This window comes from Megalops cyprinoides, chromosome 20, assembly GCF_013368585.1.
Source record: "Megalops cyprinoides isolate fMegCyp1 chromosome 20, fMegCyp1.pri, whole genome shotgun sequence".
NCBI classification, from domain to species: domain Eukaryota; kingdom Metazoa; phylum Chordata; class Actinopteri; order Elopiformes; family Megalopidae; genus Megalops; species Megalops cyprinoides.
The window spans coordinates 15043626-15099200 of NC_050602.1; the positions used below are offsets into that span (position 1 = coordinate 15043626).

The 55575-nt window shown below is 42.3% G+C and overlaps 2 protein-coding genes across 4 annotated transcripts; one reads left to right on the top strand and one right to left on the bottom strand.

Moving 5' to 3' along the window:
• Positions 1 to 11728: 11728 nt before the first annotated feature.
• On the top strand, positions 11729 to 38603 carry LOC118795875 (probable phospholipid-transporting ATPase IF). Of its 3 annotated transcripts, none has more exons than XM_036554632.1 (30): positions 11729 to 11883; positions 14854 to 14970; positions 15196 to 15285; positions 16059 to 16139; positions 16697 to 16804; positions 17542 to 17670; positions 18695 to 18798; positions 19118 to 19165; positions 19403 to 19467; positions 19753 to 19834; positions 19935 to 20085; positions 20627 to 20824; positions 20924 to 21082; positions 21293 to 21468; positions 22016 to 22084; positions 22368 to 22441; positions 22529 to 22632; positions 23241 to 23422; positions 24671 to 24874; positions 25408 to 25561; positions 25902 to 26004; positions 26581 to 26726; positions 26855 to 26914; positions 27846 to 27973; positions 28387 to 28525; positions 29150 to 29173; positions 29616 to 29681; positions 30360 to 30463; positions 30812 to 30977; positions 36453 to 38603. In XM_036554632.1, the coding sequence occupies exons 1-30, from the start codon at positions 11857 to 11859 to the stop codon at positions 36633 to 36635; spliced, it is 3441 nt and encodes a 1146-aa protein (XP_036410525.1). In that variant the 5' UTR covers positions 11729 to 11856; the 3' UTR covers positions 36636 to 38603. The 3 variants fall into 3 exon arrangements, with proteins under 3 accessions (XP_036410525.1, XP_036410527.1, XP_036410526.1); XM_036554634.1 differs by lacking the exon at positions 36453 to 38603 and adding an exon at positions 33225 to 33405; XM_036554633.1 differs by lacking the exon at positions 29150 to 29173.
• Positions 38604 to 41801: 3198 nt separating this feature from the next.
• On the bottom strand, positions 41802 to 47434 carry LOC118795573 (DCN1-like protein 1). Its single transcript, XM_036554153.1, has 7 exons — positions 47364 to 47434; positions 45970 to 46183; positions 45251 to 45419; positions 44870 to 45000; positions 44665 to 44747; positions 43929 to 44025; positions 41802 to 43267 (listed from the first exon to the last, which is right to left on the bottom strand). Exons 1-7 carry the CDS (start codon positions 47364 to 47366, stop codon positions 43191 to 43193), a joined length of 774 nt encoding a protein of 257 aa, XP_036410046.1. The 5' UTR covers positions 47367 to 47434; the 3' UTR covers positions 41802 to 43190.
• Between the last annotated feature and the right edge of the window lie 8141 nt (positions 47435 to 55575).

Consider the following 55575-nt stretch of genomic DNA (forward strand, 5'->3'; position numbering starts at 1 on the left):
GTTGTCAGACATGAATAGAGCAATTTCTCCAGGCTAATTTCAGAGTTTTAAGCATGTAAATTTCCTGAATGGGCAATGGGATTGTTGGACAAGCTGCTATTCTGACTTGATATTAGACCAGGCTTTTCACAGTTCAATTAAATGGGGGGCAGAATAAATGAAGGATTTACAAGGATGAGAAAATGTAGTTCTGCCATTTCTGGTCTTTCATGTGTTAGTTAAGACTTTGACAATGATAAGATGTGGTTGGTAATAGAGCTATAAAACCATAAAAAATGTCCTGTCATGTAGGCAAATGAATGGAAAAGCAGACATTACCATACATGTTCTGCCATGTACATCTTCACAAGCAATAATCGATCTTGTTCTTCTTGTTATTCTTGTTGCAAATTCCTGTGTACTGTATATATACTGTACTTTAACTGCACAGTAGAAACTGCAGACTAGTCAGCAACTCACACAAAGCAACAAAAAGACTTCGCTCTGTACAGCAAAACGCTATCATTGGTTAAAATCAGAGTCATGCGGCAGAGTAGTCAGAGAGACTCACTGTAGCCCTCATGAACCATGAATCTCCCACTTATTGCAATCATTATTGCATTTATTTCCATGCAAAAAGAAGACTGACAAACTTTCACACTGGCCCAAGGCAGAATAAAAATAAAGAACCCCATGTCTCTTACTCTGATACTGTGATTTGGTTCACTGAATGACAGAAAGGATGCCATACTCATTTGTAGGTACTATCTGTAATGTTTCACACTATAGATTTTGGTGACATACATGTCAAATATTTAAGACATAAGACTGTAACATGTTACAGTCCTGTGTATACACCATGTATATAGGCATGTATGTCTTCTAATTTTGAAATGACTCACATCATTTCTTAAGAAATACATTCATTTGTTGAGAAATTCATTAGGACATTTTGGAAATATTATTTTACATGTCTGTATTCTCCCTATCTCTCTGCTCCCCTCTCTCAGTCTTGAACACAGATACATAAACATGCACACTTCTCACACACACACACACACACACACACACACACACACACACACACAGAGTTCTAACAAATCTTGTCTGTGACAAATTCTGTTGCTAGGTATTATGCACTGGAAAGTATCCAAGCTTTCTTCAGTCGGGGAGTCCTTTCGAGTCCCATACATGGCTTAACAGTCATATTTACATTGCAAATGGTTATTTTAAAAAAGGGGGGAGACAAACAAACACTCGAGCATAGACCCTCGGAAGAACTTCAGAGGAACAGTCATAGGTCATCTCCCATTGAAAGCCCTAAATCGATTTAACACCCTTAATCTTTCATTGTAATATCTAATTACTCATCCTATTTACATGTCAGGGTGCTAGTGAGTGAACTCTCCATGGGGACAGTAGCCCCTTAGCAACCCCTTGGCCCATAGCTTCTCCATCACAACGAATCCTTCACCTGCCTGGTAGCAAGCCGTCCTAAGAATGTTGTAAGGCTGACCAAGGCCCCCAGACCTAGCAATGATTAATATATGGGCTTTCCAGGGGTTACTGACTATGGGATGGTCCTTAAATATAGACCTAGAAACGTTCTCATTTACTTTCTTGTTTCTGTTTTGCACTGAATGGTTTAAATGCTGTCTGATATTTTTGGGACACTGGAAAGCGCTTTGGAATTGTTCCAACTATGTGCAATAACCAATTTCTAATATTAGCAAACATGTGTTGCAATAATAATATGTTACAACACACATATTTTGATTTACAGAATGACATTACACATACTACACTTCATAATTGTCATTATATGCCACTGCAGAGCATGAATTTGGCCCAATTTTTTTCAAAGAATTCCCCACACGAGCAGATCTTCTCCTGGATTTTAAGGAGCATATCAAGCACACTTAATTTTATAGGCAAGTTCCTTGCAGAAAATTACCCTAATATCATACATGTTTAACGCTACCCAACAGCTCATCTGTTGTACTACATATACATACACACACATACACTGTAGTGAAATGCAGTGTGTCACAGAAATGCATATTTACATCTAAAAGCAATCATTTAGTGCTACTTCAGTTTGTTTTGAAGGCAAAAATACTGGTGAATCTACCAAAACATGGAAGCTGTAAAATATGAAGAGCTGTTTATAAATTATATCTGGTCAAACAAGTTATACGGTCACATATGTAATCTGAAAAAAAATCATTCATGGTCTTGTTTTCTGTATTTTCTCCCTGTTTTCTGTACATTGTGCTCAGCGATGCTAATAAGCAATGCTAATATCTGATGAGCCGTCAATCATTTCAGGTCCTAAAGAAAAAACGATTTTATTCCTGTGACCCTCCGAACTGACCCTGGGAGTAATCTACCTCCGCGAGTGTGGTTGTTTGTGTCCCGTCCATTTCCTGGCATTGCAGATCTCCGCATGCATGGCCTTTGTTTTCGGCCCGGCTCTGTTGTTGTAGTGCGCTCTCCAGCCCAGCTGGGCACCTATTCAGAGTTTGATTCCCTTGAATAGGCCTTCAGCCTTGCACTCAACAGACATGCTAATGCTGGAGAGATGTGCCACATTCACTGCCAGCACGGTGGCTCTTTAAGGGTGAATCTAATATGAGCCACAGAGGAAAAAAACTGTCTGGAAATATCATTGGATTGCGGAGCTGCTCGACCATAAACAAACTGCAAGAAAAAAAAGTTTTACCACCACGCCCATGGTAATGCGAGGGACACCCAGGCACCCTAAGACCCATGTTGACATACTGAATCCCTATTTTCCATGTAAAAGCTTTTGAAACATTACAAACCTATATTTACCTATAAGGGAAGTCACAAGTTCATGTTTTTTTCTTCTTCCTAAGGCCTGCACTACTTAAAAACAAAAGGTGCCCTGGCTTTCTCAGTCAGTCCTGAATTACTGTACGAGAGTAAGACTTAGCCAGAGATTTCAGCGTCCTGTTGGTGCTTTTGGAATTTCCGTTCGCACCCGTGAGGGATTAGCGTCTTTTGGAACATCGGCGTTCGGTCGGCTCTGAGAACGCGACGTAGCACAAAAATTTCCATACGCACAGCTGCTGATCCGCGGACGGCTGGGGTAGTCACGCAGGCGCTTAACCACAACCTGTCTGCCGACCACATCAATCCGCGCTGCCGATTGTTACTGTACACCTGTGTGTAACATCGGATCTTTACCCACCTCCAGCAAACTCCTTTTACACACTTGACTGGAGGCCTAAAGAGGAGGACATGTTCACCTGTGTGTGAGAGACTAAGATTCTATTGTAGCCAAACTCCTCTGCACGCCCAATACAGCATGTAAATCCTTTAAAGCAAAACCCACATATAGCTGTGCTTAAATAATGCCAAGGATTTCCTCAGCATTCATTTAAAAAAAAAACCTGTGTAATGAGGCTCTAGCACAAGGCTGAAAAAGCATGAAGTCTTTACAACACAGTAAACGAACTCATTTGATAATGGCTATCTGTCCATTGATGCCATGCCAGTCTGATACAGCCAGACGAGAATTTTGCAGAATTTTAACACTGAGTTTTTGTTCCAACATTGCTGTTAATTATTTGATTTACTGCCTTTGACCTTAACAGCTACTGCTCTGTGGAATAAAGGCTCAACTGATATATTTTGATGGCCAAATCCGTGCAGGCTGACTGTCACTCTCTTTCCCCTCTCCTCTTTCTCTCCCTCCCACCTCGCTCACCCGCAACATGGAACGAGCTATACTCCCAGCGCATTGTTTACACTGTGGGTTAATGGTGGTACTCCAGCCACATGGTGTGTGTTCATTTCTGTCCCTGTACACAAACACTGAGTCACTGGCCACATATTGGATTCTGACAGCGTATTCAACCCTTTCCAAGACAATCAAAGGATGGAAGTCTGTCCCTCTGTTATATGGTTTGTGTTTTGTTTTGGTTAAGTGTCGGGGTAATACTTCTGCTTTTGACATTGTTCCTATTTATTTATTTATTTAGAAATGTTAATTATTTTCTCCCTTGTATGCTGTTTTTTCCTGTTTTGAAATGGCACTTTAACCTCGTCTCACAAAGACAACGTCTACACTTGTGCAGATGCATTGAAGCAAGATAAATGCAGTCAATCTCATGCAAAATCCTCCAACTGCAGGAAAAAAAAGCAGTGGCTGTTTTGTGCACTACAGTGAAGTGTGCACTGATTACTCCACTGATGTCATCTGAGAAAAACATAAAGGCACCCCATGAATCGCAGAGGGGTGTGACAAGATAGCCCTGGCCAAATTACCCACCCCGATCCCCGGCAAAACTCCTGGTCATTGATGGCAGATGACAGGACTGCATCTAACTCCGGCTGTAGGACTTAGCCAGCGCTTAGAACAAGCAATTTGCCAACTGAGTGACTCAAGAGCTTTATAACTTTACAGAGAACAAGTGTTCCCGAGCATCTTATTTTTGAAGAAACTCAAAATATGGGCCCATGCAAGCACAATTTCTCAGTGTGGCTCTTGAGAGTGATCTTATTGTTTATTATTAAGTTTATTAGGCTCTATGAGTAACTTTGGACAGTTTCTCAGACAAAAAAGGTGTAAAAAAAATTACATTGCTCTGAAATAAGCAGTATTTTTGACTGTGCACACCAACCACATTGCATTCCAAATATGGATACAGGAATTTCAAAGCTTCTCTTAGGCGATGGAGAGCTGTGCTCAGTCTGTTGATATGGCATATTGGGAATGTCCCTATCCATTACATTTCATTTACTATGTTTTGAATGTCTCTACACTATCTAACAATATACAAATAAGTGTGTCACTGTACACACTCACAAACAGGAATACTGTTAATTGTAATCTTGTAAAATAGATTACATTAATACCATACATATTTACTATGTAAAACAAATAATATAAATAATGGTAATTGATCCAAAAACCTGCATTCAGATATCATGTTTGCCAAGTCTTGCAATGTTGTCAGCACTTCTCATTTTGGAATGGCACTATTTCTTTCAACAATTTCCAGTTTTTTTTACCACCATAAAGAAATATGGCGGTAAGAAACTGGAAATTGTTGTGGGTGTGTAAGAACTGCAATAGTAATTCTCTTTAAGATCTCAAAACTTAAACACAGGTTAAAGCACTCTCGACTTTTGCCTTTTTAGGAGCATCTTAGGAACTTCATGGTGTCATAAATTTCTTTCTTTCACTTAGCGAAAATAACATTTTTACCGTTTCCACACTGATATTGTGACAGTTTTAACAGAGCGTTTTTATGATTACCTTGATGGCGTTTTTATGATTACCTATGATGGCCTTGCATACTTTTATCACCAAAGTTGAGAGAACATCTTAACTTAAGATTTTTTTATACATTACTACATTACTTTTAAATGCACAGACAAGCAAATTTCACAAAAAGTTGTCAAATGTAATTTCTCTCATGTCTTCGTCACTCTGCTGGTTATTTCTACTGTGTTTATAGATGAGTGCATGGTGGCCTCTGCTGGTGAGTAGTGGTACTACATGTTGGTTGGCCGGCTTCCTTCACCAACAACCATTCCCCTCATACGCTGACATTTTAAGTTTAAAAGGATGCTGAAAATTACGAGAAGGTCTAGATGAGATAAGATAAACTAAATGTGGGATACAACATTGTAATATAGCACAAGGCTCTGTTAAGGAAAACAGCTTTGAGATCTATGCTGGATGATCCTGTGGTAGAGGCAATACTGTACATCTTGCCTCCAGTTTTTCACCCTAGTCGAGGCTGAGGGAGACTACGGACCTGACAAACCAGTGAATGATGGTGAAAACTTTGTTTTGTGTAACCTTATTACCCTAACCTGGAAATTGCCACTGTCAACTAAATGCCAACACTGAAGAGGTGAGACCCATACATATGGTTTTGATTTGATGCTGATGGCTTCTTTGTTCTTTGGCTGATTTTCATTATATTTTGATGATTGCAGAGAGGAGTTTGGGGGACCTTAAAGCCTAAGAAAAGACAGATTTTTTATTAATGTGAACGATGTTGAATTCATGTTGTGTAAGAATCACAAAAAGTCCTCCTGCACTCCTAACGCCGATAATTTTAATGAGAACAATATTTCCAACACACTGATTGGTTCTGAATAAAAAAATGTTTCTTTTACCCTGGATGTCTACTTGTTTTTGTACCTGAGAGGCTAAATTGAATGGCAATCATATGCATAATAAACACTTTGGGGCTATGCACTCACTGATGGTAAACCCTTTCATTAGGTCACACAAAGAATGACATCACATCTGACAAATGGACAATTCTACATTAGCAGACTAAAGTCAATTCTACATAAAGCAGACTACAACATATTATTTCCCAGATGTTATAAAATCAAAAAGTCTTACTTGGCAGATATTTCAGGATTCAGGCTCTAGCTTGAACTTCACATAGTTGTGTTAGGTGTGTATGCAGGTGATATGTTCATATGAGATACTGAAAAAAGCTGTATGTGAGAGATGATGCAGTTGCTCAATATGAATAGGAATATCACCACTGTGGCCTGTTCCGCCTTGCCTTAGTCTAGAAAGGCACTCCCTCTGTCTAACAGTATGCTATCACAAACAAAGGCATGTTTGTTGAATCTTTCAGGATGGCCAGTTTCTGTCTCCTGTTTCACATGTGGATTGGCGGGGGGGGGGGGGGGGGGGGGCTGGAAGGTCATTAATGTGCAGAGGGGCCCACTAATCAGCAGGTGCGTTCCAATCCTACCATTCTTCTCTGCCACTTAAGCAGAAAGACTACATAAAATGGAGTGGATTAAGACACATGCAGGTGCTCACAAGGCCAAGCCGGCGTTTGACAGGGACACACTCCAATGATCTCTCTGCGGGAACTGTCTGATGATGTCATCGCAGAAGACTATGTTATTGCAAAAAAGGGCATCTCTAGTCTCTTCTAGGTTACAGTCAACATTATGTGAGCATCACACAGACTTAAAAGTTTTCTGAGATTCAGCTCCATAGTTAATATCTCTCAGCTCTGTCAATAGCTATAATTACTCATTTTGATCTTGGAGAGGTTCATCCATGACACAAGAGAGAAAAAAAACACAAAAGTAGTCTTGGCTGGAGTGGTTGTATTGTGAGGCCTTCACATACCATTCAGCAGCACATCTGGTCTCTTCAACAGTCCACTTAAGTAAATTGGGGTTTGTTCTGTGTCAACCGGAAAAGTGGAGTCCTACAAATAGTTTTGCACCTGAATAAAGGGTCGAATATTTCCTCACCACACACTTTCCACACAGACAGGCCTCCTGTTTAAATAAGGTTCCCTGCACTACAACCATAGTTTTGGTAAATAACAAACAAGACAAGGAGCAACCTATAGAAAAACAAATACCCTGCACGCTGTTTAAGGAAAACATTGCAATTCACCAGGCCCTTGTCCTGCATCCTCAAACATGTGGCTTCAGCAGTGATTAAATGGTGTCAGTGATGGAAGACTTTCAACACACAATTTTGCACTCGGAATGCTCCATGAAACAACAGTTTTGATGTTTTTTGCCTTAGTTGTAGCTGCCTCTGGGCAGCAAGCTGGTGTAGAGGTAAGGACTGGTAACCAAAAGGTTGCTGGTTTGATTCCCCGCTGGGGCGCTGCTCTTGTGTCCTGGGGCAAGGTACTTAAACCACAATTGCCTCCATAAATATCCAGCTGTATAAACTGATAAAACTGTAACCTGTGTGAGTTGCTCTGGATGGGAGTGTCTGCTAGATGACAGTAATGTAATGTAATGCCTATAGAAGTGCATGATTTTAAAGTGTGTTCATGTCTTCACATGTATTATCAAGGAACTTCCAGTTGTGAAATTGAAAAGTTAGTGAGGTTAATTTTTTGCACAAATGTCAGTATAATGAACATCACTGGAGATGGAGAGGAGTCCTCACAATAATGCAGTTGCAGCATATTTGAGGAGCAGTTATGTTATCCCCCAGGATAAGAAAACCTCATCTGTGTTCTTTAATGAAATTGCATGCTGGGAAATATGCTCAATTTAAACTGTAAAATGAATGAGTATCAGTCATGTTGGACCTTATATCATTTTGTGACAGGGCAATATTTCATTGGATTTTAAAAACCACCATTGAGATTGAGTCTCTCAATTGATTTTGGAACGTTAAGGTAATTTACGCTCTGGCATGACTTGGGTTGGCCTTCAGAAAACTATCCTAAGACACAAAAAATCAGCGATTATCAATATGGGAAAGATTTTTTTCATGACGTGTTACCCGGCATCCTGACACTTAAACTGGGCAAATTTGGTAATTTATATTAGATATGAGACTCAGTGAATTCAAAATCTGCTTTTCAAACTCTAACGGAATTTATCACTTTTTTATCCTTGCATTTAACTTAGTATAGTATTACATTTTTAACCGAATCCCAAAATGATTCTTACATACAGATTGCTGGATTTTTATGAAGGAATGTTTAACTTTCTTGTCTATTATTACTGAAGCGCACTGGAGTCAACGTAGCCTACTATCGCAAACTCGTACATGTGCTGTATTTTCTCTTGCGTCCACTAGAGGGATGTCATATTCAAACTTTGTGTTTGGTTTCATGGATAACAGCAGAAATGCTACAATTACTACTGTTACTAATAATAGGAATAATTTATTAACCTATAGTGATTATGAACCAACATATCGGAGTACTTTAATACAGCCTAATCCTAACAAGAGAACAGCAGGTGTAATTCGTTTCATTTCAGATGTCAGACAACAGTAGACTAGACTTTGTGAAATTTCACAGTGAGCGTTTGTCTAATGTTTGAAATCCTGCCTTCTACAAATGAAGACTAAACAGGGTTGACAATTCGTGTAATAATTGTGGAAAAAAATATAGACTATCAAGGTTACCACGGCTAGCAAGTATGACACAGTTTTATACAATTTGATGCGTTTTCTTTAAAATAAACAAATTTGTTATTTAAATCTTTAATTTTATGTTTATGGCGGACCAGGACGTTCCAAGTGATGATGGTATCTTACACTTTTTGCTGCTCAAATTTCAATTGGTTAATTGGATGATTCTGTTTGTGAGGCTTCTCCCAATCTAATCCAATGAGATTAATATTTAAATACAACGGGTTTGAAATTGACCTCTGCTTGAGTGATATAATCATTTGCTAACAGGTGTCAAGGATGTGTTTATACAGGCAACATATTCATAATCTCAATTTAGACGATAACGATTTCGCATTTATTCGATTTTTATCGGTTGGCAGTGGCCATCCATTGAAACACTATGTGGTGTTTCATGCGTTTACCTCCATCAGACACCAGCAAAGGAAATGTTGAAAAGAACAATACTAAAACAGTGCTTGCTTCCGTTAGTGGCATAGTCATAGATTTAATCGTCACTGATCGATAACTTCTGTTAAACTTTGGTAGATTCACGTATGGTCACCCTTGCCTACGAATTAAGGCTCAATTCGTCTGAGCTCGTTGCTCTTCCTCTGCGTTGTAATATAAATTGAGTACATACCTCCATGCCATAAACTATCGCAACATACTTTACAAAGGTCTGGTTTTTAAGTCTTCAAACATCCCAGAGGAAAGGTCTCAATTAACATCGCGCTTTGTTTGTGATCTGTGATATATGGGATCAGATACAAAGAAAAACCCTCAACGTATACCTTAAACCCATAAAAATACATATTTCACATGAATGCCCGCTCCAGCCTTTGGACGAATGCTGCTTTATGTTGATCTGTGACTTGGCTGGATTATTGCTGGTGGAGTAATAAACCTGTATTATAACATTCATAGTCATAACGTCATGTTGGTATATGGTTGAACTGTGCAGCCCTGTTCCCCATAATATAATATGGTCACGTGGAGAATACCAGTAGAGTAGTGTAGAGTAGGCTAGTGTTTGTGGTCAGAACGGTTGCTTAACTGCGCGGATCGTTCTTCACTAAATTATTATTTATATATTAGTTCATTTATATATTAGTTCACAACAGCTACCATGCTATTTTGTGCCAATATTACGCATTTACTGGGATTACCGAGAAACACATCTTTGATATTGCTGACACCAGGAACGTATTTTATGCAGCGATTGCAAAACAGCACGGGTTTGTGTGAAAGTTTCATTTTGACTCTGACTTGACACCATTGCGTGTGCGTTAAAAATCAGGATTTCCTAATCACAGGCTCCTGCCTCAGTTTACCAATGCCTGCAATGACCAAGCTAGCATTCCCAGAAGCAATCTATCACTATGCAATGAGATTGCACATACTCAAGGTTTCCAAACAGGTTCTTCTAGAGGCTTGCAACGGAAGTGGTCGAACCTGCACCCTTTAGTTCTAAATAAAAGCTCTCTAAGATCCTGCAGCTAAGAAAAGGTGCCACGTTGATTCAATCAACAAGATTTTTATTAATCCCAAGAATTATGCACATTGATTTCTTTCTCAGTCCCTTAATGCCCCAGTGCTTAAGAAGATGGGAGAGCTATGGTGCCTGGAGAAGTAAGGTTCGCTGTAAATCTGCAGCCTGTACTTCAGATGCAAACAGTGCAGCATATTGATTCGTTTGCTTTCCTCCTCAGCACACGCAATTCTCCAATCCCCTTGAGTTGTTCCTATAAGCATGCATGTGGCAAAGGATTAAATACATTTGTATTGATGGAGACTGAGTAGTTAATTCCCCTGCTCAAACAAAAAAGGTTAGCGAATACATCTTCATACAGGATCAACTGGTACCCGGCATCTTTAAGGTAAAAACTACAATGGCTCAGTGTTTGATCAATATCTATTTACCTGCATTTCATCGGCTCTGTACCTGTACTCTGCACAATGACAATAAAGTTGAATCTAATCTAACCTGTTGCGTCTCCAATTATGAAATGCGTTATGCACGTGTTCCCAATAGTCTTCTAAGATTTTAAGGATTAAAGCATTCAGCTTGTGATGAATAAAATAATAATTCTGCTATGTATTCGAAAAACCTGTCAAACAGCCTGAGCACTCAAACGTTTTGAACCAGAGAACTCCAAGGTGTTCATATCTGGATCTGGATCCAAAAAGGATACAATTGCGCAATTCTCTTCTTTTCATTTCCAATACCGACATGATTTTTTGTACGTCAGTATTGCTTTTTTATTGACAAAGATGGCAAATCATTTTTTATAACAAAGTAACGTAAATTATGGTAATAGTGTGTTATAAAGTTGATCAGTTAGAGTCTCAAAATTCGACATAGGTGAAAACAATTACCCATGGATTAGAAAAGATTTTTCTTTTTTGTTCATTCATGTATTCATTTACAAATCATTAGAGTACTGTAACATTGAAGCTATGCCATGAGTGTATTTACGGTTTCCAAGGTAAGCATTTACCTTGCCATTCCGATGCTTGATTGTTTTAAGCTGTGTCAAACCAGAAATAAAAGGGTGCTCAATGGTGAGTCTGCCATTTATTGCACAGCCGCATAATTATTTAGCATTTTTTTTTAACTTTCATTTACGATAATCCAGCCGGTGACACCCTCCACCAAACTCAGCCGTCAGTTAAGTACAAGACCATGGCGTCATTTCCTGCATGTTGTCAGTGTGCGGTGAGAAACAGCGATGATGAACGGGGCTGTGGAGCAAGCGGAGGTGTAAAGGAGAGCGGTTACAGTGCCGTTTGAGTTAGCTAGCTGCAGCTAAGCGCAACCGCATTGTACAGCAGTTATGAGGAAGGTCATTTAAATAGAGAAAAGCGGTCTGTGGAACGTTCGACGTGGACGAGGACAAAGGCTTACAGGGTAGTTATAGCTAGCTGGGGTGTATGTATTTGGAAAGTTGTATTTTTAGTAGTTTTAGAGAGATTTCACCAGGATGCTACGGTGGATTCGGCAACAGCTGGTAAGTCTCCAATGAATGCCGTTTACCTATATGAGGTATCAAGCCTACTCGAGCGCTCAGACTAACAGCAGAAGGATTTTTTCAAGACGCTAGTTTCGGCTAACAACTTGCTAGCTAGCAGCACCTGCATATCGTTTAACAAATGTATCAGCATAAAATGCGATAGGCCCTTTAGAAGAGCTGGCGCAGTATATCCGCAGCTCAGCGAGAAATTTGTAAAATGGGAAAGTTTTATTGGGAGTGTAATGCTAACTTAGCTTGCGAGTCAGCGAGTTAACGTTAGGTCTGTTATGGCAACTGCCCGCTAGCGTCGGTGAGGTGAGTTAGTGAGGTGGAAAAACCTGAATGGCTTCTTCATATAGCTAGCTGGCTAGCTAATTGGCTAAATCATTGGCTTTACTCATCTCCGAAATCATGTCACAATATTTCATTTCTTTCTTGGCTAGTTATCTTGGGTGGGGGGGTGGGTCGGCGGGAGGTGTGATGTAGCTGGCTGCCTTTAGCTACTTTGCACTTTGGTGAATTTTGCCACATTTTAAGTTACCTAACAGCAGCTAAGTAAGACTTTTAGCCTGTGTGTCTTATACTGTATTTGGACAGCTGACACGCCCAAAAGTCCGTTTCAAGTGGAATAGTTATTTATCTGCCTAACAGTTTACAGCATACGATAACGTAAGCTGCAAACATAGTCGACCTTAGTGATTTCTAGAGAATTTGACAACTGATACATTTCAGTTAACATTACAGTATTTTGAGCCTGTAGCTTAGATAACAGACTTTACAGGTGGATAGCTGACGTTCTCTCATTTTTCACTTCCCAGAGGCCAGTCTGTTTACAACTCACTTAACTAGCCTACTCATAGAAAATGCATCGTGATAACTTGAGAGCCTGTCAGTTACTTTCAAATCTCTGAGCAAAAAGTTTGTCAGCTGTCGTCAGCTAGCTCTGAGTAGTTTGACAAACTGAGCCGTGTGTTACTGAGATTTTAAATATAAAGGAAAACCTGAACCTGATATTTTATGTAAAACTGGGAGTGAGATTTACTTGTACAGTTTAATGTGTTAATTTCCTATAAAACAACAACGACGACAGTAGTCAAGGGAGACATCCAGGACGCGTACGATTCTTGACATGGTGCCTACAAGCTGCACACATGCTTTTCACTAGCTAGCTAAGTATGCGACTGGCTCTACTGGGGAAACGTTAAACTTAAACGGTGGTGTATTAGTGCTGTGTAAAAATAAACGTGTGCTGGAAATATGGTTTTTATAAGAATGCGGTTGCTAGTATTTTAAAATAACTGCAGACTTCGTTGTTTATTAATTTCAATTGTCATTTTAAGTGCACCATGATGTTTATTAAAAACCTCAGCCGTCAGATGCTGCTGTGTAGGTAACTTTATTTGTTGTAAAATATTACCCCGAGTCATGCGCCATAAGAAATGGCAAAGATCAGTGCACAAGCCAATGGTCTCTACAGGAATGAAAGCAGTCTTTTGGATGTGGAGGAGTAAACTTGGAATTTTTACCAGAAAATTAAATAAATGTGCACACGTCACATATAAATACCTAAATAATTAAACGGCGATGTGAATAAATATTTATATAGACTAATTATCCAAAAACGTCGTCATGAAACGAATAGGCTAAATATTGAAATAAGTACAAAAACCAAAAGACTTGGTGGTTAGTGGTGTTATGAAAAGATATTGCAGTTATGTATTGAACCGAGGCAAGAACTTTAAGGTCTCGTGGAAATTTTCAGAGTAGGTTGAACTGCCAAATAAGTAGATCATTTGCAGGTAGCCTACATGTTAATAGGTTATGTTTAACTTTAGTGGTTGACATAGTTTGTATTGAGTGACTTTTTGTTAAAAACAAAAAATAAAAAAAATAAAAAACAGAGCCAGTGTACACTGTAGACTGTGACACTGGAAGACTGGACACTGGACATACCATTTGTGTGCAGTATACACAAATGCCCAGCCTAGAGGCCAGACGGTGCCTGACCATGTCATAGTGGTGACAGGTCTCCCAAACTAATATTTACCTGGAACAATTCATGAAGACTGTGTCAGTCAGTGTGTTTCTGTACTGGAACTGCATGTTGCACACACAGGTTTGGAGTTTGCAGTGTACTCTGTGGGGCCACTGGTGACTTCCTCTCCTGATAGGGTTCCCCCTAAAACACCACACAAAGCTACAGAAATCACACCAAGCTGGGCAGTGTCCCTGATGTGAAGAAGTCATGTGGCAATATCAGGGTTTGTGTAGAAGACACCCTTGACTGCAATGGAATGGGACTCTCTAAATTTGTAAACCCGACAAAAATGGCCCAGAGATGTGGAAAGCATGTCACTGTTATGCTGGCATTACATTCAGTTGAATGTGGCTGGTGAACAGGCAGTTTGTTTGCTGACAGGAGTGAAGCATTCCAAGGTTCCTGTCTAAGGGTTGCTTTTTAATGCTTATCACTTTGGGTTTTTTCCCTCTGGCGTAAAAGCTGCTCTATTTAGATATTTTGTTTAGATCTTGTACAAGTATGCCTATAGGGCCAAGTTATAATTAAGTCAGTTACTCACCTTTTGGTTCAGCAAGCATATTCTGCAGTTAAATTGGTTTTGCTTCATTTTGTAAGACGTAGCTCATGTTGTAGAAATGAATTGGTTTAGACATGAATCAGTCATTCTGAATGCAAGGAGTGCTGTGGGCAAGTGTTTATTGATTAAAGCTGTACCTGCAACACTGATCTTAAACTCTGCGTAGTCAATAATTAATCCCAAATGTCTGTGTGCTTTGATAGCTTTTTACTGAGGAAATGGTCTTTTATGTCACACCTGTAAAGTACTTTTTTTGCGTTATTAAATATTATACAACATACAGTTTTTCAAATATGTTTTTCTTAAAATATTTCTGTGCTCTCATTGGTCCACCCATCTTCCCCCCTCCCCCTCCCTCTCTCCTCTCCAGGGCTTTGACCCACCCCATCAGAGTGACACAAGAACGGTTTATATCGCAAACAGGTTCCCCCAGCATGGTCATTATGTCCCGCAGAGGTTTGCAGACAACAGAATCATATCATCCAAGGTAAAGCCTGCAGGCCACTGTCTCACCCGGGCGTCGGGGCCTCGGCAGTAATTGAGCTCAAATCTATTCAGAGCCCAGAGATTGTGAAATATGCATGAAGGCAATATCTGCTCCACCATCACCGGCCCTGTCCATGAGCTGCTGAAAATGGATTGATCATTACTTTCTAATTTTGAAATCATTCATCTTCTCCCTGTCCCCCCCCAACCCTCTTTCTCCTTGCAGTACACCATCTGGAACTTTGTCCCGAAGAATTTGTTCGAGCAGTTCCGAAGAATAGCTAATTTTTATTTCCTCATCATCTTCCTCGTCCAGGTAAGCGTGCACTGCTGGGAGCTACCCCATGGCTTGCTCTGTTCCTTGACCCACTGCTTTGCTGCTTCAGCGGGCAGAGTTACGCACCCGGGTTGTGTTAGGCAGGGGAACGCCCGGGGGAGCCCGGCAACTCTCCTGCAGCATACGCTAGGCCACACTCCCAGAGAACTGATTTCACTGTCACATGGTCATAAATGCTGCTCTCGCTCGCCTCAGGTCTGCTTCGTCATTGGTTTGATGAAATGCAAAAAAAAAAAATGCTGAAAAGATTTATTGAGGGCTGTTGTTCAATGACGTTTGAAGTTGATTTGAAGAAAAAAACAGTGAAACTGTGTGATAGCAGTGTAGCGTAGTGGTAAGGAACAGGAATCGTAACCGAAAGGGCAGGTCCACAGCAAATACAATCTGACAATCTCAGCCAATTATAGACAAGTGTGCCGTGCCTGTATGCTTCAAGAAAAAAATCCCACTTCTCCTCTTGTTTGCATCACAAGGAAAAACAGAGAAATGGGCGGCAGTGTAGCATAGTGGTAAGGAGCAGGACTTGTAACGAAAGGTTGCTGGTTCGATTCCCTATTGGGGCACTGCCGTTGTGCCCTTGGACAAGGCACTTAACCCAGAATTGCAGTAAATATCCAGATGTAAAAATGGGTAACATGTAAAAACTGTAGCCTATTGAAGTTGCTCTGGATAAGAGCATCTACTAAATGCCAATAATGTGATGTAATGTGTACATATTTGGATGTGTAATGCCGGTGCTTTGTGTTGTTCAGCTAATGATAGACACCCCTACCTCCCCCGTGACCAGCGGACTTCCTTTGTTCTTCGTCATCGCCGTAACAGCCATAAAGCAGGTAAGAGCCCTGAAGGTGTGCTCCTGCTTCTTGGCTCGTCATTACTGATCCAGCCCCAGTGCTCCTGAAGTGACAGCAGTGTCACAGCCTGTGCCTCATGACTGAAAATTTCCCTTCCAAAGTCATTCATCATTTGCTTCAAACAAAGTTTTTTTTTTTTTCATGCCCCCAGAATGTATGAATAAATTGTGAGAACCTTGAGTTTCCTGATCTTAATTTTGAGGGCAGCTAGCAGTGATCTTTACAAGACATCTAAATCACGAGCAACAAGAATTAAAAACCAGGTGAACTAAAAAAGCGCTTCGTATATTAATATAAGCTGTGAGAAATTGTGTTATTCTGCTGAGGACCATAGGATATAGGTCAGGTACTACTAGCTCATTCCACAAAGATCAGCAGAACTGTTTCTTATTCTCAGAAAAGCAGAATCTATCGTGACTGGAAAATCCTTTTCTGAAGCAGATGCCTATTGTGCTGTACTGTAGTGTGCTGTGTTTTGATTAATGTAGAAACGCTGTGTTCCCCATCCCCCTGCATTGTGTCTTTCCCTATGGTAGGGATATGAGGACTGGCTGCGGCACAAAGCGGACAACGAGATGAACGGAGCCCCGGTGCTGGTGGTGCGGAGCGGCAGCCTGGTGCAGACCCGCTCGAAGAACATCCGCGTGAGTGGCGTTTCCACAAGGCTACCAGGCAGGAAGGAGTCCAGAGTCTGAGACCTGTCCGTCTTTCAGAGGCAAATCCAAGTGGCACAGCCAATTCATCTTATTACAGATTGGCGTCTGATCACTCTGCTACCCTGTGAAATATTAAATGACTATGCAGCCATTTCTGTGGAGGTAAAGGCAAATACCTAGCGTCTCAGGCCCCTACGTATGACACATTTTGAGCTCCAGCCTTCCTGACTCTAGGCTAGGCTAATCCAGTTAAGAGACTGTGATTGGCAATACAGAACCAGAAATGTGAGGTGTGTAAAAGGCTTCACTCTCAGAAGGGTTTTTTCCTTCTTTGTTGCTAAAAGGGAATTAGAGTGGTAATGTACACCATAGACCTAAAAGGTTGGTTGAGTTTCCTCTTTCTGATTAAGGGAAGTCATTGAGTTTATGAAAGGAAGCTTGTGTGTAATTATCTGGGAAGTTACTGCAGATGCATCAAATGAATCACAGGCACAAACATATCAATACTGAGATTCAGATAAATGGATGCTCATCAACTGGTCAATTTATTGTACATCACTGCGTAGTTGTACAATCATTCTTCAGTATAAATATATTACCATGATATAGATGGTTATCCACCCTTAGTGTGATTAACAGTAGTTGCAAAGATGTCCTTTCTCACGGTTCATTTGGAAGTGTTGCTTAGGGGCTTCTCCGTGACTCGTGTGCATTTCTTCCGGCAGGTCGGGGACATCGTCAGAGTGGCCAAAGATGAGACGTTCCCTGCAGATTTAGTTCTTTTGTCATCTGACAGAGCGGAGGGGACCTGTCACATAACCACTGCCAGCCTGGATGGAGAGACTAATCTCAAGGTTGGTGCTTAAATCTTCTCAGCCTGCCAAGCTTAAAAAGGATTAGTTTCCATCTTTTGGCAGAGGTATCAGAACCAGCGGGTTGTCGAGAACTTTAAGTGTCTGCCATCATCCTGTTGAACTGTCTTGCATAAGAATGTAGGCCGGGGAATCTCGTTTATAAGACACATTCAGCTGTATGCCTGTAATGACCCATGTATCCTGGGACTTTGGTTATAAATTCCTTAAAATGGGGCTTGTTTTTTTTTTTTTTACTGGTGTCATCGAGGAGCAATAAGAGTCTCTCACCAGCCTAAGTAAGATTAGAAATCATAGGGTGACAGTGTTGCATATTGGTAAGGAGCAGGGCTGGTAACCAAAAAGTTGCTGGTACGATTCTCCTCTGGGACACTGCTGCTGTACCCTTAGGCAAGGTACAACCCACAACTGCCTCAGTAAATATCCAGCCTTATAAATGGATAACATGTAAAAACTGTAACCTATGGAAGTTGCTCTGGATACGAAGATCTGCTGAATATCAATAATGTAATAATGTAATGTAATGAAATATGGAAGTAGCTAAATAGATTTTGTTGTTAGGTGCGGTAGTGTAGCGTAGTGGTAAGGAGCAGGACTCTGCTGTTGTACCCTTGGGAAAGGTACTTAACCCAGAATTGCCTCAGTAAACATCCAGCTGTATAAATAGGTAACATGTAAAAAATTGTAACGTATGCAAGTTGCTCTGGACAAGTGCATCTGCTAAATGCCAATAATGTAATGCGTTAAGTGTTTTCAGTTGCAGTTCAAGAACAGAGGCACTAGTGGGTCTGTAGCTTACTCCTTTTGCCATTGCTTGTGAAAGCGAATCCTTGTTTTGTCACTGGCTGCTGTCATAACTGTAGTAGTGGAATAATACTGCCTTTAATTATGTCCCAGTGCTCCATAGTGGTTGTGATGTAGTGTAGTGTGAAGTCTGTATAATTTCCCACTCTGTGATCTGCCGTCTGTGAAATCAGTGAGTTTTCCCGCCCTCTCGCCCGCACAGACGCACTACTCTGTCCCAGAGACAGCCGTGTGCCAGAGCGTGTCCCAGCTGGAGGCCCTGTGTGCTGTGGTGGAGTGTCAGCAGCCAGATGCTGACCTATACAGGTACCTGCCGCACACACACACACACACACACACACACACACACACACACACACACACACACACACACCACCCAGAGCCAGACTGAATGTGCTCCTCATTTATCACACTGAAGCCTCATCTGAATTCCCCTGTGTGATTAATTATTCACTAATACCCTGTGTTCTGTCACTGCCCTCCCCTGTGTCACCTAGTGTTTCAGTACATGAGAACATGGTATATTTTTAGATTTTTAGATTAGACCACAGACCGGCATGGCAGTCTGTCCCTTCCTGTTCTTCGTAATTGTGAAATTCTGCTCAGAATCTATCTCTCTTTTCAGGTTTGTTGGACGGATAACAGTGACACAGTGCGGGGAAGAGATTGTAAGGTAAGTGATTAAGAATTGTAAAGCTTTCTTAGATTCCTTGTATATTTCACCTGGCAAGTGTGTTTACACAGGAGTTATCTGCATCAGTGCTGGTGATGAACTGGACGTAGCATCAGTTTATGCATGTTAGGGTTTGCTTAGGCAGCTTATGAACCTTTTACTAGTAATTCTGATGTGAGGTGATGGTGGAAGGTGGTTGTAATACAGTAAAATAATCCTCTGTTAATTTCTTGTTAGACCTCTAGGGCCGGAAAACCTACTTCTCCGTGGAGCAAGACTGAAAAACACCAAGGAAATCTATGGTAGGCTTTTGCTCACCTGCTTTGCCTTCTGTTGAGCACTCTTTCAGTGAATATTAATTCGAGGTCATGTGACAGTGTAGGTCTTTATAGGAAACTGCCATGTGAAGTGTAGAAAAATGTTTCTTATTGTGTGGACTTCTGTGTCCATTCAGTGCAAAAAATCTGACAGAAACAGAAAGATTTCCCCTGACTGTTTATGTTGTGTATTTAAAGGCTTGATAGGCATATGAAATTCTCTTCATCTTGATTCTTTGAAGTATGAATGTGACTCTTGGTCTTCTCCAGGTGTGGCAGTCTATACGGGAATGGAGTCCAAGATGGCGCTGAACTATAAGTGCAAGTCTCAGAAGCGCTCTGCAGTTGAGAAGTACGTGGAGCAGCTTGGGTCTCTGAATAGTTATCTTGTGTACTACACAAAGTGTGACTGGAACGTGTTTTGAGAAGAACTTATTCTCACTTTTTTGCAGGTCAATGAACACATTTCTGATCATCTACCTGGGCATTCTGCTGTTGGAGGCTGTCCTCAGCACCATCCTGAAGTACGCTTGGCAGGCGGAGAGCAAGTGGGACGAGCCCTTCTATAACCAGAAAACGGAGCAGGAGAGGAACAGCAGCCAGGTAGAGCACGGGCAGGGCCACCAGACTCGCAATCTGGCAGTTTTCCAGTTCACAGCCTCCAACACTCTCCTCTCTAGGGATGGAAGCTGAGTCAAGACAGTGATGGGTTTTGTCAGGTGTATGTGTGTGTGTTCGTGTTTGTGTGTGTGTCTGTGGCGGGAGTTAAAGGGATGTGGATACTCCAGCCCCTGCAGATCAGAGCCCTGCTCTGAGGAGTGCAAAGAGCTTCCATTCAGTCTGCGAAGTGTTGGCAGGAATTCTGGGACACTGTGTTACTGATGGTTTTTGATTCCGTCAATTTCATGATTGTGATGTTTTGACTTAGCAGAGTCGGGTTGGGGTAGCTGTCATTCAGAAACTGGAAGCTTCTGCAGAAAGCTTTTGGAGTATCACGGGAAACTTGAAACAGAAGATGACTCAAAATATTTTGACAGTGAAGGGGAAGTGTCTGTCAGGCGCTTTCAGCTGCTTTCCAGATTCTCTCTTCATTTTTGAATCCTGTCTTCCAGTTATCTCCACTGTGTTCCCCTTTCTTTTTCAGATACTGAGGTTTATCTCGGATTTCCTGGCTTTCCTAGTCCTGTACAACTTCATCATCCCCATTTCGCTCTACGTAACTGTGGAGATGCAGAAGTTCCTGGGCTCGTTCTTCATTGGCTGGGACTTGGATCTCTACCACGCAGAGAGCGATCAGAAGGCCCAGGTCAACACCTCGGATCTCAACGAGGAGCTTGGGCAGGTGCAGCCTTTATTGTGAAATTACTGTGTCGCTAAGGAGTGCGTGGAGGGAAGATCCCCCCAGGAGCGGTCTTTTTTTCATCCCGAATACGTTTCCCAGGTGGAGTACGTGTTCACCGACAAGACAGGCACTTTGACGGAAAACGAGATGCAGTTCCGTGAATGTTCCATCAACGGCGTCAAGTACCAGGAGATCAACGGCAAGCTGGTCCCGGAAGGAATGGCGGTCGACTCTCCGGACGGGTCTTCACCACTGCTGGTAAGAACCCCCGTCTCTGCACAGCACTGAACTCGGAATAACTTCAAAACAACGTGAACCACAGCAGTGAAGTTGTGTAAAAAAAGAGCCTTGTGCTGCATCAGGTGCCGGGATGTGTTGTGAGACTGCCTTGTGTTTGCCTGAAATGCCGCGAAAGAGATGCTTGTCTTTAATGACTGCCTTTCTTTGTGTTTGCTTTGCACCACACAGAGCAGTGAGGACGAGCTCTTCCTCAAGGCTGTGTCCCTTTGTCACACAGTGCAGATCAGTTATGATCACGTGGATGGCCTGAAGGACGGTTTCCCGCACGCAAACGGTGTCTCACCCAATATGGAGTACTATGCCTCTTCTCCAGATGAGAAAGCCTTAGTGGAAGCTACTAAAAGGTGGGAGGAAGCGTGTTTCTTACGGAACAGATAACTGCCGAAGTAGATCAGCCTGTAGGTCTGTCCTAATTCCTAACTCCCCTGTGAATCAGTAGCAGAGTGTGGATGAAGTGTTTTGGATTAAGGTGTTGTTTCTGGATTAATGTGTGACAAAGTTTAGATTGACTGTGTTTAAGTGTAGTTTTTTGTTGCTAACAGTGACAAACTACCATGGGTGAATCCATTCTTCTCTCGTGAGGGATACCAGGGATGTTTGCTCAATGTGGAATCTGCATTCTCTGAATCTGAGTCACTGTTTAAATTCCATTCTGTCAATGAAACTTTGCCTTCAATGTAAAGAATAGGCTGTCTGACATCTTGGTATCTTTGAGCACATCGCTGACAGCTGGAATATTGCCAGGTGGTGCCAACCATTACAGATTTAGTGCTTGCAAATGTCCTGTGTTGTGTACTATTAATAATGTCATCACTCAGTCAGAAAAAAGTGCTTTGACTGATAAAACCTTTCAATCACAGTGCACATGATGTATGTGCTTTTACATTGTAGATTGGGTGTGACCTTCGCAGGGAGCAATGGCGAAATCATGGAGATCAAGACATTTGGAAGATCAGAGAAGTGAGAGCGTTTCCGGATCTTCTGCATGTTAACATGGCTCAAATATTGTTGGAATACAGTGGCTGCTGTACAACAAGGAAGTTATCAGAGATCTAGCATTTAGTAAAATGATGATTCTTTCATTCTTCCTGTGTATGATGCAGGGAGTATTGGATACTTTTAGATTCCGTTTATTTTAGTGTGAAGTGCATGTCATCAACAGTGTTATTTGAAATGCCATTTTTTGTGCAGTGTGTTCGGAGTTTTGACCTCCGTTAAGCTTAACTCTTTTTTTTCTTGGCAGGTATAAACAACTTCATGTTTTAGAGTTTGACCCAAAGAGAAGAAGAATGAGTGTTATATTACAGACCCCGTCAGGTATGTATGCCATACATTTTATCAAAGAGTCGGCTCTGCAACAGTCACTATGTGACTGTTCATCCTGTGATGTTCCCTTGTTCTTAGGGGAAAAGATGTTGTTCACCAAAGGAGCAGAGTCATCCATTCTTCCTTACACCAAGAGTGGAGAAATCGCTAAAACAAGAGTTCATGTGGATGAGTTTGCACTGGTAAGAAAGATTAACAGCTTTTCCGCCATTCAGCTCTTTGTGTTGTGTTCTTCAGGCTTGTCTTTGTTGATGCACACGTACCTTACCATAAACACATAGCCGTTAATCTATACCATAAATGCATAGCTGTTAATCTGTGTTTGTCTTAGCAAATGCATATCTACCAGGTCCCTAACTCACAATATTGGAAATGATTTTATTGCCACTGTATGACATGAACCTTGCTTTTAAGGCTTCCATTCAGTCTCACTACAAGGTTAGCGCTTTTCACAGACGTAGAACATTGCAGTGTAATTGAATAGAGGCCAAAGTTTGACAAAACTGGTCTATGACAGGGGATTATACACCCTCTGTTTGTGTTTCATATTTCTCTCTCTGTGACCAAGCTGGGAGCCATTCTTTTTGAAATATTATGTAATTGTGCACCTTGACGCCCCAATAATTTTCTGTGAGAGACTGCAGCACAGGGTCTGTGGTAGCTGTAAAACTGGCATCAGAATGTAGATGGCATTGTAGATTGTAAATTATAAATTTTACACTGTGTGCTTGGTCTGTACAAACGTGGATCGGTTCCCTGATGCCTACGCTCGTGTTCCGTCCCCCTGCAGAAAGGTCTCCGCACGCTGGTGGTGGCCTGCCGGCGCTTCAGCCCTCAGGAGTACGAGGACGTGGACAGGAGGCTCCACCAGGCCCGGACAGCCCTGCAGCAGAGAGAGGAGAGGCTGGCCGAGGTCTTCAGCTTCGTCGAGAGGGACCTGGAGCTGCTCGGGGCCACCGGCGTGGAGGACAGGTGTGTGTGCAGTTAGGACGGCAGCTGGGAGCCGTGGCCAGGGAACCTTATAGGACTAACATTATTCTGCTGCTGAACCTTCAGGAAGGGTGCATAACCTGAATCACTTCTGTAAATATACAGCTGTTCAGTATGTCTGAGGTAAGGCAGGGATATTAATTATCACTGCTGACATATTTGCAAAAGCAAGATGGCATCAGTCATGTTTTCAGTGAGGTATGTTTGGTATATTGATCTCAGCTTTTATTGTCCAATGTGACAGTATGTGGTACTTTCAGTATAAGGACAGTATAAGGACGTTCGCTGCAGGAATAAGTAATAACGTTTATCAGATCAGGCAAATGCAATCCTGTCCCGGAGTGCGGTCGCGATGCGCCCTATTTCAGTACGTTTCACTGTGAACACACCCGCCCACCTCGGCAGCAGGGAGTGAGTCATGATGCGGCACCAGCCGCTGGCTCGGGGCTGCTCCGCGTTAATCCAGTTTGCATATTGATGCGACTCGTTATTAGATCAGGGCCGGGCTCCTTTTAGAGACTGATGGGAGCTGACGACCCTGCCTCTGGCAAACGGGCGGTGATCATTAAATTACTGACAAAGAACCCCTCCCGCCAGGGCAACTGTTGCATTTTTCACGTATGTACATATTGTCCCAAGCCTACACTTGACACACCCATTTATATAGCAGGACATTTAGTGAAACAGTGCAGCTCAAGGGGAAAGCAGTGCCCACTAAGGACTCGAACAAAAACAACAATTCAAAACCAGCATATGCCTCTGATACGGTATCAGCCTGTGCTTAATTGACTTCAGCTTGTGGGCAGGTTACGTGGCTCCTCAATGGTCCACCATTCCTGCTAACTGCTTAAAGGAGCCTTTTTAGCAGGAAAAGTGCTCTTATATTACTTTTAATAGGCCTTTTCTTTACAATCTGTCTTTAGACAGCTGCTGGAGGTTTCAGTAACAGCAGGGGTTCTTTTTTGTTATTAGTGAACAGTTATGCTTTGGGCACATTTTGTGGATGATCTCGGCTTGTTACTTGTTATGCAGCACACAAAGCCCCTTCCCTGCAAAAAAACACGGAGTGGCGATCGCATTAGCTGAATGAATGCGCTGTTCAGCCCCTCCGCCCCCGTCTCTTGCTGTCAGTGCTTCTTTACCGGGAACGCTCTCCGGTCTGGAATTGGGGTGTGTGTGTGTGTGTGTGTGTGTGTGTGTGTGTGCACTGAGCCCTCCCACCGTTGTCAGGCTGCAGGAGAAAGTGCAGGAGACCATCGAGGCGCTGCGCCTGGCGGGCATCAAGGTGTGGGTGCTGACCGGGGACAAGCAGGAGACGGCGGTCAGCGTCAGCCTGTCCTGCGGCCACTTCCACCGGACCATGAACATCCTGGAGCTGGTGCAGCAGAAGACGGACAACGAGTGCGCCGAGCAGCTGAGGAAGCTGGCCAGGAGGTAGCCGCTGACCTCCTCCTCCCCTCAGCCCCGCCCTCACCCCTCTTTACCTGCCCCGTCCCCTAGTCTTTTCTCCTGCACACCTGTAAAGCCCTGCAGCACGCTGCCTTGGCAGGTTATTTCAGGTCTGAATTATTCATTAGGAATACAGGGGCTTGAATTAATATACTCCGCAGATCTCTGGAGAGGGTGTAATTAGAGGCGCTTAACCACTGTTGTCATGGTGACTCAGAAAACACACAGTAGCGAGAGCGTGTTGATACAGAGCCGCACTGAGGGGTTTCTGAAGGGAACCGCAAACAACGGGTCTGGAGAAGCTGATCTGCCTTAATCTGTGCACACAAGGATACATGACATCTGTGCTTGACATATTTGCATGTTTATGTGTCAGTATATGCACACCAGACTTCAATATTTTCACACTGTTGATTTCAGACAGGGAGTTGGACAGTCGCTGTGTAAATTATTCGTTTTTGAATTTGACCTGTGTATTGTGTGAAGGTAAATCTCGGTGCCTCTGTCGCCCCCTGCAGGACCCGAGAGGACCACGTGATCCAGCATGGCCTGGTGGTGGATGGGGCCAGCCTGTCTCTAGCCCTCAGACAGCATGAGAAGCTCTTCATGGAGGTGTGCCGGAGCTGCTCAGCCGTGCTGTGCTGCCGCATGGCCCCTCTACAGAAGGCCAAGGTACGGCTAGCCTACAACACAGCCCAACTCCCATCGGGAACAGCTGTCTCTGATTGGTGCAAAGAACTCCAATAGGAAACAGCAGTCTCTGAGTGGTGCAAAGAAAGCCTGTGAAGCTGCACAAGCCGATGACTCTCTGATGACTGATTACTGATCAGATTGTTGTTCCTGATATGAATGGGATTTTGCCAAGGTGAAACGGTGTTGCTGTTCATTGTTGTGATGGTTTCCAGTTAAACCAGTTAATAGTTTTATGCTTTCCTGTTTGGTTTGGATTTCCTGAATGACAGGTTGAGACCTCAGGAATACGTGTGTGTTCATTCTGCTGGTAATTTGGCAGGTGGTGCGACTGATAAAGACATCCCCCGAGAAGCCTATTACGTTAGCAATTGGGGACGGATCCAATGATGTCAGCATGATCCAGGAAGCCAATGTTGGTATAGGTTAGTGTAGTTTTAAGTTAATTTGCATTGGTACTCTTTTTATCATATGTTTTCTGTGTTGTTACGAAGAAAGTCCTTCATATTTTGCTTTTATTATGAGCTGCATGCTAGCATTGTTAATTCTCATTGACTTAGTCTTTTTTCATTTCAGTATGACTTAGATTATGTACGTTACAGTACAGGAATAGCAGGATGAATGCTGAATTAACAGCAGTGCCTTAGCATTCTGTGTATTATGTGGTGTATTTATCCATGGCTGTGGATTCATCTGTGTACCCTTATCAATAAGGATACATGAATGTATTAAATACTTGGAGTGCAAACACTCATGTAAAATTTAGTAAAATTGATGATTATGGTAATGTTTACAAAATATGAATAACTTTGCATATCTAAATTTTGAATGTGGTTATATTAATAATTACAGTGGACATAATTAAACAGTAAGAGTAATTCATTATGGGTCAGTTTAGTATTGATAATTGGAAGGTTTCTTTGTGTACTAAAATACTGGTCTGAGAGGGTTAAAAGATGGTGTAGAATGTTAAATCTTTCATTTGACATAATTCCTTTTAGGCATCATGGGTAAAGAGGGGAGGCAGGCTGTGAGGAACAGTGACTATGCAATCGCAAGGTTTAAATTCCTCACCAGATTACTGCTGGTCCACGGACACTTCTACTACGTCAGAATATCCACGCTCGTGCAGTACTTTTTCTACAAGGTGAGTCATAGGAGCTCTCCTCTGTTTGGAGACAGCACGCAGCAGCAGCAGTTTGAACCGCATCTGAGCGCTGAATCAGACATTCTTGACATTTTGAATGTCTTTATTTGCTTTTGTTTTTCTTCCAGAATGTGTGTTTCATCACTCCCCAGTTTCTGTACCAGTTCTTCTGTCTGTTTTCACAACAAGTAAGTGTGTAAATGTCTCGTCGTTTTCTGTGCGGCCCGGTAACACGGAGGAGTGGTCACTGTGTGTGTGCAGCAAGGGCCGCGTGTGCAGAGAGAAAGCACGATCAGTTGAGCCTATGATTTACTATACCTGTCTGTTTTTACAGGAGCATGAAAATGATCCTGACTGAATTCAAATGATCTTGATGAAGTCACTAAGTACTGAGTAATACATGATTCAATATGTGCCGTAACTAACCACAGGGAAAGTGATAAGGTGAATGAATCAAACACACATCAGTCTTACCTGGCTGGTTTTTAAATGCTCAGTAACTCCAACTGAACACTATCACTAGTATTTATTTGTGTATATAAAATCATAGAGAGGCCTTTTAATGCCTTTCTGTTGTCAGTGATTAATCACTGTAGTGGAGAAATTAAACAAGAAAAACACCACATAGCTCCAGTGTTGGCAGTTCTTTTAATTTGTGATATTATATGTTTGCAACTAAAAATGACTTGTGTTGTCTTTCCCAGAGCCAGAGCTGTCTGTTTATTTAATGTGCTGTGAATGTAAGATATCTTTATGTCAGGTGCAGAATTAATTTCTCTCTGACAGAGTGAGATGGGCTACCTCTGAACAGCCTCATTCACTTAGTCGTGTGTTGGATCTGCCAATACATATGGTGACACCAGTGCTCTGAACTGAGACAACGTATGCACAGAGACTGAACATTGAAGAGCACACACATTCATTTTTTTATTACGTACAAAATGAGTTGGTAATAAGCAAAAGTCCCCTGAACGTACTTATCTCAGTTAAATGCACTGTTTTCACCAGATGTTTGTGTAATGCTGGCTGAGTGAGGTTTGTATGGAGAGGTATGCCCACTGAAGCTGGAGTCTTGCTGGTTTACACTTGGCTTAAAGGCTCTGCACTCTTCCTCCCCAGACGCTGTATGACAGCGTGTATCTGACGCTGTACAATATCTGCTTCACCTCGCTGCCTGTGCTGGTGTACAGCCTGTTTGAGCAGCTGGTTCATCCCCACGTGCTGCAGAGCAAACCCATCCTGTACAGGTAAGCTGGACTCCTCTTTCAGCAGCAGAGAATGCCTGGGGCCTCATTGACATTGCATTACATTACATTATGGACATTTAGCAGACATTCTTATCCAGAGTGTCTTACAGTTTAGTTTTTACATGTTATCCATTTATACAGCTGGATGCTTACTGAGGCAACTCTCAGCGACAGTACCCCAGTAGGGAATTGACCCAGCAACCTTTCGGTTACAAGCCTTGCTCCTTACCGCTGTGCCACGCTGCCACCCATTTCCCTGCATTTCTAATGCAGTGTGATGCACAGGAGAGGAGAAGTGTGCTTTTCTCTTGAAGCACACGGCCCACTTGCCTGTAACTGTCTCAGTTTGTCGCCTTCATTTGCTGTAGATCTGCTCACTCGTTTCTTCTTTATTTCTGACTCAATCCCAACAGAGACATCAGCAAAAACGCATACCTTTCATTCAAAACCTTCCTGTACTGGACTCTGCTGGGGTTCTGCCATGCCTTTGTCTTTTTCTTTGGCCCTTTTATCCTGATGGTTGAAGACTCCTCGATATTGGGCAATGGACAGGTGAGGGGGCAAGGCTGGGGTTGACTGTTCCGTTGTGTGCTGACATCAGATGGTACACAGTTCCCTGGGAGTCTCTGGTAGCCTGTGTAAACAGATATTTAAAAGCCAGTACCAGATCAGTACAGTCTTTTGTGCCAAAGGCTTCCTCATGTGTCAGTAAAATCTGAGTATGATTGATCCTTGCTACAATGACTGGGTCAAAGCTGAGTGAATAATGGAGATGCTCCAGAATGCAGTATTTGCATGTAGGCTCATGCATATACAGTCAAGTAATTTCATAATTGATAACTGTGTGTTCTGTTTTAATGCATTCCGTTGTTAAATTTGCAGTTGTTGCACTATTGTAGTGAAGGGGCAAGCACAGAATATCCGCCATTACTGTTTCAAAGAATGTTGGGAAAAAAATATTTGACAGTAGCATCATGTGTTTAGGTTCTTAACTCATCTAGATGGATGCTCTTCGTGTGCCAGCAGTTCCTTTTTATGTAGGTCTTTGGGGTTCCACGTTGGGGGATCCTGTTAGTTTTGTGCAGCAGTGCTCACAGTTTCCACAGTGTCACCTCTCTCCTCCTCTTCTTCATCCTTCCTTTTCCCTCTCTTTCCTCTCACTGTGCTTGTCGGCAGATTTTGAAAGCTAGCAGACAGCTGGTAAGAGTTGACTGGATTAGATTTGATGCATTCCCTCCAGCGATGATCACCACCTGCTCCTGTCACTTTTTCTGTCCGTTTATTTTTGCTCGGCCCTCTTTTGCCGTGATTTTCCCCATGCAGCACGTTTGGTTCTGTCAGATTTCTGTGACACTAAGCAGCTTCGGCTCATTTTATAGGTTTTTTTTTCTCAGACTTAAACGTCCAGCTACTTCTATGCTGGGTCTAATAATAGACCAGCTGAAAGCCATGAAGCTTTTCTTTCTTGTAGTGTGTGCATGTGTATATATCTGCCCGTATGATTTTTTTTTTTTGTTATTTCTGTTCTCATATGTCACAGCAATCTGTTATTCGTTGATGAACATTACTGCAGTTATGCTGATGAAATTGCTGTCAATTCAGTATATTCTTGTCAGTGAAAGTTGTTTTTATATTGTTGTAGATAATGGGAAACTGGACATTTGGCACTTTGGTTTTCACTATAATGGTCATTACAGTTACCCTAAAGGTAAGTGTGTTTCACATGTATGATGCTGGAATATAGTGTAATGCAGGAAAGGGTTAATCTCATACATATGTGATTGAGGACACATCAAGGCAACTTGAATATCGTGTTCCACCCAGTGATTGTTTTGCCGCGACTGATGTATTCACTGCAGTTTCTTAAAGGCTGCTTGGTCATTTTGCCACAATATAAACAAAGAAATGCCACAAATAGAAATAGTGTTATTAGTAGTACTAGAACTATTTACTCAAATAATCTGGGGGATTATTACATACGCAGAAGGTGCCTGATTGGGAGTTTAGCTAGGCCACTGGTGAAGCCCCTACTCCTTTCGCCATGGACTCTGTAGTTATGTGAGTCAGTGAGTCAGGACCTAAGTGTAAGATCTCATCTGAAAGACAGCGTTTCACACAATGCAGTATCCCTGCCACTGCATAAGAGACAAATATGCTTGTTCAGAGTCAGCGATGTTAGGGAAAGTGGTTGATTTTATGTAATTTTTTTTACCATCATGACATGAAAACAATTTCACACAAAACGGCCAACCAATGACTAATTTGAGTGTTTTCTTTCTTTCAGTCACTTATATTTTATAGTAGCTTTTTATTTTGCCCTGGTATCTGCCATGTGCACTCATCTGTGTATTTGACCGCAAAGTGAACTGCCCCCATCTCCCTACAGCTAGCGCTGGAGACACACTTCTGGACCTGGATGAATCATTTTGTCACGTGGGGCTCCATCGCCTTCTACTTCCTCTTCTCCTTTTTCTATGGAGGAATCATCTGGTGGGTGTCAGATTAGTGCAATATTTTTCACATGTTCTTTGGCCTATCAGAATTGTTGCATGGTCACTCTTGATATTGGCTGAAAATTTGCAGTTAGAAAAATGCCTTGTAGACCCCCCTTTCAGGGACACTGCAGGAAGCCCCAATGACTTTAAGTAGCATGGCTGCCCCCCTTATTCCTGGGCATTGCAAATAATAGGGCTGTTTTCCCTTTTATCAGACAAATTGTATTTATAACATAAGGGCTGTTCCCTCTATCAGGGATATTGGCAACATAATCACAGTGGTTGTCCTTTAATCAGGTGTACAGGGTGTATAATAAAAGTTCACTTCTCCCGTGTCCCCCAGGCCCTTCCTCCACACACAGGACATGTACTTCGTCTTTGTGCAGCTGCTGTCCAGTGGCTCAGCCTGGCTCTCCATCATCGTCATTGTCATCAGCTGCCTCTTCCCTGACATCATCAAGAAGGTCCTTTACAGGCAGCTAAAGCCCACAAACACTCAGAAATGCCAGGTAGTTTCCAACTGCAGATATTGCTATCATGTTCCGTGCTGTTCCATACACAGAACTAAGGCCCAGATTCAACCCAAATACACTTTGTCCTTTGTTTCAGTAAAGATAGTATTATTTATGCATTTACCCAGGGGGACTTGCATAGGTAGGACTGCAAAGTTATATTTTTAAAAAAGGACAAATTCTGTTAAGATAATATGGCCAGTTTTGACTGAAGATTTTTTTCCTTTCTTTATTTTCATGTTGTCCCCCAGTTGTTTCTTATTAAGTTTCCCCTATTCAATAACATTAAATTGAATGCATATGAGATTATGAAAGCCAACAATTTTACGGTACTTCCTCAGAGACATACTTTCAGTAATAACTGCACAATTAAAGTAACTGCAGTTAAATGGTAGTTACTACACTTAACCTTCTCCTGGATGCCAACTTTGCAGTGTTTTTAGTAGGCAGAAGTACCATCTGTTATCATTTCCCTGCCACTTCTTCTTACTGTAGCCAAGCTGTTAGCCATGCGGAAAATGAAACACATTTGAAAATGAAAACGAGACTTGGATACACATTTAAATGAAACAGCTCACCGAAGTTGAACTGTACAAGTTACAGTTAAGTCATACCCTGTATTGTACTGGTTACGAAACTGAACAGTAACCCCTTTTAGTCGTATTATGTTAGTTGCAATAAATTGTTTGATTCCATTTTAAAATGCCCAGTTACTTTTGAAAGTGGAGACTTGGTTTCCAAAGGTCAGTTCTGTAAATGATGCCATAGTTGCTTTACATAGGTTACTCCCAGTCCTTTACATATTATACATAGAGTTCTGAATATTTAGTGAAGCACCTCAAGGATATTACAGCAGTCTTCCTCCCGGAGAACCAAGACGGCAGTGTTTATGTATCCAGTTCCTAACCCGTTACGCCATACCACCACCCTGATTTGTAATTCCTTCCTGTCTTTACAGAAATGGAGGACACAGTTGTAATTTGATTGAATTTGGGCTTAACAGGATACTCAGCAGCGCTTAACCGATTCATAGGTCTGAGACAAACACTATCAGTGGTCACTTCTGACATGGCAATGAAAGTGTTCCAAAGCTGGCCGTTGCGTAATGTCACGTGACCCGTGTTTGCGTGAAGTCCTCTGTGGTTTGGTGCGAGTCCGTGTGTCCTGCGGAGAGCTTTGGTTTGTCCGGCGGCCCTCGCCCCTGTGGCAGATGACGCTAACAGCAGAGGCACGCGCGCGCGGCTACCTCACCGCCGGCTCACCGGCACTCGCACACAGCGACAAAGCGACCAGCTGGCAGATTTCCTCACTTCTTCTTGTTGACGCTTGGATGTGCCATATGCTGAGTCATGGAGCCGTGCCGCCGGGAGAATATGTTGCTTTTGGAGGAATGGCTGCGAGTGCCTAGGCATGGAAGCTGGCCTTTGTTCGCAGGGGCAGCAGTCATGGCTCAGACTGGTATATACGGAAAAGGCAGTTTTGATCTAATTTTTCACAAGTGGATAGACGTCACGCATCATTTTGCTGCGGTTTAATCCAAGCAGAATGCCTACTATGTCAGAAAAATATAATTAGATCACTTCGTAGAGCGCTTTATTCGCTTAAGTTCTTAAACCTAGCCTGTTCATTTTCTGGAAAAACAAGCACTCAGTGTAAATATGGGCCTTATGTCTAATTGAGTGTAAAATACAGCATTGCATAAGATTCAGTCAGATGTTTTAATACAGCTCAATGCTGTTGCAGTTTTTTTTTCCAATGATCAAGCTTTGTAGACAAACCAGGCCCTTATGAGTAGGTAGACAGATGATCCTGGAATATGAGGGTTTTAAACCTGTCACTTTGAAATAGGAAATGCTGTTGCTTTTCCTCTGCAACTCTGAGAAACACTTTCACAACATCCTATTCAGGTTATGAAAGGGTTCCTTCTCCTTGGGTTCTGCTGTTGTACAAATAATGCTGATTTAGTACAGTACAGTGCCACTACTGGCAGAAGGGTAACGTGTAGGTCATTGAAACCCCTTTGTACTTTTCTCTTCTCTACCCTTTGCCTTTAGAAATGGTTCCTGTCTTTATTGGTGCTCTGCTTGGGTCCATGTAATCTGTGTCTCCGTACCTCTGTCTCTGTGTGTTTCTGTGTGCCTATGTGTGTATGTATGTGTATGTGTGTGTACGTGTTTCTAACCTGTGTGATTTCTCTCTCTCTGACTTCCTGCTTGCGCTGCTCCTCTCTCATCTACTCTTCAGATGTATTCCACCACGGTTGCCATAGGCGACGACTTCATTGCCTTACAGCCCTTGTCCAGAGCCAGAACTCAGCTGGGGAAAATTAGGTGGAGTTGAAAGGACTTTCCCTGAGCCTGTCTGACCCGGCATGCAAACGGCAGGCTGCCTAGCGTTGGGATGGGGCGTCAGAAAGAGGCCACAGGGCCGGTGACATGCGCTGTGCATGCCTGAATGGGACACTCCCCTGCATGCTTCTTTAGGTCGGTGCTGAGTTCCTGTGTTGCAGGAAAACCTGCTCCTGCATGCTGCTCAGTGCCATGTAACGTGTGCAGGTCCTGCCAGTCTGCTACTGCAGCATGGTGTGTCCCCAAACGCACATCTGCACTTTTCCTTTGGGTTGCACGGCTTATGCATGCCATGAAACAGGTCAAATCTAATGCAGTTTAAAAAGGTTGCTCCTGTAGTTTGTCCATGTGAAATGTTTAGCTAGTCCCTCCTGTTGGTCATATGCTGGCTTTGCATGTAGTATATTGGATTAGAATGTGGATCACTTTTTTAAATGCATGCATTTGTGAACACCGGCAATGAGTGCTGACCAATGCAAAAAGATGTGTTCAGAAAGCATCCTCACTTTTTGTCAGTGAGCTTATGATTAGTATGAATGGAAGTTTTGAATGTTCAGCACTTGAATTTAGTTTAACTTACCCGTTAGACCAAAATGCGTGTAACTTCTAAAATCCTCATTTCATTTATGGCTTTACCTAATTACAATTTTACTGCATGTGCCAGCTCATTTGTTTCAGTGAATATTAACTGCCCAAGTGCCATGCCTATTATGTAAGTTTTACGAGACCTTGATAGTAGCAACATAGCTGCAAAGACGATGCAGATGCAGAGCGCTGAGATTTTTCTGCATCCTACCTCGAGCAGCAGAGTGTTTCTTCTTTGTTTTTCTGAATTTGTTAAACCCTGGAGGCTTACCAAATTTTTGTTCCTCCAGATGGAAGAGTGAAAGGTTTCAGTCAGCTCAGAACATGACCCTGCTGAAAGCTGGGGGTGAGGGGAGGACAGTCGGTAGCTGTTAGCCGCTTCTCCCTGGCCTGTGGAACCCTTAGGTAGAGCGCTCTCTGTCAGGCTCATGTGCCTGTGTGTGTACCACCCATCCATGTAAAGTCACTCATTTTCTCATTTGTCATCGTTTTATTTAATACAAGTAGTTTTTTTTAGTTTTATGGGCAGTGTCTTTTGGGTTCTGAGTGGCTTAGACGGTAAAGGCACTGATGTAGAGGAGCCCTGCTGCTTGTGACATTGCAGGTTCAAGTCCGGGCTGTGTCACTAGTTGACAGTTGTCTGGGAGTCCTCAGCTGTGGAGCATTGTTGACTCTGTTCCGCTCCTGGGTATGGAGGATTATGTAGGCAGTGGTCTACTGATCACACCTGCTCACCATCACCCTTTAGCTACTCATCAGGTGCCTGAGTATAGATATGTTGTAGTGAGTGGAGCTTAATGCACAGTTGGCCTTTTTTGTGTTGTATAACTACATGGTGTAATCTGAGGTCTTACACATTATCAAGCGGTGTTCCATCATACATCCTATTGCCTTTGTCCCAGTAACCTTGTGCTCACTGGTCAAGAGAAAATCTGATCTCTGGTGTCAAGTTGGGACTCTTGCTTTAGAAAAAGTCTGCCTTTTGAGCCAGCCTTTTTTAGGCTGTACCCTCAGAGCTGTCTGTTCCTGAGCCCATGACCGGTGAAGCGGAAAGTTTCAGTTAGCAAGCAATAGTGAATAGTGGTATTCATTCAGACTTCCGTTGTTTGTGATTTTCTTGTGATCTGCTGCATCGCTTGTATTCATGATTTTTTTTTTCTTTTACCTTTATGCTTTAGCCCACTTCACTTGTTCATCTTACCCAAATTGTGGGGAATTGTGGGTTTTACAGTGACCTTTTGTGTTTTTGGAAGGCACTTGTATATTATTGTTTTCATTGTTGTTGTTATTATGATGACAAAAGGGCCTAAATGCAGAGGATCTCTCCTCTGTTCCGAAACTGAGGCAAACCTCCATTTGGGGGCAGAGCTGGCTGCTGCAGAGGTTATTTCTGGACGAGAGGACTGGAATGACTCCAACGAAATGCCCACTGTCTCCCAGCCAAATGTTTACTCTTGCTTGAAATAAGCAAGACTACTGCTGCGGAATGATAAATGGTTTCATGCGCGCAATAGACTATTCTCACATGGTCCTCCTTTCTCTCTCTCCTCGTATAACTGGGACATGCCATACTTAAGCGGGTTCTCCCCCTGATTCAGAGGACCCAGAATGAATTGAATGTGCTGGAGATATTTTTTTTCTGTAGAGGGTTGTTCTTTCCTCTAATCTGATTATTTTTGTGAGTAACCGGCGCAGCCAGTCAGTGCATCATGAACAAATGCAGCCTCACGTCATCCCTGTTTAAAATCCCATTGTAAAGATGTTTCAAGGACATCCTTTGATGCACCGCGGCCTGCAGCTCCACACAAAATGTAATGGTTATTTAGTGTTTAACTTAAAAGCAGGAAAAACGTATGGCAAAAAATAACGTGGAAAGGGAAAGTAAGATGGCACCGTGATTACTCAGGGAAATGAGAAGGACTGTAAGAGATGAGACCACATTCAGAATAATGTGACGCCTGGGTGATTAGTACAGCCTGCGTGATTAGTCTCTCTATCTGTTTATTGTAGTTTTCACCCCTTTGTGTTGGCCTGTCAGGCCCCTCTCATTACTTCCATAATGATGGCTAAGATGTAGCGTAATGTATATTAGATTTGGACACTGGCTGGAGTGACTTAAGATTTCCAGTATCTTCAGTGCTCCAGGCTCTCTTTGGCTTTAGTGTGTGGTAAAGACACTGCACAGCTCAGTCACACAAAGTCTCTTTGAAATTAGTGACATCATTTCCCACCATTCTGTCTCTCTTCTCACCTTCACTGTGTGTTGGGTGCCTGTGCCAAGCATAATTCCATTGTCATTGTGTGAGTGGGCATGAGTCTAAGATCCAGATTCAATTTGACTATCACCTTAACCTAGGCACATCTTTTTTTTGTTGTTTTCAACGAATCCCTATTGTTACCCATACCATAATGTTACTTATGAGCAAAATTATGGAACTTGCTGAATCAAACTTCAAAGCTGTGGACTTAATGGTCAGATTGAATTCAGCTCTCATTTTTTAAGATTCATTTTCTGATTCTATCCCCCCACTTCCTTCAGCTCACACAGGCCTACCAGGACTCTGACTCCCCCTGCTGCCTCCCAGGGGTGCGGAGCGGGTGCCTGCGGCTGGGCCGGATGGTGGAGCGGGCCGCGGACGTTTACGACCCCGCCTGGGTCGGGGGGTGCGGCTGCCTCTGCTGCCAGCACCCCTCCTACAAGACGGAGACGGACGACCTCTGACGCCGGCCTTCCGGAGGAGGACAGACACAGGCCCCCTCTCGGCACGAGGCACTCTGACGGAAGAGCAGAGGGGCCTTTGCAGACTGCTCTGGAAATCTGTGTTCCGTATATGATGCGTATTGTAAGGTTCCTGACATCCGCGTGGTTCATATTTTAATGGGCCGCGCATACAGGGCATATGTGCAGGCTGATGAACAGGTGATCAGACCACCCGCCAGCTCTCATTAGGACCACATAATTGTCGTGTTTCTTTCTTCACTTCTTTGCATCCCTCAGATGGTTGAGGCTAGTTTCAACGCCTCTGCTTATTGTTGCCAGTTCACTTTGATCTTCTTGCTGTTTTGGGCTTTTTTCATCTCAATTTCTTCAAAAGGCTTCATAACTGTCAAAACTAAAAAGTCATAGCTCTGCACCGCACCATTTCCTTTTAGCGTTATATGGGAGGGAACTACCTTTGTTTTGCCTTGTACCTTTTTCTGCAGATCTGAACCATGTTTTGCACTGTTACAAGGCCCCCAAGGGTTTAGTAGATCGGACCAATCTTTCATAGGCCATTCTTCCAAGGGCCAGTTACTAATTGTGTGCTTGATACATCCATCATAAGGCTGGAGTTCATTTTCAAACAGTTGAATTTTTGTGGAAACCTTGAAAGTAATTTGAGCTCCTATTCAGTGTATGTTAAATGATAGCTGAATACCCCGTTTGCCCTTTAACAGCAGAGTTCTTCTATTTCACAAGTTTAACAAGTCCATTGTTTCAGTGGATACAGGAATAGCACCATGGCTGTGGGATGCTTTCTGAAGCCCCTGTCTTTTACTCTTAGATCTCAAACCAGTGGGTTATCTTGGATGGGATACTCCGGAATTCTGACGATCATCAACTTTCCATGAGACAAGCAGACAAACTTTCTCAGGTCTTAACGCTGAAACACTGCCATTAAATGGGTGAAATCCCATGCAGACTACACTGTAGACTGGAAAAGCTCTGGCTTGTCCCATGAGCATTAGCTGTATTCCTTTAGAGACCACACCAAGGTAACCTAGGAGAAAAAGCTAAACCAAGGAGTGTTGCATCTGCAGATGTTTGTATTTTAAACTTGAAGAATTTTTTAAAAGGAGGGAAAGTTTGCTAATCACATGGCAGGTGCCTTGCTCCTGACCTATTTTTTCAGGTCATTTTATATGGCCAAATAACGTGACAAACTAACAGTTAACCATTTCAACCGTCTGTCTGTGGACATATCAATGCCACTAACTTCTAGTCAGAAAAACGTCTTTTGTGAGATTAATATGAAATACACACTTGAATGTTAAACTGATGGCTATCTGACAGCCTAAAATCCACCATTTTTCCACAAGTTTTTAGTCATTTATCCATTGCAGCAAAAAACATTCACACCACAAACAGATTCAGAATGTAATTGTGTAAATAATAAATGTAATTTGCCAAGGTGAAGTTTTGAAATGTGCATATGCCCCCTGGTGGTCTGAACTGATATTAGATAATTTCCTCAGTGCCTTTCCACACTATTACGTAATTGTGTCTTATTTGTAAGGGATATAGTAGTAGTATTTCAAGCTCTGCATGAAGTACTACAGATTTTTTAACTGTAGATAGATGCTGAGTGTAACAGTGAAATTTATTGAAGCCATATATTTTCTTTTGTATTTTTATATTAGATGTACAGTTTATATTTATTCAACAGCTTGGACCAACTGCATTTAATGCTGATTATATTGAAAAAAGAAAAAAGATGTATGAATATAAACACATATGTAACAGCATGCAAGCTGAAGAGGAACATGTTAGATGCATGTGTTCATATCACATATCAACCATGACTGAATGACTGATAACCATCTAGTACTAACAGAGCAATACATAGCATTCCCTCCTGTGTCTCCTTTGATTTGGCTGTCTGTCTCTGTGTTGGTGGACTCCGCTGCTGTGGGGGCTGTAGTGTCTGCAGACTGGAGTGCAGTGAGCTGGCTGGTGTTTGGCATGCATTGGCGGGCTGAAGCAGGGGGTGAACTGGGAGTGTACCTCTGGCTAGAATTCAAACCCATGATGTGGCAGTTTGTCCTCAGCTTTGAGTACAGAATTTAAACTGGTTGTTTTTGGGAGGTTTTTTTGTGGTGCTCATACATCATGAGCTTGCTGTATATTGGAAATGAAATGATGTTTCGAAGTGAAAAAAGTTATACTCAGTTGACTTTGTTAATGGCAAGGACGAGCTACTTTTGAGTTTGGTTCCATAGCCAGTAATGTCCATTTTCCTCCAGTCCCTCAGAGGTCAGCCCACTTTTCCAGTGATGCATTTCGATCATGGAGCACCTTGTCTCATTCAGTCTGAATGACTGGGGCATAATGGTGCTCTTTCCTATAGTGGTCATTACTGGTTGGTAGGAGGAGAGGGTTGTTAGTAAGCAGGCTGATCTGTCTCCCTCACGGACTGTCTCTGAACTGGTGCCTCTCTGGCTTTAGACCCATTTAGATTCAATTGCTGTGAAGAATGAGTCTCTGCCCCAGCAATTGCCAGAGAACAGTATTGTTCAATTATACGTTACAGTTAAAAGGGATTAAAATGATACCAAAGACAAGAAAGTGAGGTTATGGATTTGTCAGGCTTTTGAAGCACTTTAAGTATGCTGTTATAGGTGCTTGTTTACCTCGTGATTGGTTAGAGCATCCGCCATCTCTCCTGAGGATAGTAGGTGTCCCTAGTAGTCATTTTTGAGTGTACTGAGCTGTAATTTAATCTGTAATGTGCAGCTTCCTTATGAGTGGTTCCCTAAATGCCTTCCTGCACGTTTTACTTCACGTTTACGTTTCACTTTTAAAAGGTTTGACAGACGGACATTGGTCTTGAGAATTGTTTTTTATTGTTATTGGACAGGAGAATACAGTTTGCATGTTTTTGTTTTTGGTTTCAGGTTTCAGTGCTTCATTTTTCATATCTTTCTTCACCATCTCATCAACACTTCATAGTTCTTGTTCTGCTTTTGTTCCCCTACTACCTCTCACTAACCAGTTGCTCACAATGGTGTGTTTTCATCTCAGCTGAGAAGGCAGTGAAATGTTGGTATTGCTTGGTGAGGGTGAGTTAAGCATTGTCTTGTTCTTTGCTCTGGAGGGCTCACGTCACAGTGATGGAATGGCTTGTAATTAATAGCTATGTACTGAGAGGGTCTGAAAAAAACCCTGTTTTAAACTTTAACAGAAGGTCCTATAGATGCGTTATAAAGTTGACTATAATGAAACACAAGAAATATTTTTTCTTTCAACATTGAGACATTTTCAGCCAAACCAGTGTGGTCCAGACTTTGGATTGCACCTTAGTACAGGAGGTCTAGTTGTGGGATATCAGTTGGTAAAATGCTAAATACCTCTAACCTCCAACTGTGGAAGCACTTTAAGATGCTGCTCGATAACATGACTGCAGTCATGTGTTTGTACTTTACCTTCCAAGCTTTTGGTAAAGCCTTCATTTTTTTTAAACAAATGGAAACAGCATGTTACGCATTTACAGTTCGCACATTTTGATCATTTCAAGAAGTTATGTCATAGCAATAGACTATAATCTGTGGTAAAGTTATTAAAACATTCACTGTCTTATGTTTGTTGTCCTTCCAGTTTTTACACCCTTTTCAGAGTTTCTGAGATGTACAGTAGTATGTTGTGTGAATGTACATATCTGTATGATTTGTAAGTCTTTTTCATATGGACTTGATTTCACAGGTTCTTGACCAAATGTCTATATGTTACAGAATGTTAAGATCTTAACTGTTCCTTTTAGTGTCTATTGTTGAACTGTTGGACAATACATTAGCAATAACAAAACCAACCAAGACCTCAATTTCTGGTGTGATATCAAGCATTTTCCTGTTTTGTTTGTTGATCGATTTCAATAAAACTTGCTTGTTAATGGTCTGTAAGGACTGTATTGCCTATGTGAAAAAGAAAAATGTCTTGGTTTACAGAAAATGTAGAACACATGAAAGAATTGAATGTTTACCCTTTATACCCTGTATGTACTTTAAACAAAAGTGACCTACATTTTCTTCAATACAAGGGAATCACTTTCACTTGCTTTCATTGCTTGCATTTCAAGCTTTGGTCTATTTTTGAATTGTAATGAATTAATCTGTTATTTCAGTCGATTAATGATTGCACCTGTGCTACACTCTCTCGTAAGAGTAAGATGAGTGTTGTACAGACTTAATGGCCGCAATGTTAGTAGTTCTATTGTTTGGTTGTAATAGTAATCCTACTTGTAGTTGTTGACCTATACCATATTAGTCATTTAATGGCAATCTCACTTGTTAGCATTAGCTGGTGACACACAAACATGAACATGTTATATTGGCTCCAACAGCATTACATCCTCACAGCTATTTTGTCTGTCCTCTTGAAGTGAAGAAATTAGCTCAAATCAAAGTGTGCCTGTGTCCAGTGAGTACTGTCATACCACCATACTGCAGGTAAAACCTTTACTCTGTCTCTTTGACTTTAAGAGAGCACATATATACGTAACGCCCCACCCGAATTTGTATCAATTTGTACGTGTCTAGTTAAAAAGCCATCATATAAGTCGAGTGCATACAGAAGCTAAATAACAGGGCACTCTATGTATGAGCAGCAAAAATGCCCAGGAGGATATGATTCTTAAAGCAGAATTAAAAATAATGGATACACTTGGAATGATTCCTGAATGATTCCTTCCCAGGGTATTTGATTAGTATGTATAGTTGATTCTGGTGATTCTTACATCTGTAATGGAGTGCAATGTAATTATAATGGTGAAAAATCCAGATTAAGAACTAATAATAAACTTGCCAATTCAGTAAATTCATACACAGAAAAGTTAAATATGCTGAAAAGGTTTGGAAATTCTAAAATTAAGACAAAATGTTTTCCTGAAATGTAAAAGCTGTATGGCAGAAAATGGATCACAATTTATTTCGCCTGCAATAATGAGTAGAAAAACTAAAATCATAGATAATCCAGAATGGTTTGGCATTCCCTTTCAGACCAATACCTTACACAGACTAGAACATACCTCCACCATACTCAGACACAGCACATCAAGTTATTTGACAGTTTTATTCATCCTTCTTAAAACTTGAAAAAACAATTTAAAAAAGATAACTTAAGTGATTTGCTGTCTTGTCATACACAATGGCGTTGGCTTTACCATCTCATTTAAGCAACCAGGCCTTTACACTTCCACTTGGCCAACTCCATTGTACTGAAGAGTGTCCATCGTATCCAAGAGTGATCTTCACAATACTATTTCAATTCAGCAGGTGGCATTTTAATTCACTGTGCAACAAACTGCAATTTAATAGTATTTAGCAGCAGGCGCTGTATCAAAACAGTATTGACCTATTGTTTTCTTTTGCAAAAATGAATATTCTAAAAGGTACAAATTCATAGTTCTCCTCTGTACATATCAAGTAATGTTAAAACACATGATACTAGGTTTAGTTACATAAAGGCTTTGAAAGAAAAATCTTAGGCTTAGATTTAAATCTATCCATAATGCCTCTTGTCCTTAACTTTAAGTAATGAGTTTGAACAAATGTTACGTTTCCCTCAAATACTTATACATCATAGATGTGGTGAACATGGATGTTAGAAAAAAAATGTTGCATAAGAACTGAAAAACATCTGTGACACTAGTTCACTACTTAAAGTTAAGCACTACAGCACTATTACAATGAATCAGGGCCTAAGTGTCACACAAGCACAAAAATAAGTCTACAACAGGGTGACAGATACATTGTGTCATTTTAGATATGCCAAATTAATGTAGTTATTACCTAAACAAAACAAAGGATTTACTCCAATGTTTGTTTAAAACAACTAAGGTACAATCAATGCTTTATATTGGTCTGTCACTTAAATATTTTTTTTTATTTAAACCATGGAAGAAAATCAAATCAAGAATGCACTTACGAGTACTTAAAGGACACTGTCATACATGACATTCTTGAACGGACCTTCGTCTTTGAGAAACACGCAGTTGTGCTTTTGTAAGTCTTGGTCGGGCAACTCCAATCCTGGAGGGAAGGAGTCCTGCAGATTTTAGACTTACCTTTAACCCATGGAATACCAGGTGAGACATGTTCCTATCCAAATGAAGGCTTCAGGTGGCAAGTGGCGCTAAAGAATAACAAAACCTTCAATCCATTGTGGCCCTCAAGGATTGGATTAGCCTGGACCTGGTGTAAATATGGTAGCTTCGGACACTGCCAAACGAATGCCAGAAAAAGAAAAGCAGGGATGGCCCAGAACAGTGACTGTACTCCAGCCAGCCAGATGATTTACAAAGAAGGCCCATTCTAAAGACAGACGCCCAAACCATCATTAGATGACTGCGGAGATATGCCTTTAACAATGTCTTTTTCGTGTAGACACTCCTGGGGGGGCTGAAAAGGCAGGATACATCGCAGCTCAGTCCAGTCCTGTGTTATTCACTGCCATCTCAATCACGTTTTTTTTTTTTTTTGTCTGTACAAAATATGTACATTCTTCCCGCAGGATTTGCCAGCGCTAGACTGTTGTGCTTTTTGTCCCAACCTGAGGCCGCGCAAACTCCACAAAATCGTCAATGAGGACTGGCCACGCCCCTAAGGGTATAAGAGAATTGTGGTTAGACAACAATACAGATGTGTCACTTCGACCACAGTACAGAAGACAGCTGTTTGACATCATCCTTGATGGTCCATTATAAGCTTTAGCAGACATTGCATTGAGATTTGTTTCACTCAAGCAGGATTTTAAAACTTTTCCATGCCATTATTTATATTGCTTAGCAGAAACCCTCTTCCTGAGGTTGACATTTTACACATTATCCAATGGTGCAGCAGGGCACACCTCTAGCCAGACTATACTGTAATATGCATTTTTAGCTTTTTATTGCTTCATGTCCAGTACAAGCTGGAGGATTTCAGGTATGACTAAACCAGCAGATATTGACTGAAACAACCCAAGGCAAGTGCCTTGATGAAGTGTAGAACTCTTCTAATCTGGATATGAACCTACAGCCTTCTGCTTTTAAGTCAATATCCTGTGTGACTCCTTGTGACTGCCGATCAGGCTTCTGAATACTACACCTGAAAAGCCTGTTTTAGCGCAGATTGATGCCCCCAGCTGTTCCAGGGCTTGAGTTGACAAAGCAATGTTGTGAGACACTAGACAGGACACACACAGTTGCTCCACCAAAGAGGAAGAGCAAGTGTTCCTGCACCAACATGCTGGATTAAGGGAAGCGGATGCAACTTTACAAACCTTCCTCATCATAATTGGACATGTCATCCGTTATCATTGTGCTAAAGTCTAACAGGAGGTTCCAAGTGTCTTTTGGTATTGATCTTTTATGATGTTCCTGGGGGAGGGAGAGAAAATACAGCACGTTACATGGCTATTATTGCAGAGGTGTACTTCTTCAACAAACCTTTTTTACGGTTGATGCATTTTAAAGTATTGCCATGTCTATGGTTTACATGTTTGCCTACTCTATCAAGCTATAAGTGACAGTTGATGGGGCATGTCAACGCCCACCTACACTCAGATGCAACCCCAGCATCTGCTTTAAAAAGGTTAAATGTCAACATTTATTTATTTATCTTGCATAGTCTTATCCAAAGTAACTTACAAGGTCATCAAGGTGACACATATCTATTGAAATTCATGCCAAAAGTAAACCCGAGATTCTTTTTTTTTTTTAAATCCATCATTTTCGACCAGCCATCTACTGTTGTCAGGCAACAGAACTGTAATTGCAGATGTAATTCACATTAAAAAATTACTCATTTCTTGATCATGAAAGTAGAGGATGTATAAATCAACTACCTACTCATACACCAAACAAGGGTGTGAGAACAAAATATTAAGGGATCTCTTAGCCTTCTAAAGAAGCTCAGTTCTATCAGTAGTCTTTTAAACTCCTTTCTCTTAATTTATTAACACACAAGGAAATCTCAAAAAGCCAAATGATGTTGGAAGTGTCAGGGAATAGACTTACCAACAAAAATTTGTTCCACAGGTCTAGGAATTTGAATCTTCCCGCAAGTACTAAATTCCAATACGCAATAGCCATTTCTAAATCTGAAAACATATATACCCTTAATTAATAACTAACCATGAAAACCTCAGAACAGCAATTCACTTCCAAAGTGCAGACAATGAAGACAATCAAAACAATAGCAAATGGCAAAAATAATACATACCTAAACCTTTCTGTCCTGGATTCTTTGCAAAGTTAAATGTAAACTGATAAAAGTCTTTAAACTTCCCTTGGTCTTTTAACTCTTGCTCCATTTTTGGCAGCTGTGCCTTTAGTTTTTCTATACTGTCGCACCTGGTGAAGAGGAAATGTCATTTAAATGCTTACTTTCAGATGACGAGCCAATTAAGCAATTAAGCATAATTATGCACAAACACAACACACGTCTGCTGAGTGACAGGTAGGCAGAATGGCTGCAGTAATTTACAGTGACTGTTGTGCAGATGCACGCACCAGTACGCATCTGGGACTAAAAAAAGGAAAAAGCTACACTTACAGGAAAGACAGCGAAAAGACCCTGCACCTTTCTCCAGTGCAGACTCACCCTTGCTCAGCCATGCCATCCATGAACTCCTGCTTGGAGAACTCGCACTGTGTCGCTGCCCGGAACTTCCAGGCGATAAGGAGCACGCTTATACTGGCTGGGTCCAGTCCCAGGTCATCACAGAACTGCTGGATCCCGTCTATCCCGATCTTGTTGTCATCCTGAGGATCTGCCAGAACAAGACCCCAAAGCGTTTCCACACCATCCCACTGGTTACCCTGTCAGTTCCTTTAAGTTTAAAAAGCTAACTGCAAAGCAGCCATGTTAAGGTTACCTTTAAGAAGAAACTTTTTAGACAAGGTATACCCTCCTGTAAGTGCACATTTCAAATCAATTAGAGGTCATTTGGATAAAATGCTCCCATTCACCCTTTGAGACAATGTCCTCTGTGACTTGTAATAACATAATTCAATAACTACTGTCAATCTTCACGTGCCTCTTTATCAAAATGGTTTGCGTTTTCAATCACTATCAGTCAAAAACCAATGATTGCAATCATTATCGATCAAAAACAAATGACAATAAAACTTTGTTATATGTAGTTACGCCCTCTGATGGGTAGCTGTAATTAATTAGAGATGTTAGGAGAAGGTCTTCAGCATGATGAGTTTATATATAGTTCTGACAGCTTTGATTGAGGAAACCCGTTAAGAATAAAATATCATCATCTACTCAAGCACATGCAATTGTGACAGGCGTGAGCGCAGCTTACAACTTACCTCTGTATCTATTGTAGAGCTGTTCTAACTTTTTCCTGTCCAGCACTCCCTTTAAGCTTTGCAAGTACAAGTCTGGATTTTGGAAAAAATTGTCCGTCGCCACGTCTAATTTCCAGTCATTCTGTGACAAGCAGCTCAGAGCAGTCTTTTCGCTGGATTGCGTGAAGATCATGAACTGACGCACTTTATCCTTCTGCGAGGACTTCAGCTTGTTCTGGGAAAGACACACGAGTTATGTCCGACACTTTCTCACAACGTATGGTAGTGCTAAGTATGTTTCTTTATACAGCTTTGAGGCGTTAAGTTGTGACGCACAGGCTCAACAAGAAGTTTTTTTTTTTGATTGAACGATGGTAAGTAACCAGATTAATGTCAATATTTACCAAATTGTATTGGCTAGAAGCAGCTACTACTTAGCGATAGTTGTGATTAAACTTAATCACTAGATAAACAGCTTCTTCAAGTCCAGAGTGTAGAGAAGTGTACTACTTGGTGTTACATTTCTTCACGTAACTTAGAATAAACTGTACAGTTGCAAGATAGTTAGTTTGCCCGCAAACCACCGTAACTTAGACAAAGTAAATCAAGTTACCGTGAAACAGACTACATCAACCAGTCACGGTAACGTTAACGACCTAGCGACGTACCTAGCTAACGTTAGCTGACGCGTAACTGTAGCTGGCCGAGTAACGAGCTAGTTAGCTCTTAGTAAGAACTCGTAAAACACTGGCGAGTTAGCCTTGTAGCAAACGATACTCATGGCCAGCTAACTGGTAACTTTATATTGTACAGCAGTTACAACTATTACTAAAGCCAACCAGATTAATGTTAGCTTCATAGCAACATCAGATAATTAACCAAATAGACTACTATAGGTGGCTGTCCAACCAAAACAAAAATACATGTATCGACAACAGCTGATCCACTGACTGCTGTCAACGATAAAAACGCTGCCCAGCTAATATAACGGATAGATTTACCAACATATAATTTATAGGCAAGCTGAACAATCACTACATTTTTTGCCGAATATCCAGCCACTCCTGTCTAAGCACACTCGGGCCTCATGAAGCCGCGGACCTCGAGTGCGCGGGCTTGCGGGGGCCCTTCTCTCTTTCTTCCCGCCGGCGAGTCAGATCGCTCCGTCTCCAACCGGCGTCTTCTGCTTGTCAGGTTTAACGAGCCATCTAAGCCAACACAAGCTAGCCTATAGCAAACGCTAGCGCTCAATCCATTTTAACCCCGCAGAGGAAACGTTAACCCCCGAAAGCACACGATCCAAGAACGGATAACAGAACTTATCGGCCGCACTGCGATGAAGTGGTTACAAACCATGGTCCGGACGGGGGTAATCAGGCACACGAAACAAAAAACGGATATTTTTTTCCACTTACCATGTTTGTAATTGACAGACTCCCTCTTCCCCCACTCTCTCTCGCTCGCTCCTCCGCCACCTCTTCCTGCTCATGCGCAGTTGGATGCGATACACTTCCCCGCACAGTGCCACTTAGAATGAGCTCAAAAGGAGGGTTGTGAAACCACGACGAGGAAGCGCTATTTGAATATTCCCTCTTGTAAATGTTAAGTGAACTTTTATTTAATTAAATCAAAATAAATACGCCGTGAGTTGTTACATTGTTAGGTATTGCTCTTTTACTGTGTCGATATACATAGGAATTGAAATTGCATTAATGTTGTGTGCTTGTAGAATTTAACAGTGTGGGATTTTGAGTGGTTTAAATTAAAGTACTTACTGCACTATATAGTGAGCCCGTGGTGTCAGGTACTCCGCCTGCCTACCAAATGCTTCTGGTGATCAAGTGCCAACAGACTGGTGAATATGAGAGTATAACAGGGATCAGGGGGAAAGCCATGGTGAGACTACCTTAGTTGGTTTATTGATTTACACATTTTCTTCCTGTATATTTCGGCAGGCAAGAGCAGCCAGAAAGAGATGTACCCATCCTGCTTGAAAATCTTACAGACCGGTTTCCTAGGACTGAAGAACATAAGGGAAAACAACAGCCTCATATAGGAGGAGGGTTTTGCCTGATGCAAATCTGAGTTCTAGCTGAAAGCAGGGGACACGCATAGAAAGAGACAACACACACACACACACACATCAAGTGAAGCAAACCAGGCCCATGCTGTCTAATGGTGCACGTTTATCCACGTTCTGTTTTCGAGTCAAGATATTCGCATTGCATTTAGATATTTAGCAGGCACTTTAATCTACTGTGAGTAACAAAGTAAAAGCACCAACAGAACAAACTGCTGACAACTGACCACATTCAAACATGCATCAGCTCCTCATTTGGAGCAACCAGTGCAACCATACACACATATGTGATACAGAAGTCATGAGTGTAGTACATTTAAGTGCATATATTTAAACATGCAATACAGCAATGAGATGTACCTACAGTAATACAAAGATTACACAAAGGAGGGGAAGATGAGCTATGATTGGGTGGTACAGACTGAAGAGATCTGACCCACATCAGAGCCACAACAGACACAGGGTGTGACTGGGGCATGCGGCTGTGTAGGGGAGGGTTGCCCAGGTGCCTTTAAGTTGCATAGTGAAGTGATCTGGCTGTTGTGTCAAATGATCACGTGAAGATATGAAGGAGCCATTCCCCTCACTGTCCAGAAGGCTAGCACAAGAGTTCTGAAATGTATGTGAGGCATTACCTTTAGTTAGTGGAGGGAAGTTAGTAGGGGTGTGACATGGGAGTGCCTAGAGATATTGTGAAGAAACCACAAAGCTTACTCCAGAAAGCAACATCCCAATGATGAAGCACAAGCAAAGGTGATGGGTACCTGAAAAGGGCTGGATTAAGTTTCTAATGACATCATTTATGGACATTCACAGTGAAGAGGACTGTTGTTAAGGCTTGCTATAAACAGACTGCCCTCCTAAAACAGTTCCACTCTATACTCAGGGAGTAGCACTCGGCACTAGGCTTTTTTCAGCTGAAGCTGAAGCTGTAAAGCTAGTAGTGATTCAGTACTTTGTAAAAAGTAGGAGGGAAACCCTATCTCAGAGGATTACGGCATTCAAAACATCAGCAGCGAAACGACCGCAAGATCAGCGGGGAAGAGAATCCTAGCCTTTCATTCCAGACGGCATCTGCGGAGCAGGAGGGCTGCACAAACGCCAGTGTACAGAGCACTTTTGTGAGCTGTGCCAGTAGCCAGGCAGATGATCAGCAGAGAACAAAGCAGGAAATTCGCTCCCAGCCAAGCAGCGCCATTCCACCCGGGTGGGCAGAGCGGGCCCGGGCCCTGCGCTAGGCCGGGCTGGATGGAGCCGCCGCTGTCAGCGGGGCAGGAGCCCTGGGGCTGCTGGGGACGGGGCTGGGCACGGTGGCCGCTCCTCACCTCAGGAGACGGGGATCTGCGGAGCCTTGCGTCGGTACGAGGGTCTTGTGAGGGTCAGTTGCTGTTTCTGTCTGTGATGGGTCAGAGGTTTGGGCAGGAGAACACAGAGCAGGGTCAGGAATTCTCTGTGCTGCCTCTCTCGGTAGCGCTCCCAGCCATGGGCAGATGAAATATGAAAGGCTTTGCACACAGGGTGGCCTCTTGCAGGTCCTACCACCCACCCCCATCAGAAGGCAAGAGCCAGACTGGCACTGTCAAATCAGAGCCAGAGGTACCTGCACCTGCTACCCAAGAGGAAGTCTGGCAAGTCATACAGTCATCTCACTGGATCTGAGTCACATCACCCTGAAATGTCTTTCATGAGACATTTACAGTATGTTTTACTGTAAATAAATAAGCACGATACTTTGGAAAAGGTGAGAAAAATTTGCCCCCAAAATTGAGATTTTTCTTATGTTGCACCTTAGGTGCACAAGGTACACTCCTTTCACACAAACCCAAAAAATGTGTGTTGTATGACCTTGGTTTTACATTTTTTCAGACATGAGGACTTTGAACAAAACAACAAGTTGTTGAAAGACTTCACTCTTGTCCATTTTTACCTCAAGGCATGTTTTTCTTTATGGAAATAATGCATGGAATGATGAGTTCTGTGTTTTTCCATGTCAGTGGTTTTCACCATCATACAATATCAAAACAATTGCTACTAATAGGTCCTGTATGTTCTCTTTAAGCATTTTGCACCATATCATATTAATAAGAATCATCCATATATTCTAGGAATCACCCATTATTGTTACATTTTGTAGATATCCATTTACAAGCGTTATTTTAGTGTAATAATTCAGTGTGGTTTGTAGGCTCTAGCATAGCTCCGTAACTCATACAGTGCTCACATTGGAGTGTGATCAGTCTTCCCTCCACAGCCCAGGATGGGGGAGGGGAAAAGGGGGAAATGGGGGTGGGGGGGGGCATGGGGGGGGGTGGTATGCTGGCTCATTTATCACCTCCCTCATGCAGACAGCCTAAAAAGCCATCCAAGCGTTCCGCACAGGCATCCAGACTCATGGTGGAGTGAAACAAGTCTTCACTCGTTTCTGACGGACAGCAAGAAGAGGAAAAAGGGAGGCACAAGACTGGAACTGGGAAAAAAAGAATTTGGTAAAAAAAAAAGGGGGTGGCAAGAGGTACAAAACCAGAGCCCGCCGAGAGCCGTTCGCTGCAGTCGCCATGGAAACCTTAGGCTTGAATTTTCAGAAAGTAACAGAGAGCAGGAGCGCCCTTCAGAGAAGCTGCCATTAGAAAAAGGGCCTTTCTATGGAGACTTTCTCCAAAGTACGTTCACACCTACGCAAAAGTCCAACTTTTTTTTCCAGTAATATGATTTTGCTTAGAACAGAGATGGGAAAGGTGACCATCGGGGCAACTGAATGATTTAAGCTGAGTTGTAGTGTTCTGACATGTCATACCCTTTTAGCATTAGCTTCGCTCTCCTGATGCGCACAGTCACCCATGCCGTCCCAATATTCATGCCCAAGGCAATATGAGTCAGTCCACATTGGAGTCTCCCTCTTCTTCCGGTTCCATCAATACTGTGTGTCTGTTGGTCTGGGATCCCTCTTGGGAATAAACCAAATACAAAAAAGCATTTTTCAGATAACTCTCACTCATGCTTTGGCTTGGCAGCAAGGACCCTTCTTTGAAAATTTTTGAGCAGCTGAATTTTTTATTCGTATGTGAACATATGTCTAATATGACCTTGGATATCATTTTTGTGTTTCCCTTAAGAAGTCAAAAATAATTTTGGAATTAAATTTGCTGTTGAGCTGGTTATACAAAGCACATGCCAAGTCAGTTGCTCTTACAAGGCTTGATAACAAATATATTTTGTTGTATCCAACCCACTCTCCTGAGATTCATTCTCTCACAACCACCCCAGATGCCTTTCTGCTGACAGTTCCAGAAACTTCTGAAAACGAGTGCATGTATAATTAATCTATATATGTATAATTAATCTCTTAAGAAAACATGAATATGCATATAACAGTGAAAGCACACTGAGCAGGTGTTGGTGTGTTTTTGTTGGCCTTTGGTATGTAAAGGTCCTACTGCAGTTTCAGCAAAAGCCCACCAGTGGCACTGTGAGTGTGCTAGCGCCATAGGCTCGGTTGATGTCTTTTCTGGTTCACATGCAGGCCTACATGAATGGAGGTGATTAAAGCAAACCCTGAGCTCACCCCCATTCATAGCAATCGTGTGCCTCGGGGGGTGTCGCTGCTCCCTGCTAACAACACTCACAGACTGGTGAGTGTGAGCATAACACTACTAAAGCCTTACCTCATGTTAACTCATGTTAACTAATCTGATCAGACAGCCTTGAAACTAAGGGAAGCCAAGTACACACACTACCATACATCACAGTCACTAGATCACAGAATCCATAACACATTGCAACACTACAAGTAAAACAAACAGCAAGTAGTACAAGTCGCAGATGCCAGATTTCTCAAAACTAGGATACATATGCCCCACTTCCCAAACCCATATTTCGAATTCTAGTACAGAAAAGACTTGCACAGTCATTCCCAATCATGCTGGTAGATAGAGTCAGTGAAACATGAATGCGGTGCCCATTAGTGGCTTTGAGAGATTCTCATCCTTAAGAGTCTTCCACTCTGGTGGGGGAGGGGAGGGGTGCCTGTAAAACATGTTCCAAAAATACCCATTTCACTCAGCATGGAGGAATTTGCAGGGTATTTAACTGCGTCAGCAAGGCACACTCTCCGAGCCACCAGCGCACCGCGGGAGGGTGAGAGCAGACGCAGAGCGAAATTTCCCCCCCGCCGACTTGACCCCCCTAAAAACCCAACAAGCCGCTTGCAGTCGCCTCACCTCACCAGCAGGGGGTCTGTCAGCGGTGACCCCGCGGAATTGGCCCTGGGCCTGTGGGGGGGGGGGCGGGTGAAACCGATACTGTACACACGCATGTCATTCAAGATGGAAGCAGGTGCTGCTCGCAGGGAACGCCGGCGGGTCGGGCACACTGCAAGTCTGCAGCGAGCTGTTGTCATGAGAATTATCTCACTCCATCCGTTTTCCATTACCAGATGTTTTGTCTTACCCAGTCCGGTTTAATGTGCGCGATTTATCAGACAGCTCGGTGAGCACGATGTTATGAGAAGGCAGATATCTGTTTAGCAGATGCAGTGGGAGGTGTAAGTGAAGTCAATACACTGACGCGGCCCACTAATGCACAGATAATGGGAAATATATCATGGACCATCACACACTGGTATAAAATAACTGACCATCTGGCAAAAATTACTCAGTCACGGAATGTTAGGTAATCTGTGTATGTGTGCGTCTGTGCCTGCGCGTGCATTTGTGTGTGTGTATGCTACAGAATCACAGAGACACACAGTGAGAGAATAAATAGAACAAGCAGACAGGGAAGAAGAGAGAGCAAAAAGGAGGCAGGTAATGAAGCTGCTGTATTGGAATCTTTCATAATAGCATGAAAACACAAAAAGACACAAAATTCTGGATGACAGCTTTACAATGCACGACCACAGCATTGTCTCCACGTCCCATAGCCTCTAATAAGAGATTGCCCTTCGATAAGAGACAACAAATCAGCAGTGTAACATGACCCTGGTGTGAACACCATCTAAACCATAATTTCTTTATTCTGCAGCAGGGAGGGGCCCTCCCAATGGTCCCTGTCATGGGCACCAGGTGGTGACAAGCTTCTGGCTCCAGCCAGAAACTGGGACATGTGCAGAGCCACCTCTGTATTGCCAGGAAGCTGGCAAAAAAAAAAAAAAAATTAAAATGCAGAGCAAAGAAACCCAGCCTTGGGCACAAGCACCACAAGCTACTCACAAGAGTCTCCTAACAGCCCCCCCCCCCCCCCCCCACACCTGTATTTCATGTGCCTCTGATTAGGCAGGCGTGGTCAGGTAAACAATGGCTGGGTTCAAACGCACACAAATAATTACTAAGACAAATAGTTACACAATTAACAATTAACCGACAGGGATGCACTTGATAAAATGAACTCCAATTGGTAGGTTTGAACTGAATTGAAAAGGGCCCTTGCACATTTAACATTTTAACGATTAACACAATCTAATTAACAAAGAATCACTTTCTAAGGGAGGTGAAGGCTTTCCTTCATAGTCAGCATATCATAAGTGTTAACAGAGACAATTTTGTGGGGTGAAGGGGTGGGGGCAGAGGGTTTGGGTTCACAGTGGGGAAGAAACACTTAGGGTTGGCCAGGGTAGCCAACTCAGACTGGAACACGGCTTCGTTCACACAGCAGTGCAGGTATGAGGCCTTCCTTTCTCCCTGGTACTTTCTCTCGGATCTGAGGGTTTCCAGCTTCATTAATTTATACATGCTTTAATACTGCTCTTCTCATCTGGAGCTAAAGGAAATGAACAGAGACTATCTTAAGAAATCTGTAGGGCATAGCAGGGCATGATCCTTGTGGTTCAATAAAACATTTAAGTCACTTCTCTTGTAAATCTTTATCTTTTATATTTCTTAGACTACATAACTTTCAGTAACAAAAGCCAGAGGTCTCTGTGGCTGTCAGGACCGCATAGATGCAGAGCTCTGTCATCATTGATTCATTGAGCAATCTAATGCAGGTCATGCACCTTTCTCAGCTGTCTTATTAAGAGAAGAATCTTTCAGTAATCACTCCATGACAGGTCAGCACAGAGTGGAAAGCTAATATGACAAAGACTCACCTCCATACTGATTGTGCATGTTGTATGGGACAGCTTCTCCCACATGTACAAAGACCACGAACCACTTTTTGATTCCCAAAACCTATTTATCAGATCAGCTGTTTCTACTGTGACAGGTGCTTTGGACCACATTTGGAGAGTTGCCCTTTAAAAGCTAGCCTTTATATTCTGGTTTGCAGGTCTCAAGAATGTACTCATTTAGCTTTGACCTCACAGAGGCAGGAAATCCATCACATCCTTTCATCCCTGTAAGCTGATGCATCAATAATGCAGATGAAGCTGGTTATGTTAAATGTATTATGTATATCTCCATTTGTCATGCAGACAACTGATAATATGATTCTTGAGACAATGCACTTGGCGAGGAATTCATCGGAGCTGAGCAGCGCAGTTTCACAGCACAAACAGCAACATTGAAAAATGCTTGACATTTTTTCAGCTGTCATTTCCACAATCTGCCTTAAATATTTGAAAAGCTTTCTCCAAAAATGAAAGTATGACTTAGACTTGTTCTTGCATGCATTAAATATAATTATACATTGAATTGCTGATGCTGCAGCATAAATGATTTTAATAAGGAATAATTTAGTGTGAATATGGGAACACATATTGGAGTTCCTGTAAGTTTTGAACTGGTCTCCATCAGGACCTCTCGAAGATTTTCAGTCAGAAAGTTATCATCTCACAAATGTATGCGTTGTTGTAAAAGTTTGCAATGAAGGATAAGCTGTGCCATGTTGGTTAGGAATAAATATGTGTTGGTGGTCACTCTGCAAAGACATTAATTCTGATCCTCATTGCCAGTGGACTGAATCGATGCTGAGGGAACATTGTATTATGAAATGCTCATATTTGTAATTTGATACAATGGAGGCAAGGGGTGCTAAAAGAATTATACCAAGTTAGGGCTGATCTGTATGGACTACAAACTGAGCCCCTCATTTAGGTAGTTAGCCCTCACCAGCAGATTCTCACACAGGACAATCTCAGAGCTAACCTTCACCCCAGGGAGTCTGGGTCGCAGAGAAAATCTGTCCGGGGTACCGTGAGAGTAAGCTTGTAGCCTGTCTCAAGCTGTGGGAGGCCTAACTGACAGAGCAGGAGGCTGATATTGGTGCCAGGGCTAGCTCACAGGGAGCAAGTACACATTCTGGGGGCCGGTACATTATTACATTACATTATATTACATTATAGTCATTTAGCAGACACTCTTATCCAGAGTGACTTACATAGTTAGTTTTTTTTTACATGTTTTTACAAGTACCTTGTCCAGGGGTACGACGGCAGTATCCCAGCGGGGAATCAAACCAACAACCTTTCTGCTCCTTACCACTATGCTACATTGCAGTGTAAGTACAGATTCTTACAATAACCACACCATCCCCTCCATATTTGACCTCTGAATGCCCCCTCCAAGATGCTCATCTCTTCTCACATTATTTATATGACTTACTTAAATATCCTA

What these genes read in the sequence shown, in the direction of transcription:
- LOC118795875 (XM_036554632.1), top strand. Translation starts at nt 11,857, where the DNA reads ATGCTACGGTGGATTCGGCAACAGCTG. An exon ending in ACATTTGGAAGATCAGAGAA is followed by an intron (nt 22,085 to 22,367) that starts GTGAGAGCGTTT and finishes TTTTCTTGGCAG; the next exon opens with GTATAAACAACTTCATGTTT. An exon ending in GCCACCGGCGTGGAGGACAG is followed by an intron (nt 23,423 to 24,670) that starts GTGTGTGTGCAG and finishes CACCGTTGTCAG; the next exon opens with GCTGCAGGAGAAAGTGCAGG.
- LOC118795573 (XM_036554153.1), bottom strand. An exon ending in TCCAGGACAGAAAGGTTTAG is followed by an intron (nt 44,748 to 44,869) that starts GTATGTATTATT and finishes ATATGTTTTCAG; the next exon opens with ATTTAGAAATGGCTATTGCG. An exon ending in TGTGGAACAAATTTTTGTTG is followed by an intron (nt 44,026 to 44,664) that starts GTAAGTCTATTC and finishes TCCCTCCCCCAG; the next exon opens with GAACATCATAAAAGATCAAT.